Genomic DNA, 72,089 nt, shown 5'->3' with positions numbered 1-72,089 from the left:
GTCTGAGTTTCTTCTTTTTTAAAAACAGTCATCAGTTCACACAAAAATTCAAAATTCAAATTCAAATTCAAATTCAAATTCAAATTTTATTTGTCACATACACAGTCATACACAGTACGATATGTAGTGAAATGCTTGGACAACTGCTCGTGACCTAAAGAAAACAAAAAAGGAAAAGGCTATGAATAAGATAGGAAATAAATATGAAAAATTAAAAAGGGTAAATTTAACTAGGAAGGAATAAAATATAAATTAAGGTTAAAAATGAAATAACTGTACAACACACTGGGAAAGAATAAGATAAAATATATAAATTAAATTGAAAATAAAATAACTGTACAACAAAATACACAATATAGAACTATATAAGAATGTATGAACAAAATACACAAGAAGTATAAATAAATATATACACAATAACAGCAGCAGTGATTTAAGTGATGAGTGAAAACAATGTCCAGAATGCCCAGTGTGTGTGTAAGAACTATATGTGTGGGTCAGTACTGTGTGGTGGTGTGATTGTGATTGAGAGACCGTATCGCCTGCGGGAAGAAGCTCCTCCTCAGTCTCTCTGTGTTGGTCTTCAGGGAGCGGAATCGCTTTCCTGACCTCAACAGAGAGAACAGTCTGTTGTTGGGATGGCTGAGGTCCTTCACGATCTTCCTGGCCTTGGTCCAGCACCGCCTGCTGTAGATTGAGTGCAGGTCAGGGAGCTCGGAGCGGATGGTGCGCTCAGCTGATCGCACAACCCTCTGTAGAGCTCGTCTGTCCTGCATGGTGCTGTTCCCGAACCAGGTTAAGATGTTTCCCGTCAGGATGCTCTCTATGGTGCACGAGTAAAAGTTCCTGAGCACCTTGGAGGGCAGTTGGAAGTCTCTCAAGCGTCTGAGGTGGTAGAGACGCTGACGGGCCTTTTTCACCACGGAGTTGATGTGACAGGACCATGACAGGTCCTGCGTGATGTGAACTCCGAGGTATTTGAAGCTGTCCACTCTCTCCACTGGGCACTCGTTGATGACGGGGGCCTGGTAGTTCCTCTCCTGCTTAGTGCTGAAGTCCACTATCAGCTCCTTTGTCTTACTGACGTTTAGAAGGAGGTTGTTCCTCTGGCACCAGTTCTCCAGATTCCTAATCTCCTTCAGGTAGGCCGTCTCGTTGTTATCAGAGATCAGAGTCCCAGATGCTCCAGCTTGGTGGTGAGTGTGGAGGGAATTATGGTGTTAAATGCAGAGCTGTAGTCTATGGTAAATGGTAAATGGCCTGTATTTATATAACGCTTTACTAGTCCCTAAGGACCCCAAAGCGCTTTACATATCCAGTCATCCACCCATTCACACACACATTCACACACTGGCGATAGCAAGCTACATTGTAGCCACAGCCACCCTGGGGCGCACTGACAGAGGCGAGGCTGCCGGACACTGGCGCCACCGGGCCCTCTGACCACCACCAGTAGGCAACGGGTGAAGTGTCTTGCCCAAGGACACAACGACCGAGACTGTCCAAGCCGGGGCTCGAACCGGCAACCTTCCGATTACAAGGCGAACTATGAAGAGCATTTTAACATAATTCCCCCTTCTAGTGTCCAAGTGAGTGAGTGATGTGTGGAGGAGATGAGAGATGGCATCGTCTGTGGAACGATTTGGACGGTAAGCGAACTGTAGTGGGTCCAGTGTGTCTGGTAGTGAAGAAATTATGAAGTCTCTGACCAGGCGTTCAAAGCACTTCATCACTACTGAGGTGAGGGCTACAGGGCGATAGTCATTGAGAGAAGCAGGGTGGGGTTTCTTCGGGACAGGAACAATGATGGACTCTTTGAAGCATGTGGGGATCACCGACTGAGATAAAGAGATGTTGAATATCTCAGGGAACACAGGAGCTAGCTGGTATGCGCAGTCTCTTAGGACACGACCTGGGATGCCGTCTGGTCCTGCTGCTTTCCTGGTGTTCACTCTCTTGAAGGCTCTCCTTACTTCATGCTCGGAGATGACGAGCACGTTTCCGGTGCTGGCAGTATCTTCCTGTCTGCAGCCGTTAGCGCCGCTAGCATTAGCATCGTTGGAGTCCTTAGCTGCAGCCTCGAAGTGAGCATAGAAAGTGTTCAGCTCGTCTGCCAGAGTCACGGCCGCGTTCGTCATACCGGTTGTTGGTGCTTTATAGTCCGTTATTGTCCTTAGTCCCCGCCACAGGCTCCTAGAGTCACTCTGTTGGAGTTGTGACTCTAGTTTCCTCCCGTAGCGCTGCTTCGCCTCTTTCACCGCCCTCCGCACGTTATATGACGCGGCTTTGTACGGGTCCATGTCCCCCGTCGTGAGTCCCGTGTTGTAGGCAGCGGTGCGGGATCTCAGAGCGTCGCGGATGGTTTTATCCACCCACGGCTTCTGGTTGGGAAACGTTGTGATAGTCTTTGTCTCCACGGTATCATCCGCTAGTTTCCCGATGAATCCCACAACCGCTTCCGTAAACACGTTGACGTCATCATCGGAGCTGTTTCTGAACATGCCCCAGTCTGCGTCATCGAGTGCGTCCTGTAACGCGGCCACTGATTGATCCGTCCAGCGCGCGACCTTCCTCTGAACCGGAACTTCCTGTTTCAGCCTTTGTTTGTATTTTGGCATGAGGAAGATGGCGGCGTGATCAGATTTGCCAAACGGAGGGCGGGATTGTGCCTTGTAGCCGTCCTTGACCGTAGTGTAGCAGTGGTCCAGTGTCCTTTCACCTCTGGTGGGGCAGGTGATGTGTTGATAAAAGTTCGGCGCTGCGCGTTTGAGGTTGGCGCTATTAAAGTCCCCCGTCACAATAAGCGCAGCGTCCCGGTGTTGTGTCTGGTGCTGTGTGAGTGCCTCATGCAGCTCGCATAAGGCGGTGACCGTGTCCGCTTGTGGTAGAATATAAACGGCACTTATAATGACCGATGTAAATTCCCGAGGTAGATAAAAAGGACGACACATGATGGACAGTAGTTCCAGATTTGGTGTGCAGGAGCGTGTGAGAGGAACAACGTTCGCACTGTTGCACCAGTTGTTGTTCAGAAGAAAACAGTCTGTGCCTCATTGTTTTAGAAGCAATCTTACCTGTTTCACACATAGTATCATTTAAATGTATATTTCTCTTTGTTTCTACAGGATCACAAAGCTATATTGGGAAAACTACACCTCCAAAAAACACAAGGTAAATACGGTGTTACACATGTTTTAAATATATGCGTGTTTGTTTAAACCTTGTATTAATGGGACGTATCCCCTGGGCACAGGGTCAATAAGTTGTCCAGAAAAACCTACAGAAGCAGGTGCAATAAGACCAAGCCATACGCTAGGTATGTATACATGACACTCAATTTAAAGGTAAAAAAAAAGGTTTTAAATATTTACAAATGTTCTAATACACCAGACCTGAGACAGAGTACGCAGCGTGTCAAGAACCGGGGCCATCCGGAATAACACAGAACATTGTGTGAGTATAGGCATAAATAAATCAAAAGAGCCAAACACATCCCGTTTTTGAAATGATATACCATGTATATATATATATATATATATATATATATTTGTTTCTAACACTCTTCTATCTCCACAGTGATCACACAACCCCTTACCACTATGGGCCCCATGAAGACCCCTTGATGTTTTTGGAATATTTACGCGATATCGAACTCCCAGAACAACAACAACCAGAAAACCCACAACCTCTGTGCAACAACAGTGACTCGGAAGCAATCTTCATCACAGGGCCAGTGAGTGAGTGTCTGCCTAGTGATTTCAGCGATGTTTTTGAGTACAGTCTATCAGATTTTAATATAAATCACATACCCACCACGCCTGAATGTCTCAGAAACATCAACAGTGATCCAGGCATCGGTTTTGAAGAAGAAGGTTGCATAACAGACTCGCAAATATCACAGGCATATGACGCATACTTAAATGCAGCAGCAGCAGCAAACACCTCTACTTTTGAACAGAGTCATTATGCTTCAAAAAATGATATATTATCTTTGATAGATGCTAAACTCAGGCAACATCAACAAATAGTACAGAGGGATGTTCAAGAAATAGCAGCTAAACTCATGCAAGAAATAGCAGCTAAACTTAACCAACATAAACAAGCAGCACAAGTGAACACGCATGAAATAGTGGCTATAGCCAACCAACATCAAGAAGCCGTACATGGGAACTTGCAAGAAATAGCAGGAGTTTTAACTAGTATCCACCAGACAATAAACAATACCTCTGGTGTATTACATCTCATAAATACCAGCATTCTAAATAGGTGACTTTTTAAAATCCACACCATGGATCCACCCCGTAAATTATTCAAACACAATGATGGTACCTCCAATCGATCTAAATGGTTTGACTTTGACGCTTTTAACCGGTCGGTTGCACAATTAGTAAGCAATTGTCAAGTTTTGCATGCAACGCTTAGTAGTCTCACTGCAGCAAGCAGGGGTGTGTCTAATGAGCCCGTTCGTCCAACTCATTCTGAACCCGTAGCTGATGATGCTGTTGATCAACTAGCCGAAACACATTCGGATTTGCCTGTAGCCACTGGGGTTACTGTTGCAGGGACTATTGTTACTCAAGCTGCCACCGATTGCCTTATTACCGGAGCTTCTGTCACGCCTGATAGGGTCTGTGCACCTCGCGCACATGCTCACCTGACTGCAGACGCTACTGCATCTGTTGCTGCTGACGCATCACCACACATCCCCTCAAACAATGGAAATACCTTAAGTGTTATCCATTCACAAACAAGTGCTGCAGCAGTCGAACCCATTGTTCAGTCAGGGGCTGGTAGTCACAGTCAGCTTAGCATCAGAGAGATACCTAATTTCAATGCGCGAGAATTGCGCGAGCGCCTTGATTTTAGGGACATAAGTCTCGATGATCCAGAACAAGTGCCAGAAAGAGTTAGAAGCTGCTTAGCTAATGTGATAGATAGAGCAGTGACTGGATCTCAGCAGGGTTGTGTTCTAAATGTAGTCCTACGGGGACCCTCACTGGCTTCTGATGTTCAAGCTGTTTTAAATCCTGATAATCAGTATGATCCTGACCTGTTTCTTGAACAAATAGCACAAGTTATGCAAAGTAACGATTAATCTATCGGTGATGATGAATTAGAGTTTATTGTCACGGTTGCACAAAACAGTAGCGGAGGTGTTCGCTTAAAACTGGCAAACATTCCTTATGATGAGATTCTCTCAAAGAAGGGTAAACATTTGTACACACCAAACAACATGCACAACAATTTGTGTTTCTCCCTGTGCATAGCACATTCATTAAACCCAACAGCATCCGAACATGAAAAACATGCTACTGCTAAACAGTTACATGCTCAAGTAGGGCTATGCGACACACAGACAGTATCATTCTCTGATGTCTGCAAATTTGAGAAGCACCTAAACATTAAGATAGTAATCTATTATCACGCAGCAGGGCGTAAACGTCTGCATAGTTTCTTCACACGTGATGAGCCAAATCCAAACACTGTAATGCTGTACCTACACAATGAACACTATCACCTGATTGAAAAGCCAACAGCGTTTCTCGGGGCAAGCTATGTGTGTAATTTTTGTTACAATACATATGAATCACCGCTCTATCACAGCTGTAAACATAGATGCAATGTATGTTTCACACTCTGTCATCACCACAGTGGTCCCACAGTGAAATACAGTGACTGTAACCGCATCTGCAAATCACAACACTGTTACCAACAACACAAAGTACCAGAAATAAAACACAACATGGTCCCGTGTGACAATATGAAGCATTGCATGAGTTGTGGTATCACATATAAAGAATCCAAAAAATCACCACACAAATGTGTCCAGCCTAAATGCGAGCACTGCCGCGAGCCTAAATTAGCAGGGGACTCTGAGCATCAGTGTTTCATACAGCCTGTTGAACAACAGAAACCTTGTGATAAATATATTTTATATGATTTTGAGACACGGTATCACAACGGCAAACATGAGGCCAACTTTGTGTGTGCCTCTGATCTGAAGGGCAACAAGTTCACATTTAATACATTAAAATGTGTGAAGGCGTTTGTGCGGCATTACAGACGTCCGAGGTTTCGTGGGTACACATTCATAGCACATAATGCATCGGGCTTTGATAACTACATACTTTTGGAGTACTTTGTCAAGCAACGTATAACACCCACCGTCACAATGAGAGGGAGTCATGTGATTCTGATGCATGACAGGGACTATGACCAGCGGTGGATTGATTCGTTCAGCTTTTTGCCCATGGGTCTTGCCAAAATACCCTCTGCTTTAGGTTTTCAAGACCTGCAGAAGGGTCATTTCCCACACAGATTCAACACTAGGGATAATGAGTATTATGTTGGTCCATACCCAAACCCCTCCTTCTACGGCTATGAGCGCATGTCTGAAAGTGATAAGGTGCACTTCATGGAATGGTATCAGACCGCTTCACAGAAACCCTTTGATTTTCAGACCGAACTCAGGCGCTACTGTGTTAACGATGTCGAAGTCCTGCGTAAAGCATGCATCATTTATCGTGACACACTGTTGGATTGTACACAAGTCGATCCATTCATGCACACCACCCTGGCTGCATTCAGTATGGGTGTGTATAAAACCCTGTTTCTGCCTAGAGACACGCTCGCTCTCACGTATGATGGTGCATACGTTGAGCAGAATAAGACGTTTTCAAACGTCTCTATTGAATGGCTTCAATATGTGTCCCACACAAACAACACAGTGATAAAACACGCTCTCAGAGGAGGCGAGCATAGGGTTGGGCCATATTTTGTGGACGGCTTTGACCCCACAACTAACAAGGCTTACGAATTTGCAGGATGTTTTCACCACGGATGTGTTAAATGCTACCCCGAGAGTGAAGTTAATCCTGTCAGCAAAGCATCCTATGGACTGTTGCACCGTATGTTTTGTGACAAAGTGTATGCACTGAGATCGCAATACCATTTGACCATTGTTGTGATGTGGGAGTGTGAATGGGCTGCACTGAAGCAGACAGACCCTGCAGTTGCGGCTTTCATGCACACATACAGAAGGCCAGAACGCCTAAATCCCCGAGACGCCCTTTTTGGCGGTCGCACAAATGCTCTAAAACTGTACCACAAGGTTGCGTGTGATGAAAAAATATTTTACTACGACTTCACCAGCCTCTATCCCACAGTGCAATCTAAAAAAGATTATCCTGTAGGACACCCACAAATCATTTACAGTAACTTTGACAGGCTAGAAAATTATTTCGGCTTTGTTAAATGCACAGTACTGCCCCCAAGAGGGCTTTTTCACCCCGTACTTCCCTACAGGTGCCATGGTAAACTGATGTTTCCACTCTGCAGTATGTGCGCTGAAGAACAGAATCAGCTCACTGCCTGCGGGCACAGTGACAGTGAATGGGTGTTGAAAGGTACATGGGTCTCATTTGAGCTTGAAAAAGCCGTTGAGCTAGGATACAAGCTTGTTTCTATTGATGAGGTGTGGCATTTCCCCAACAAGACTGACACATTGTTTAAAGACTATGTGAAAGCCTTTCTAAAACTTAAACAGGAGTCCTCGGGGTATCCAGAACATGTGAAAACCCCTAACGAACAGCAAGAATACATAGACAAGTATCATGAAAAGGAGGGAATAATGCTAGATCCGGCCAAAATAGGTGTAAATAAAGCTGTTCGAAACTGCAACAAGCTGTTGCTAAACTCGTTATGGGGTCGTTTCAGTATGAGGTCAAACATGGCGTCATCTGAGCTCATCACAGACCCGTCCAGGTTTAGTCAGCTAATGTTCAGCGACCAGTATGACGTGCGACAGTTTTGTTTCATCTCTGACGACGTTGCCATGGTGCAGTGGGCCATGACCACTTTTTTATTAATATTAATGAAAGCTTCATTCTATATATTCAAAAGATCATTCTATATATTCAAGTTTCATTCTATATATTCAAGCTTTATTCTATATATTCAAAAGATCATTCTATATATTCAAGTTTCATTCTATATACTCAGACTTTGGTTGGAATATATATATAATATTTTCCTAAAGGGCATTCCATAATATATATATATATATATATATATATATGCCAGTGCTGTCGGGGCTGGGGCAGTGCTGTTGCAAGAAGACTTGCAGGGTTTGAACCACCCCGTTTGTTACTTTTCCCGCAAGTTCAATAAAAATCAGTTAAACTACTCCACCATTGAAAAGGAGACCCTGGCTTTGTTGTTAGCTCTTCAGCACTTTCACGTGTATCTGGGGTCCAGCATGTTGCCTCTTGTTGTGTACACCGACCACAACCGACTTGTGTTCCTTGCTCGTATGTTTAATCATAACCAGCGCCTTATGTGCTGGGCTCTGTATTCTGGGCTCAGGAATACAACTTAAGTATTCGCCATAAAAAGGGGTCTGAAAATGTTTTAGCTGATGGTCTGTCCTGCTTGTAAACATGTTTTACTGTGTTTGTTCTTTGTTGTTGTTCACACTCTGCAATGTCCGCTTCTGCCCGACATAGTTGGTGTTTTAAGGGGAGGGGTGTTACGGCCTCTGGCCTCAGGTGGCCCCGCCTTCCTCTAGGTAAATCAATGTGTTCCAGAACTCGTGTGTGATTGGTTACTGGGAGACCCGTGCCAACCCTCTCTTATGCAGAATGAAGTGTGCCTGACCACACGGACGATTGGCTGCCTGGGGATCCCGTGATGCTCCAAGAGGCAATCAGTGGCTGATCGTGCCCACCTGTGGCTACAAAAGGCTGGAGGTCCTTCACTCAGTGGATGCTGCTTAGGACTGAACATGCAGTTTGCCCTTCGTGCCTCCCTCGTCGATCTTTGTTGAACTTTTTCATATTGCTGAACTTTGTCGAATCTTGGTGCATGCTTTAAACTTAGCCTGATTAGAGTTTTGAGCTGCTAGCTGGCTGTGAGTAGGATTTTGTGAAGCTGGCTTGCCTTAGTTAAAACCCTAGCTTTTATTTTGTGTGCGGCCAGCCTGCCTTAGTTACCCTTTAACTTTTACTCGTGACTGTTCTTTCTTTATGTAATAATTGTCTGCCCAGTGGTCTGTTGAACAGCCCTGTCGGTTTTCTGTTTAAAGTTTGTAATTAAAACCTTTTGCTTTACTCAGTTTTGTGTTGGGGGGCTCGTGTATGTTACTCCCTCCCTGACGCCTAGCAGAGGGGGTCGTAACAGTACTATATTGTCAAAAACTAAAGTGTACATAGCAGTTGTTGTATCTTGTTTACTGTATCACTGACAAATAATTTCAAAGTCAATGAACGCTACATTATAGTGAGATATTGTGTAACAGGTCAACTGTTAAGAAGGGAGGGGTGTGAGGGGTCTGCGATGATTTTCCCTGCCCGTTTCCTGGTTCTTGAGAGGTACAGATCCTGGATGGAGGGCAGGAGGGCGCTGATGATCCTGTCTGCTGCCCGTACAGTCCGCTGCAGTCTGCTCCTGTCCTGTTTAGTGGCTGCTCCATACCAGACTGTGATGGAGGAGCACAGGACAGACTCAATGACCGCAGTGTAGAACTGGATCAGCAGCTCCTGTGGAAGACTGTACTTCCCCAGTTGTCTCAGGTAGTACATCCTCTGCTGGGTCTTTTTGAGGATGGAGTTGATGTTGGTCTCCCACTTCAGGTCCTGGGAGATGGTTGTACCCAGGAACTTGAAGGTCTTCACAGTTGACACAGGGCTGTCTGATATGGTGAGGGGGAGCAGAGTTGAGGGATGTCTCCTGAAGTCCACTGTCATCTCTACAGTCTTAAGAGTGTTCAGCTCCAGATTGTGCTGTCTGCACCAGAGTGCCAGCCGCTCAACTTCCTGCCGGTATGCAGACTCATCACCATCTTGAATGAGGCCAATGACAGTGGTGTTATCTGCAAACTTTAGGAGTTTGACAGCCGAGTTCTTGGAGGTGCAGTCGTTAGTGTAGAGGGAGAACAGTAGTAGTGAGAGGACACATCCTTGAGGGGCACCAATACTGAGGGACCGCGTTTCAGAGGTGATCTCCCCCAGCCTCACTTGTTGCTTTCTGTCTGTCAGGAAGCTGGTGATCAACTGACAGGTAGCTGGTGACAAGCTGAGCTGGGAGAGTTTGGAGGAAAGAAGTTCAGGCACAATGGTGTTAAAAGCCGAACTAAAGTCCACAAACAGGACCCTGGCATAAGTTCCCGGGCGGTCAAGGTGTTGCAGGATGTAATGCAGCCCCATGTTCACTGCATCATCCACCGACCTGTTTGCCCGGTAGGAAAACTGCAGAGGGTCCAGCTGGTGGCCTGTAATGTCTTTCAGATGGGCTAACACCAGTCGTTCGAAGGATTTCATGACCACAGACGTCAAGGCGACAGGTCTGTAGTCATTCAGTCCTGTGATGGTGGGTTTCTTTGGAACAGGGATGATGGTGGAGCGTTTGAAGCAGGAGGGAACTTCACACAGCTCCAGGGATCTGTTGAAGATGCGAGTAAAGATGGGAGCCAGCTGTTCAGCACAGGTTTTGAGGCAGGAGGGTGAGACGCCATCTGGTCCGGGGGTTTTCCTGGGCTTCTGTTTCTGGAATAGTCGGCTCACATCCTGAGTTTGTATTCTTAGTTTCAGGGAGGAGGAAAGGGGGGTGAGAGGTGTGGTGGAGGTCGTTGAGTCTGGATTGGAGAGGGTGGTGGTGGTCGTTGAGTCTGGATTGGGGAGGGTGGGGGTGGTCGTTGAGTCTTGATTGGGGAGGGGCAGGGTGAAGGGGGGAGAGGTGGAAGGTGTGTTGGGGGTCAATGTCTGAAGCAATGTCCCTGGGGAGGGGAGGGTGGGGCGTGGGAGTCTGTCCGTCTCAAACCTGCAATAGAAAGTGTTTAACTCGTTGGCCAGGTCTTTGTTTGCTTCAATAGTGGGTGGGGGGCGTCTGTAGCTGGTGATTTCCTGCAGGCCCCTCCACACTGACGCAGGGTCGTTGGCTGAGAGCCGTTCTTCCAGCTTCTGGGAGTAGATCCTTTTAGCTGCTTTGATCTCCTTGGTCAGTGTGTTCCTGGCTTGCTTGTACAGGACCCTGTCACCACTTCTGTAGGCGTCCTCCTTGGCCTTACGAAGATGTTGGAGTTTAGGAGTGAACCATGGTTTATTGTTGTTGTATGTGCAAAAGGTCTTTGTTGGCACACACACGTCTTCACAGAAACTGATGTATGATGTCACAGTGTCCGTGAGCTCATCTAGGTTCTCAGATGCAGCTTCAAAAATAGTCCAATCAGTGGAGTCAAAACAGTCCTGCAGTTCCTGCTTTGCTGCGTTAGTCCACTTCTTCACAGTTTTGACTACAGGCTTGGCACATTTGAGTTTTTGCCTATAAACTGGAATAAGATGGACCATGCAGTGATCAGAATGTCCCAAAGCTGCCCGGGGCACAGAGCGATAGGCATCTTTTAGAGTGGTGTAGCAGTGATCCAGTATGATGTTGTCCCTGGTGGGGCAGTCTATATGCTGTCTGTATTTAGGGAGTTCGTAGTTTAGGTTTGCTCTGTTAAAATCCCCAAGAATAATTGTAAAGGAATCCGGGAATTTCCTCTCCAGGGTAGTAATCTGGTCAGCCAGCTCGCACAGTGCGTTGTTCGCGTTGGCCTGTGGAGGGATGTAAACTCCGACCAGCATGAAGGAAGAAAACTCCTGCGGTGAATAAAAAGGTTTACAGTTGATGAAAAAACTTTCTGCAGTGTTTCTGTAACACTGTGACATCAGTACACCAACCTTCATTAATGTAGAAGCAGACTCCACCACCCTTTGTTTTCCCTGAGAGCTCTGTTTCGCGGTCCGCCCGGTGAAGTTGGAAGCCCGGCAGATTTAAGACAGCGTCTGGGACTCGCTCACTGAGCCAGGTTTCAGTGAAGCAGAGGGCAGCAGAGCGTGCAAAGTCCTTGTTTGTCAGGATCTGACGGTACCCTGACCGGTCGACCTGCCTGTGTGTGTGTGTGTGTGTGTGTGTGTGTGTGTGTGTGTGTGTGTGTGTGTGTGTATATGTGTCTCTCCTGTCGCTCTGTCTTCCCCTCCGGCTCCGCTGTGATGTGTTGGGGGGTAGCCTAGCAACGGGCTACCTTCGACCCGGAGGTGCTGTCGCCCGGAGCTGCCACACCTACAGTCAAGCCACCAGCTGCTGCCAATCAACTTCCATCTTCAGCAGGGCTACTTAATGGTGTGGCTGAGCGACAGACAGCGCTGGAGTATTGCACTAAGCCTGGTAGTGTCGTTTAGTCGCTAAACGTTATTGTAGTGCTGTCCGATCGTCATACTCATTCTGCTGTCGTGTGTGTGTGTTCACCCAGGGATTGACGGAGGATTCACGGACACAAGGGAAGCACCTGGAGGAGAGACGGGCACTCATTACTACGCACGGGCTTTCACTCAACTGAAGGCTCTGTTTTCGTCTGCGCCTGTGCTGGTGCAGGCTGACCTGGAGCTCCCATTCTTCGTGGAGGTGGATGCTTCTGACTCGGGGGTGGGGGCCGTTCTCTCGCAGCGGGTGGCCGGTAAGATGCGTCCCTGTGCCTTTTTTTCTCGCCGGTTGTCGCCCGCAGAGCGGAATTATGATGTTGGTGACCGGGAGCTTCTCGCTGTTAAAATGGCCCTGGAGGAATGGCGTCACTGGCTGGAGGGGAGCAGTTATCCAGTGGTGGTGTGGACTGACCACAGGAATTTGGCGTACCTCCGGGCTGCGAAGCGCCTTAACGCCCGACAGGCCAGGTGGGCCCTGTTCTTCGCTCGCTTTGACCTTTCCATCACTTACAGGCCCGGGTCTCGCAACGCCAAGGCTGATGCGCTGTCTCGACAGTTTGCGCCTGAGGCCGGGGGCGATGGGGAGGACTTGCCCATCTTGCCTCCCTCTTGTTTCGTCGGCGCTTTGACCTGGGAGATTGAGCGGGTTGTGCGGGACGCCCAGCGGCAGGAACCGGATCCTGGCACGGGCCCGGGGGGCAAGCTGTTTGTTCCTGCGTCGGCCCGCGGTAAGGTGCTTCAGTGGGCTCACACCGCCCGTTTTGCCTGCCATCCGGGTAAGAACCGCACCGTCTCTTTCCTGCGCCGGTTGTTTTGGTGGCCCTCTCTGTTGCGGGATGCTGGGGAATACGTGGCGGCTTGTCCTGTGTGTGCTGCGAACAAGATGCCAACCTCGCCGCCTGCTGGCCTCCTATGCCCTTTGCCTGTTCCCATGCGTCCCTGGTCGCATATTGCTCTGGACTTTGTTACGGGACTGCCTCCGTCCTCGGGCAACACTGCTGTGCTCACTATTGTTGACCGGTTTTCCAAGGCTGCCCACTTTGTAGCCCTGCCGCGGCTTCCTTCTGCTCTGGAGGTGGCTCGCCTTCTCACCCAGCATGTTTTTCGGCTCCATGGCATTCCTCGGGACATCGTGTCTGATCGTGGTCCCCAGTTCACGTCCCAGGTGTGGCGGGAGTTCTGTGCGGAGCTGGGGGCTCAGGTCAGCCTGTCTTCGGGTTTCCATCCCCAGACCAACGGCCAGACGGAACGGGCTAATCAGGCACTGGAGGCTATGCTGCGCTGTGTGATCTCCTCCAACCAATCGACGTGGAGCGGGCAGCTCGCATGGGTGGAATATGCGTACAACTCCAGTATGTCGGCGGCCACCGGTGTGTCCCCGTTCGAGGCGTCCTTGGGTTATCAGCCCCCGCTTCTTTCCATTTCGGAGGGAGAGTTGGCCGTTCCTTCGGTCCAGCTCCACATGCGACGCTGTCGGAGAGCGTGGCGCGCCGCCAGGGCAGCCCTCTTGAGGACGGCGGCCCTGAACAAGAGACTGGCCGATCGCCGCCGCGTCCCGGCACCAGACTACCAGGTGGGCCAGCGGGTGTGGCTCTCGACCAAGCATGTTTCTCTCAGGACTGAATCTAAGAAGCTTGCTCCTCGGTTCATTGGCCCGTTTCCTGTTCAGTCTGTGTTGAATCCGGTGACTGTTCGGTTGAGCCTGCCTCGTAACATGCGAACTCACAATGTTTTTCATGTCTCGCAGGTGAGGCCTGTTCGGACCAGCCCGCTGTGCCCGCCTCCCGGGCCCCCGCCGCCCGCCCGGATTATCGACGGCGCCCCGGCGTACTCCATCACCCGCATTATGGATGCCCGGCGCCGCGGTAGGGGTTTTCAGTTTTTGGTGGATTGGGATGGGTATGGTCCGGAAGAGCGTTCCTGGGTGCCGCGGTCTGCGATTCTCGATGATGCCATGGTGAGAGAGTTCCGCCGCCGGCACCCTGACAAGTTTGGTAGGTCGCCGGGTGGCTCCCATTAGAGGGGGGATACTGTCAGGATCAGACGGTACCCTGACCGGTTGACCTGCCTGTGTGTGTGTGTGTGTGTGTGTGTGTGTATATGTGTCTCTCCTGTCGCTCTGTCTTCCCCTCCGGCTCCGCTGTGATGTGTTGGGGGGTAGCCTAGCAACGGGCTACCTTCGACCCGGAGGTGCTGTCGCCCGGAGCTGCCACACCTACAGTCAAGCCACCAGCTGCTGCCAATCAACTTCCATCTTCAGCAGGGCTACTTAATGGTGTGGCTGAGCGACAGACAGCGCTGGAGTATTGCACTAAGCCTGGTAGTGTCGTTTAGTCGCTAAACGTTATTGTAGTGCTGTCCAATCGTCATACTCATTCTGCTGTCGTGTGTGTGTGTTCACCCAGGGATTGACGGAGGATTCACGGACACAAGGGAAGCACCTGGAGGAGAGACGGGCACTTATTACTACGCACGGGCTTACACGGAAGGAGGGACGCACTATCACCACTGTCGCACATTTGAACTGTTGTCACCTTGCTGCACTGTAAATAAATGCACTGTCATTATTTCTGAGCTCCGCGCCTGAGTCTACTCTCTAACCACCGTGACATTGTTAGTCCGGTTTAAGAGCAGTAATTCGTCGACTTTGTTTGGAAGAGAGCGGAGATTCGCGAGGTGAATGGAGGGGAGTGCCGTGCGGAATCCTCGCCGACGTAGTTTCACCAGCGCACCGGCGCGACTCCCCCATCTACGTCTTCTCCAGGAGCCACAGAGAGCTGCTGCGCCTCCAATTAAAATCTCCAAAAAACTTTCCGGGTTTGTGAAAAATGGATAAGAACTATAGTGAGACGACTGCCTGATGTTAAGCAGTTGATCTCTGGAGAAAGTGATGTGGTCTGAGTGACCAAAAGCGCAGAAAATAAACAAAAACAAGAAAAGTGCGAGAGAGCGCAGTACCGAGGCTGCCATCCGCGGCGCCATCTTGGAATCATCATCTGTAACACTGTATTATTATCATTATCATCATTATTGCACTAAATACATTTTAAATAAAGGATACTTTGATATACATTCTACTGTAAGGTTGGAAATGTATTTTCTTCACCCAAAAATATGTTTTGAAATGTATTTTGGTTTGAAAGAAATATATTTTCAATTTCAAAAATATATTTTTGGAGCATCACAAATACAAAATATATTTACCATATATTTTAAATATATTTTGGCCAGGAAAAGTGTATTTTTTTACCGTATTCCAAAGCCAAACTGCGACTCTGGTGACTTCTTCTCGCTAGAATGTATGTGATGTTTGGTGATGCGTTTGTACCTCTATCCCAAAAAATACTGCTGGAAATGTTTTTTTTTTTGTTTTTTGTTTTTTGCAAAAACAATCACTAAATTGGAAACATTGGATAATGGATGAGTTTGATAAACACAGTTTGATTCTCACACAGAATGACTGCCTTATCTTAACAACAGTTTTTCATTAATGAACAAATTCATTTAGCTAAAATGTTAAAGCTTTCTCTTTTTGCAGGTGAACAACTAACGCTGTTTAATATTTCCATGGGTAATCTGATATTCTTGGAAGTTTTTATTTTTCCATTGTACCGTTAATAATATTTTGCATATTTTGCAAAGTTTAGACTCAGATAGAGAAAAGGGAGATAGTGAGTGTGAGGATTCCCAGGGAGGCCTGTGCCAGGTGCTTCCTGGAGCAAAGACAGTGGGAGCCCTCCTTGTCCAGCAACAGTTTTAATGGTGGTAGATAAGCAGAAGAAGACGGTCGTAGTGATAGATGTAACGATCCCAAATGACAGCAACACGAAGAAGAAGGAACGCGAGAACTGGATATTTTCGTTGTTCCATTTCATCTTGAAGTGTGCAATGAATTTCTGTTAGCACTCAAGAAGTGAGCTCTTCTCTGAGTATTAAATAGCCTCTCAGAACACCAGCCATGTTTTCTGCAGTTTCAGCCATCTCCTGAATCTCTATTTTGGAAACTACTGCAGCACCAAACACACACACACAGAGCAAACCTGCCTGGAGGCCTGTAGCTCTAACAAAATGACAAATTCTGAGCTAACTTATAAAGTTGCTCACCATCATGTAACTACTTATCCTTAACATTGGTAATTAGGCTAAGTAAAACCATCTAGCAATATTATGGATATGTTGAACTTTCTTTCTTGTCCTGAGCCCAGTATAAGATAAATAAGACCTATTTTGGGATATGAATTTTGCAAAGCTACTCGATTAGAGTCCAAGGATAAAATATTTAAAGGAAAACTTGAAACTGTGATTGAAGAAAATTATTCACCTTGCTTTGTTGAACAAGTCAGCACTGAGTTCAGAACTGCAAAGAAAGATAGAAGAAGGATAGTCAGGTGAATTTTCACAGAAAGAAAGAGCAACAAACAGGTGTGAATAACATGCATGCGTTTCGTTAGTTGAGGTTAAGGCGACTGACAAGAAGCAGGAAACGTTCTCCGTAGAGCAGGCCGGATGTTTGCAATTACAAAAAACAAGTAGGCAGAAAGGCTTCTTCACATTTAAACAGTTTATATCAACCTGTTTTTCTTTTACTGGCCAAACTGAGAACACGAGACAGTATACTGGATATTTTTGTTGTTCCATTTCATCTTGAAGTGTGCAATTAATTTCTGTTAGTGTTTTCCTGGCCTTGCACATGATCTAACATAAAAAAAAAAAAAAACTAAACAAAACACTGTGTGGTTTTGAGCACAAATCAAAATCTCTCAATATTATATATATTTTTTTGAATAAAAGAATAATGGAAAGTGTCTTAGTAATTGTGTAAACCTCTTAGAATTCTTCTTCTTTCCACATCTTATGACTTGCCACTCCTCAAAAAAATCACCATCACTGAATATGTGTTTGATTTGTAACTTATCAAATTAAAAGACCTATGTGAAACCTAAAGAAATTATATTACCAGCAATAAAAAATATTCTAAGAGTGTGTTATTTGCATCTTCTTTCTTATGTTCCTTATTGTCACATGACCATTTAGAGTCGTTCTGTAATCCCCTACTGAAGCACTGAATATGCCCAATAACTAACCAACTGCAGCTTTATTTCCTAATGTAGTAATGTAGTTTAAATCTAGTGTAATTTAAAAGGCTTTATTCAAATCTGAGTCTGGATATAAAAATAAAGACAACTTACAGAGCAGCCACAGCAGATACGTTCCCTCCATCATGCTCTGTTAAGAAATATACTCTAAAACACTTCTTCAGTAAAGACTCAGAGAAGAGAAACACACAGAACTTCTTGCTGGCAAAAGCAGAACTGAGACTCGCGCTGAGAAACTGTCCCGGTCTTTATTTATACTTCAGTGTGTGTGTGTGTGTGTGTGGTGTCCTGCTGATCAAAGGGTCATATAACATGAAAGCACAAAAGGTACATCCTTGGTCAGGAAGAGGGTAGTCTCCCCCTCACCCTAGATGGTTCACCCTAGATAACACAGTGAAGAAGTCCAGCAGTTCATCTAAACAAAAGGCACTTAGACTAAAACTGACATAGCTACGTTAATCCTACCGTAAAACAATAAGACAAGGTACGACCTCTCTCATGCTCCTAGGATGTGGGGGTGAACACCCTAGGATGAGACATTCTTTCAGTATGCCACCAACTATATACTTCTACATACAAATGATTACATGCAGCATTCTACCATATGCAAACTTATATCATTAAAAGATTATACTGACTACTAAGTACAATTTTCCTATTAACATGCTCATTGATGATGCTATAAGATCTTAGCTGCGTTCGCATGCATGACAAGAAACATACCGTCAGGAAGAAGGACTGACTAGTTTCATTTTTAGTGGTTTCCTCCTCAGAGAAGTTGCAAAGCTTCTCAAAAGTAAGGATGGGTAGAAGTTCACTAAAGATTCTAGTAATCTGAGAAAGCTCTGTGCACAAGGGACCAAAGATCACAGTTAGAGGCTTATGATCTTTAGGCCCTCAGGCAATGCTGTATTGAAAACTGGGATGATTCTGTTAAAGAAATCACTGAATGGGCTCAGGAACAGTTTCAGAAAAAACGTCCACAGATGTAGGTTAAAGCTCTCTCATACAAAGGAGAAGCCATATATACCTTTGGAGTCACAGGCTGAATATCTGAAAAAGCACCATTAATGTTTAAAAGTACATACAGATTTTAGAGCAGAATATTCTGTAGACATGTCCCTGACAAATGTCCCTTTCTGGGAAGGCCTTACATTTTTCAATTGCACGATCCTAAACCATATAATGCATCTATTACAACAGCATAAGTTAAAAGTTCAAGTGTCAAACTGACCTACCTCAAACTGACCTATGACTTTTACCAGCCAAAAACATAATTAAATGAAAAATCGGACAAAGACATGGAGATATATTGAGAGGCTAGAATCCTCTACCAGACATGAGCTAGTTGGGTATAACAAGCTTTCCAAGTTCCAACTGGGACCACAAGAGGATGAGAAACTACATAAAACAAAAGAAGATTAAACACACTCAAAGTATACCAGCACACTGCCATCAGAGTGCATTTGGTATCTAACATATCTCTTTTTAGGGTAGGGTAGACTATCTTTAAACAGTATGTCTGTGAAGGTTCTCAGTCATCCAGGTCATCGTAGTCTAAGGAGCTTGGAAAGAAAAGGATCTGGACTTCTTTAAGTTGCTTGAAAATATTTCACCTCTCATCCAAGTCCCAGATTTAAGCTCTGTGGGAGGAAGCCTCCGAGAGGGACAATGGACCCCCTAATGATCCTCTACCTAATCACATGAGCTAAGGTGTGAGAATGGGTGTAGATCACTATCAGCCAATATTTGGTGAGCTCATTGTGAAACCTTGCCCCACCAAACCAAACAGCCACTTCGTAAACGCATGGCACAACATAGAAGGGCCACATCAATGGGACAAGACTTGGCGGTTCATCCAAATCTAAAGGACAAAGGTCACTCTTTCGAGGATGCCAATGTTCACATTTTGGACAGAGAAGATAGATGGTTTGAAAGAGGAGTGAAAGAAGCAATTATAATGTCCACTGTGAACGACAATCTTTAAAGAGAGGTGGTGGTTTATGACACTAACTGTCTGCCATCTATAATCCAGTTTTGAGATCCGTTCCCAGACACCTTAACGCCCACTCACATCCTGGGTCATCTGACCTCAGGAAATCACATAATAGGGCGGGGCTAGGTTTCACAATGAGCTCATCCGAAACCTTGGCTGATTGTGACCTACACCCAACCGTGCCAGAGGCACAAAGGGCAAACTACATGTTCAGCCCTAAGCATCAGAAGGATCTCCAGCCTTTTGTAGCCAAAGGCAAGTACAATCAACCACTCATTGCTTCCTAGAGCACTACAGGATCCAGGTAGCCAATTGTCTAGGAGGGTTGACACACTGCAATCTGCATATAGGAGGGCTGGCACGGGTCTCCAGCTAGCCAATCATCGGTGAGTCCTGGCACTCTTGGATTTGCTTGAAGAGAAAGGCGGTCTCACTCCCTAAGAGGTCCAGGGCTGTAACAACAAAAAACAATATAGATTCAATTAATATAAACTAAGAAAAATAAACTAAAAAGCAGCATCTCACTAAAATCAACATAAGGCTGTAGCAGCTCAGAGAGATAAGAAAATTTGGCACCCTCTGTAGATGAGTAATGTATGAAGCACTGACCTCTTATTAGATTATAATATTATTTTATGCCATGTTAGACCCCTAAGTAAAGATTGTGAATTATTATGTAGTTTTAGTTTGCATTATTCTCCTGAATTAGAAGAAGCTGATAACTATTGCATTAGTTAAACTGATTTGCATTACATTAAACTGCTGACTTATTGTGAATGAATGATATTGTTGTATGATGCATTATACTGCTGAGTTATAAGAAATACTGTTCGCAGAAAGTCATCGCCTTATTTGTCTGATTAGAAGAGAACAGAATATACTGGAGTTGTCTGCCCCATCACAGCAGGAGCAGATAGACGGGGAGCCAAGGTCGTAGCTTAGGCGCTGTGTGAGAGAAAGAATGTGAATGTTTAGGCTTTTATGATAAGGTGGGGACACCAGAGGCTATAAAAGTTTGAGCAATGCTCCACCATTTTGAGATCTGAGGCTGTCTGCATACAGTGTCCATCTCCCACGTGTGTGATCATTAAAATCATCGTTTGACGTAACCCGGCCGGACCAGGGTTGTTATTGTGGTTTTTTCTCTTGTCTCCATCCCCAATATTTTGAACCATAACATTTTGGGGGCTCGTCCTGTGGTATTGGGGTGGAATTTAAAAGTTTGGACGGTCTGAGGTTGTTGAACGGACAGGCACGAGCCAGTGGTCTGAAGTGAGTGGGCATAAGCCGGCTTATCTAAAGGTAAGGCACTACCTGTTGAATTATTTCCAAAGTGTGCCAAATTGGATATGACTAAATTAAAGTCTACTCACTGAAATTACTGGTAGAGGGTCTGTTTTGATTTTGATGAGGATCCCCGTGTGTGTGTTATGCAGTTAAAGTCGGCTAAGAGTCTTTAATGAAGTTGAAAAAGTATGAAAGAAATGCTGGGTTCGAGTCCCAAGGAATTGAGTTAGAGTCTCAAGTAGTTTGATAGGGAATTGGTCATTTTGTTGGTTAGAGTCCAAATTGGTTATAGAGTGGACCTGAGTGGTCAGTTTGTGGGTTAGAGTCCCCATTGACCTCTAGGTTGCACTTGCCTTAGTCAGACTCTTGTTTTAGGGTGTTGACTGTTGTTTCAAATTGTTATAAATTATTATAGAACGGCGGTTAGAGTCCACTAAGAAGCACATAGCCCGGAGGTTACGCTCCCTCCTGGCCGTGGACGCGCGGCTTTGACCTGTCGGAGAACAGGGGTAGTTCAGTTTGGCTTAACTGTGGGGTACAGGGCATCCCGGAATTAAGCTAGGAGTTAGAGTCTCCTCACCGTTTGGAACGGTGTGATGTGCTTTTTTGGACACAGTTAAATTGAGTTAGGGATTTTAGAAATAAGGCCATAGGCTGTTCTGGAGGAAACAGATACTGGTTAATTGATTACAAAAAAGTTGGACTTTCTTCGGTTGGACCCGTTAACTTAAATTTGTCAAAATTGTGTAGGTGCTAAATCTGTTAGGCCTTACAGTGATTGTAAATATAAGACGTCTTTGTAATATAAAATAAAAGAGTTTTGTCTGAGCTTTGTGTGATCCTGTGTGTGATGACAGCGCACTGCAGCGCTGCGAGCTATTTTTAGACTGTGTGTGAACATGCAAATGAGCTGTGACGCGCACAGAGGACTTTTGCTTCCTGTTTAGCGTGTTATTGAGTTTTATAATTTTGATTTGCAAACAATGATACATGCCTGTAATTAAAACACTGATTTTGCTGATTATAATATTACAAATAAGGTTTTGAATCACTATGCTGAATGTTTGATGTTTGGCTGGGTTTTGATATAAAAGAGACAAATCATGTATGATTAAGACCGGCACCTCAGCCGGCAGAGTAAGATTGTGATGAAAATGATATTAAATAAATCTCTCAGTGTGTTGATACAGGTGGCTACGGGCCTGGACCAACTGCCCCCACAAGCACAGCGGCCGAAGCAAAGTATAGTAATGGAAACCAAACTCAGCAAGAATCAGCAGCTGTGGAAAAGTCAGCAGCTAGCAGAGAATTAAATGAGAAATTAAGAGAAGTTTTTTAACACATAAAATTGGGGCCAACAGACTTGTGGAGGTTGGGAAGGCGTCCGGAGCATCATAACAAAAGGTGAAACAAAAACACACACAAGCAGAGTAATGTGAGAGAGGCACGTGCTAGAGGAATGCCTCGTTTGAGAAAAAAACGTTAAATTAGCCCATCTACAAACGCACATACACGCAATGAAGAAACAGCTTACACCCATGAACACGTGAAGATTTTCCAGCAAGTTTAAAGCAGTGAAACTTAACATACACCCGCCGTTAAATAATAAAGTCTATCCACTACTAACAAATAAACTCTCTGGGTTGCAGGACAACAACTTAACTTCAAAAAAAAAAAAAAAGGCACTGGTCTGACCAACCAGTGATAACACGACAAATTTAGTGGTTAGAAAAGTCAAATTGTGACATGTTTTCTGCTGATTGATTAATACAAGTGATTATTAAATGAAAGAAAATTCCAATTTTTGTGCTTTTAAACACGATCTTAAGAATTTTAACATGTACCTGTGATGTCCTGTCAGCTTGGCGGGTCATGAGTGGATTATATGGTGAGAAAAAACAAAAAAAGGGGGAGAGAAGGCTGACACAGGGCCTGGTCCCGTTGTTTCTCCCCTCTCTGAATAACGCAGCCAAAATAACATCATTTTCCTGTTCATCTGTTTTTGTTTTGTTTTTGTTTTGTTTTTTCTCTTTATGTTTGATTACAGGCTGCTTTGTCGGCCCGGGAAGCCGAGGCTGACCCTGGACTCCTGCTCTCCCCCCTACCATCTTTGCTCTCTCCTCTACCATCTTTGATGTGACCCTGACCAAATGCTAAAGCAGCTGGACCCACAACAACAACTTGAAAATGTCAACAGTGCTGCAGGAAAATGATCTCATGTAGCAGAGACGGAGAGAGTTAAATCCAAGGCCCGTTTCACTACACGGGGAGATTTCCGTCAGCGTCTCTTCTTTCTGAGAAGACTGAGAAAGGCCCGGCTCCCACCACCGATTCTGACCACCTTCTATAGAGGAACTATCGAGAGCATCCTGAGCAGCTGTATCACTGTCTGGTTCGGGAACAGCACCATGCCGGACAGATGAGCTCTACAGAGGGTTGTGCAATCAGCTGAGCGCACCATTCAATTCAATTCAATTCAATTTTATTTATATAGCGCCAAATCACAACAAAAGTCGCCTCAAGGCGCTTCATAGATACAGAGAAAAACCCAACAATCATATGACCCCCTATGAGCAAGCACTTTGGCAACAGTGGGAAGGAAAAACTCCCTTTTAACAGGAAGAAACCTCCGGCAGAACCAGGCTCAGGGAGGGGCGGCCATCTGCTGCGACCGGTTGGGGTGAGAGAAGGAAGACAGGATAAAGACATGCTGTGGAAGAGAGACAGAGGTTAATAACAGATATGATTCAATGCAGAGAGGTCTATTAATACATAGTGAGTGAGAAAGGTGACTGGAAAGGAAAAACTCAATGCATCATGGAATCCCCCGGCAGCCTACATCTATTGCAGCATAACTAAGGGAGGATCCAGGGTCACCTGGTCCAGCCCTAACTATATGCTTTAGCAAAAAGGAAAGTTTTAAGCCTAATCTTAAAAGTAGAGATAGTGTCTGTCTCCCGGATCCAAACTGGAAGCTGGTTCCACAGAAGAGGGGCCTGAAAACTGAAGGCTCTCCCTCCCATTCTACTTTTAAATACTCTAGGAACAACAAGTAGGCCTGCAGAGCGAGAGCGGAGCGCTCTAATAGGGTGATATGGTACTACAAGGTCATTAAGATAAGATGGGGCCTGATTATTTAAGACCTTGTATGTGAGGAGCAGGATTTTGAATTCAATTCTGGATTTAACAGGAAGCCAATGAAGGGAAGCCAAAACAGGAGAAATATGCTCTCTCTTTCTAGTCCCTGTCAGGACACTTGCTGCAGCATTTTGGATTAGCTGAAGGCTTTTCAGTGAGTTTTTTGGACATCCTGATAATAATGAATTACAGTCGTCCAGCCTGGAAGTAATAAATGCATGAACTAGTTTTTCAGCGTCACTCTGAGACAGGATATTTCTAATTTTAGAGATGTTGCGCAAATGGAAGAAAGCAGTCTTACATATTTGTTTAATATGTGCGTTGAAGGACATGTCCTGGTCAAAAATGACTCCAAGGTTCCTCACCGCGTTACTGGAGGCCAAGGTAATGCCATCCAGAGTAAGAATCTGGTTAGATACCATATTTCTAAGATTTTCAGGGCCGAGTACAATAACCTCAGTTTTATCTGAATTAAGAAGCAGAAAGTTAGCGGCCATCCAGGTCTTTATGTCTTTAAGACATTCCTGCAGTTTAACTAATTGGTGTGTGTTATCTGGCTTCATGGACAGATAGAGCTGGGTGTCATCTGCATAGCAGTGAAAATGTATGCTATGTCTTCTAATGATACTGCCTAAGGGAAGCATGTATAATGTAAACAGAATTGGTCCTAGCACTGAACCCTGTGGAACTCCATAATTAACCTCAGTGTGTGAAGAGGACTCTCCATTTACATGCACGAATTGGAGTCTATTAGATAGATATGATACAAACCACTGCAGCGCAGTACTTGTAATACCTACAGCATGTTCTAATCGCTCTAATAGGATATTATGGTCAACAGTATCGAACGCTGCACTGAGGTCTAGCAGGACAAGCACAGAGATGAGTCCACTGTCAGAGGCCATAAGAAGATCATTTGTAACCTTCACTAAAGCTGTTTCTGTGCTGTGCTGAGCTCTGAAACCTGACTGAAACTCTTCAAATAAACCATTCCTCTGCAGATGATCTGTTAGCTGTTTGACAACTACTCTTTCAAGGATTTTTGATATGAAAGGAAGGTTGGAGATTGGCCTATAATTAGCTAAGACTGCTGGGTCTAGAGATGGCTTTTTAAGTAAAGGTTTAACTACAGCCAGCTTGAAGGCCTGTGGTACATAGCCGATTATTAGAGATATAGGTTGATCATATTTAAGATCGAAGAATTAATTAATGGCAGGACTTCTTTGAGCAGTTTTGTAGGAATGGGGTCTAAGAGACACGTTGATGGTTTGGAGGAAGTAATTATTGAAGTTAACTCAGAAAGATCAATTGGAGAAAAAGAGTCTAACTTAACATCAATGGTACTAAGAGTAACTGTAGATAATATTACATCTGTGGGATGATTATTGGTAATTTTTTCTCTAATGATAAAAATTTTATTTGTGAAGAAGTTCATGAAGTCATTACTAGTTAACGTTAAAGGGATGGTTGGCTCAAAAGAGCTCTGACTTTTTGTCAGCCTGGCTACAGTGCTGAAGAGAAACCTGGGGTTGTTCTTATTTTCTTCAATCAGTGATGAATAGTAAGATGTTCTGGCTTTGCGGAGGGCTTTCTTATAAAGCAGCAAACTATTTCTCCAGGCTAAATGATGATCCTCTAGATTTGTGACACGCCATTTCCTCTCCAGATTACGAGTCATCTGCTTTAGGGTACGTGTTTGAGAATTATACCACGGAGTCAGGTACTTCTGATTTGAGGCCTTAGTTTTCACAGGAGCTACAGTATCCAGAGTCGTACGTAGTGAGGAGGTGAAATTATTAACAAGATAATCGACCTCTGTTGGGGTAGCGTTCAGATAGCTGCTCTGCTCTGTGTTGGTACAGGGCATTGGAGATGATAACAGTGGGTGGATTATATTCTTAAACTTAGTTACAGTGCTTTCAGAAAGACATCTACTTTGATAAAGTCTACTCTTCACCGCTGTGTAATCAATTATTGTGAAAGTAAATGTTATCAGGAAATGATCAGACAGGAGAGGGTTTTCAGGAAACACTGTTAAATGTTCAGGTTCGATGCCATATGTTAAAACAAGATCTAGAGTGTGATTAAAGTCCGCTCCGAGCACCCTGACCTGCACTCAATCTACAGCAGGCGGTGCTGGACCAAGACCAGGGAGATCGTGAAGGACCTCAGCCATCCCAACAACAGACTGTTCTCTCTGTTGCTGTGTACGTGACAAATAAACATCTGGATTTGGAAAACGAGGCATTCGCAAAGCCACCAGCATTGTGCCTGATCGGACACACCCCTCTCACACACTCTTCACACTCTTGCCATATGGAAAAAGACAGCTTCAGCTGACAGAGCTGTGACGAGACGCCCATTAAGCCCAGATGAAAAGTGAGGCCGAGCAAAACAATGCTGACCTTAACCACTCTGCATTAAAACTGTGCAGGACAGTGACGGACCAACAATGATCATCGGGCAGCAAAAAGGGCGTGCCAGAGACAGGCGGAGTAACTGAGGTCAGGAGGCACCTCAGAATGGACAAAACACCAGGAGAAAATAAGCTGAAGGCACAGGTGTTGGGGCTTGGCCAGGAGCTGACCTCTGAAAAGAGCCAAACAGCAGAGCCGCAAAAGGCCGTGGAGCAAAGCAAGGAAAACATCGATGGACTTCAATCTGAAGTGGACGGAAAAGATTCTGAGGTTTCTGCCCTCAGTAAGAGCTCAAGGCATCAGAGCAGAAACTGAGCATGGCTCAGGAGGAGCTGGCTGATAATCGAACCCATCAGACTTGGAGTCCCAGACACAGGACTTGAAATCAGGCTCAGGACCTCAGCAAGGAGATGAGAACAAAGCAGAACGAGCAGCAGTGATAGCAGCTGAACTTTGACCTGAACAAAATCTTGACTTGGCTGGGAGAAACAGAGGAACAGCTGGAGCAGCAGCGTAGACTGGAGCTTGACACGGACATCCAGACGATTGAGCTGCGTATCAAAACCCTGAAGGAGCTACAGAAGCGAAAGGGTCAAGTCAAGGAGGCGTGGAATAAAGAGAAGATGCAGGATACTGGAGAAAAGGACTGCCTCAATTGGGGCCAGAACCAGTATGGACAGAACTTTGAGCAGCAGCACCAACGGATGCAAATAGACTGAAATGGAGGAGGGCAGGACCCAGGGCACGCTTCAGGCCACGGTTCACCCAGAACACCATAACAGGAAAGTGATGAATACAAACACCCACACAAACACACACACATCTACATGACTGACTCAGAATGAAGAGAAACACACATATGCACTCGTTGATTGAGTGAGAAATGACACACACACACCTGCAAAAATCAAAATGCTGATTCAATTAACTAAGAAGAGATCCACACAAACACACGCTAATGCAATGAAGAATGCTTTACTAACAAATGCTGCACACAAACATCTAAATGCGGAGTCGGTTACAACAACGAGAACCCATTGATTGTTTATTGGTTAAATGCATTTCATGCCACCCAGAGGGCATTTGTGTAGATTTAGGGGACAGGGTCTAAAGCAGTTTGGTTATGAAAACAATGTCTGTGTGTGATGTCTGTGTATGGCTCAAGGCCTCCACTGAATTGTTTACTGTGCTTCACACAGCCTAATAAGGAGCAGTGGTACAGAGTGAAAATGATGACTGAATGGTGTGAGTTTTAGTTCGGAAAGAATATGAAAAGGTTGTGTCGATTTAACTTAGTTGTTTAAGCTTCTGTCAAAGCAAAACATTTGTGTGTAATCAGTGTCCACTATTGAATCAAGTCAATCCAACATGTTGTTGTCAGTGCAAAAAGGAGTTACGGTACCTGTATGCCTACACAATATTGTGTGTGAAGTTTTGGTCGATTTTTGGGTTTTGTTTGACACTAGGTTGATTCTATCAGTGAGGTTTGGATTGTTTTCCTTCTCTAAGAGAGAGAAAGATGGTTTGATCTTTGGACATGTTTGCAATGGGCCCCAGTATCTGTTATTATATGAGTGTTTTATTGGTTACGTTTGTTTGTGCTTTTGTTACAGTGCACTGAAATAAGAACATCTGAGAGGCGTGATCCACCGGTGGTTATATTTTGGTATTTTGTGAGTTCCTGATTTTACAAATCAGCTCTTTAATCCAGGCCTGAGAGATTGAACTTTAAAGCGCTATAAAATATTCTTACTGAAAACTGTCGCAAAGTATTTTTCTCCATGATTATAATGGGCTTGGGAGAAATTCACTTATATGGGACACAGAGCACATGAGAAGTCCTGAGCCAAAAAGGATTGCAGCGAGTCAATCCAGTCCTAAAACAAGGAACTGTTTCCTTTAAAAGAATGACGTCATCTTGCTGGTGAGGGAGCCTCGAGTAGGTTGCGCGTGAGGCTCGATTATCAGCAATATCTGGTATGAATGTGTGTGGATGTATGCATGTGACTGGACTGTGACGGACTGACGACTAAAAGTTTTGACTGACTTGATAATGAGACAAAAATGGTACCAACTTTAGGATTAGTAGATGTTCACAAACAGTTCCCCCAGTCTGTAAAAGAAGGGTGGATGTTTTGTCTTGCTTTGTTTTGTTTTTGTAATAACAGAAGGTTGACAGAGACTAAGGGGGCGGCTGTAGCTTCACAGGAGTGTGAGCTGCAAACTTAACCCTTTGGTTGCTAATTTTGAGTTACTGATGTTTGCATTAAGAAAATTGTGTTTTAGTAGCTGTGTTTCGATTAATGTATCATATTATATGGTTGGGAATGTTAAATGCTAAAGTGAAGAAAAGGTTTGATTCCACTCAGGACTGAGCATGTTATTATTAACCATAGTGGGTCACTGTAAAGAGGCAATTAACTTTTATAGAGGTAAAAAAAAAACAAAAAAAAAACCCTCCACCGAGGTCTATGAATAACAGGGGAATGATAGACAGCCACACTCAAAATGGAGATATGTAATGATAAACACTGGTCCCTGTATTTTGGGCGCTTTCTTGAAGTAGTCAACAATTTAAAAGTAAGATAAAATAACAGGGGCATGTGCTGAGGGGTGGTGCTGCACAAGAACAAGAGTAAAATAAAGAAAATATTGTTTTCAGTTTTGAGAAGGGCAAATTAAAATGTACCATTACACTCAGAGGATCAATATGAAGTTTAATATATGTTAATTTTGAATGAAGTACATGATTGGTGACTGTTCTGTCCTGAGCTTTTGTTTTTACAGCACCCGCTTGATCACACCAACAGTTTCTCGCCACCGAAGAGGGGTACTTGCAAAAAATAGAGAATGGGGAGGAATATCATCAAAAATGGAAAAAGGTAATCCCCAAAGGGGGTGATAACGCCATAACTTTCACTTATGGTCAAATTCTCAAAATTTGACCCCGAACTTGAAAAGATTCTTCAAACATTTAGAGACAGAGTGGAGGTTTAGATAAACATAATGTCACAAACCACATAAGGATGGAGCACTTGAATCGATTAGATGGTGAATTGATACGCAGCAAAGTGTTGATCATGTTGATTATGTTTATTCCAGGGTGCAGAGCAAGATTATTATTATTATTAAAGAAAACAAATGAAATAACGAAAACTAGAAGTGAAAAAACATTTGCGTTAACGGAAATAAAATCAAAACAAAAAGGAAAACTAACTAAAACTGTAATGAATGTTCACAAAACTAACTAAAATTAACTGGATTTATAGCAAAAGGTATTTAGTTTCATTGATGTGTGCGTGCCCTACAATAGAAGTCAAGGCAGTAAATTTGTCGAGTCGTCTGTGTTGCTGTACCGTCCTCGCGCAGAATCATGTCAGGAAAAGTCGGGAGAAAGCCCCAGAGTCCAATTTAGGATTACTTTGAATATGACTGTTTTTTAGATATAGCAAGTGTCTTGTAGTGGAGAGAGACACAATGTCCTCCTGAGACTCAGGGAGGAAGAAAGAAGAAAAAGGAGAAGTATTTTCATTTTTTCTTTTTCTTTTTCTTTTTTTTTTTTAAGATAAATCAAGTGTTGGGACGGTAAAATGAACACGTTACAAAAACAAAATTGTTTTTAACTAATTTTATTTAAATTTTACAACATGTGCACTACAGTGCACAAGGGGAGTTCATTGATCACGAATGTGAAACTAACAACATTCAAGAGCTATTTAAGAAGATTACATGTTCCTCTGAAATTTTTGTAAGCAGGATATTAAAACTTATTTATATAACAATATCATAAAAATGTAGATTAGGGATCAACTTAGAAGTCACTGACACTTCACTAGCTGTAAGCCATTGGTTCAGGAACAAGTGATTGCACTGGGCTTTCTATTTCACAAAAGTTAATTCATTTATGATATCTGAGGAAGTACTGTGATTTTTATTCGGACACACAAAGGAACATTTGGCACTTCCCACATCTCACATATGTTTCACTGTTGCACCCAACTATTCTACAACTGAAATGCCTTGGACTGTTAACCATTTCAGGCAAGTGGAGTGAACCATATTTTGCTACACTCTCATCTGATTGGGGCTTCCTTTTCTTGATTTTCGGAGAGAACTCTTCATTACTGGTACTATTCAGGTCTCGCTCACATGTTTGTCCCAGGGTTCTCAGCCAAGAGGAGCTTGAACTCCAGATACTGTGAGTTCTTTTCGCACATTGAGATCACTGATAACTTTTAGCAACGACGTGATCTTGTAGAAACAATTAGGTGTCATGGATTCAGCTATAATTGCGACTCTTATTTTTTACTTTACTGGAAAACATTTCTGCATTTTACCCATATTTTATTTTTAACTCAAAATCAAAAAATTCCAGATTCCCCTACATGTTGGTTTTGCACCAGATAGGACGACAGATTTCAGGTGGCCCTGTGTTTTTCTCTATTACATCTGCCACTGCATCTCGATAATCTTTGTGTGGCTCCTACTGGGTTCTCACCCTCTCATATCTGGCTCACATGACTCTCATCTTCTGAAAAAAAATCTATGTTTGAATCTCGCTCAATAATTCTGTTAAGAATTCTCTCCGCCTTTGTCAAAAGTTGTCTACTAGGAAACAGTGAAATAAATATAAGTACAAAGTCCCAACGTGTACTAGAGTACACATTAATAAATTAGTCATGTTCTACGCTCTGGCTTTTAACACATTATGACCCAAGCATTTTTGGATTTATCTGAATTAGTTAGTATTGTTTCAATTCTTCTATTTTTTTGTTTCTATTGTTATTATTGTATTACACTGTAGTTTTTAATTTTATTGTTATTGTTAAGCACTTTGTGCAGCATCGGCTGTTGGAAATGTGCTATATAAATAAATCTGACCTTGACCTTGACCTTGACCTCTGTGAAACTAAATAAGCCAAATTCTTAAAGACCCCTCAAATTATTTACTAGATGTTTATTTTTTGAATAAAATAAAAATCTGAGTTTAACGAAACATTTTAAATGTAAATATCAAGCTTACCTTTCTTTCTTCCATAAAATGTGCTTGTGGGCACGCCAGCCATTTTGAAAAGGTGGGAAAAACAATTGGCAAGGCCACACCCCCACACATGTGATATAAGCTTAAAGGTACTGTTGTCCTCGCTAAGAAACATCAGGACTTAGAGGAGTGGCAAGTAGAGTATGAGAGCTACAAGCAAAAACTAAATGTGTACTACGGTGCGCAAAAATGAATTACTGGGCCATCAGGGGGTTATGAGGGACATTTATGACACGAAAAATCCCACAAACCTTAAAGTGCACTTGAAAAGCTCACACAAGAAGGTTAACCTGGCTTACCTAGAAGACCTCATCAGGGGGAGTGTGCTCCCCCTCCTTGAAGAGCTCCCCCACTCAACCCGCATCCCCAGAAAACAGCTAACCCCAGATAAGGCAGCGTGATGTATCCCGAGATAACAGGACTGGGACATCTAAACAAATGTGTGAAACAATCGCCTTCAAAAAGGTTATCAATTCACTTCAACCAAAATTAGGAACACTCTGTGCGGCAAGAGTTAATAGTTATTAGTCTCAACACCCAAGGATAACCAGAAGAGCATGATTGATATGATGGAACTGAGATTTTGTTACACTTAATTTTTGCAAAACACAACTAAAACTAAACTGAAACTAAGGATTTTCAGAAAATAAAAACTAGACTAAACTAGCAAAGCATTGGTAAAAACTAATTACGACTGGAAAAAATTGAAAATCTGGAGTCGAAACTAAATAAAAAATAACAACTAATGAAAATTGCAAATTGGTTAAAACCCTGGTGCAGAGATTGGCAAATCTGACCAGGAAACGTTATAAAATGGATTGTCAGAACAGTCAGCGTTAAAGCCACTTTTGACAGTCCATACTAGGATGGCATTGGACATTTTCGGGGCGGAAAAGGGTTGGTGTGACCAAGGTGTGGTTTGGCTTGTTGTATGTATATTTTGAGATCATATGGCTCTGGATGGACCAGTGACCAGGCCATGGAAGGAGGACAGATTCATTAAATGAGGAGAGGGAATTTCCTTGGATTGGAGATCCTCTGGGTGAGTGGTTGATCAAAAGTATGTATAAAATAAAAGTTATCTGTTGTTATTGATTGGTAATAGATTGATAATTGGCCACATATACAGCTGTATTGACTTGTTGTGGACGTAGTCGACTTCAGGTTTAAGCACTCTAATTAACAGGTTGAAAATAGTGACATTAAAGGAAGAGTATGCAGCGCCACCCTGTCAGACGCCAGTGATGGTGGAGCTCACTGATGAATCAGGTGAGCTGGATTCATGGCTGAGTCAAAACTAAGATCCCCCCTGCTGTGGTCAGTAAGGGAGAGAACAGGGGGAAATAAAATTTAAAAGAGGCATTTATAAACGTTTATGGGTCAAGTGAAACGGGATAAAAGGGGGTGTTTTACTGTTATTTTAATATCAGCATTATTATTGTATGAGAATCATGCAACAAGCATTGCATCGATGATCATTTATTGAAGCTTTTGACCTTATACTAACATTTGTGTTCCTGTGATTGTTATAACCTCTGATGAATCTTCTATTTACAGGTGTTAGGATAATGATATAATTTTTCATTGCAGGTGTAACCATGATCATTTTTATACATATTGCAACTTGTTGCTCATTGTAGAGTTGTGCTCAAGTTAATAAGGGTTAAAAGCTACAGTCAGCGCAAATGTCTGACTGATCTATTGAGGGAAAAGGCTTCGAGCATAGAAGGCCGCACGCGCTTACAAAACACTGATATCATGTTATTCTTTGTGATCTTTTCTTCAATTATGCCTTTTGTTAAGTTTAAGTAGTGGCAGTTAATTAAACGACATTCATTAAAATATCAAATGCCTGAGTCAGAACATTACACGCAGATCACCTTAACGATCTGGGAAACCTTGTAGCTGCCTAACCTTTTTTTTTTTTTGAATGTTCTAGCTCCGTTGATTTGACACATTGGAATGTGTCAAAAAAGGGGGGGAAGTTGAATTTTAACATAACTTTTTATAACTTCATTTGTGTCTTTAATACCTTAGGTATGGTAAAGCTTAAGCTAATAGCGGTCCGAGAAGTTTCTGGTCTTTTGTAGAGAATCAGTGAGAAGCATAGATCATCACGTCCATGTTTAAGCATTAATCATTGAAATGAATTGAATAGCGTTTAGAAGATTTGTTAATTTGTTTGTCTTTTGTTAAAAAGAGGGGTTTCAATAATTTTCAGACACACCTTGCAATTGTGCTTATAATGAGTTGGCACTTGGTCTTTTGAAGGTCATAAGCTTCGTTCGGCGTGATGGTCCGGACTGATATATTGCAGGTATTGACTTTGAGTGCAGAGGGCTAAATGCAAACACGCTTACACACACATAGGATAGGATTAGAATAAGTCCCTGGGACATTCTGAATGTCTTAGACCAATTCTGAATCCCTAGAAGGTCAGTAGATAACAACATTAGATTGTTAGGGTTAGGCAGAGAGGTGTTTTGGTTTTCTGTCTCTTACAGAGAAAGGAACAGACACCAGACAAGGTCACAGAGATGCGAGGATCCTCCGCAGCAGAGACAGACACAGTGACTGCCGAGACATCAACTGGGTCCAAGGGTCATGGCGTTTGGGCTCCAGCTAGTCACCACAAAAGGATGGATCCCATAAACACAGCAATAACCATGAAGGGGTTGGCGGAAATCCGGGAACATCAGACCAACGAAGTTCGAGAGGCTCTTGGGCAAAAAGGGGGGCACCTTCCTGTTCCTTTTTCTGGAGGATACACAGATCGTTGTTTGAAATCGGGGCAGAATAATCCCCTGATCTGTGCCACGACTGAAGGGTTGTCTAACCCCTAAGGTTGAAGAATGAAGAGCAGAGGATCACCCAACTGGACGACACTGGTAGCTGCAGCAATAAAATAGAGGCTAAAAGCTCCTTGGACAGAGGTTCTAGTCTGAGTACGTCTGAAGGGTATAAGGTAGCACCAAATAAAGCTGTGGGAGAACTGGGGAGTGTCATCTGTACCTGCTATTGTTGGAATAATAGTTTTTCTTACATCTGAACTGCGCAAACACAGAGGTCATCTCACATATGGTTCGCCCATCAGGGGGACAAAGGACCTCAGGAGTGAGAAGAGATGAACCCGGCCACACTGGATTATGGGGTGTTGGTGAGCTCATTATTCTAATGAGCTCATCAGGGGGAATTATTAGATTATAATATTATTTTATGCCATGTTAGACCCCTAAGTAAAGATTGTGAATTATTATGTAGTTTTAGTTGGCATTATTCTCCTGAATTAGAAGAAGCTGATAACTATTGCATTAGTTAAACTGATTTGCATTACATTAAACTGCTGACTTATTGTGAATAAATGATATTGTTTTATGATGCATTATACTGCTGAGTTATAAGAAATACTGTTCGCAGAAAGTTATTGTCTTATTTGTCTGATTAGAAGAGAACAGAATATACTGGAGTTGTCTGCCCCATCACAGCAGGAGCAGATAGACGGGGAGCCAAGGTCGTAGCTTAGGCGCTGTGTGAGAGAAAGAATGTGAATGTTTAGGCTTTTATGATAAGGTGGGGACACCAGAGGCTATAAAAGTTTGATCAATGCTCCACCATTTTGAGATCTGAGGCTGTCTGCATACAGTGTCCATCTCCCACGTGTGTGATCATTAAAATCATCATTTGACGTAACCCGGCCGGACCAGTGTTGTTATTGTGGTTTTTTCTCTTGTCTCCATCCCCAATATTTTGAACCATAACACTCTATATAAAGGGCATTACAGTAATCCAAGGCGTGGGTAACTGCCTCATAGTGCTGCCGTAAAAGAATTGGCTTTGTTTTAGCCAACTGTCTCGGCAAAAAGAAGTTTGATTTTATTACTGCCTGAATCTGACTGTTAAGCTTCAGTTCAGACCCCAGGTTTGACCCCCAGGTTCATGATAGTTAGTTTATTATACTGGGCCAAAAAAATGTAAATACACATTGCAGGTCTCAGTGGGTCTACCAAAAATTTATGGAGTTAATTTCTGGTATAGTCACAGAGACTGACACAAAGAGGTCACTCTGCCAAGTAGGACCTGCAGTGCTGTGTTCCTAATACAAACCTACTGCTGCAAACAAGACAGTAAAATAGCATGATCCACTTTATCAAAGTCCAGCTGTCAAATCTAAAATCATGAGAACAACACAGTTGCCAGCATCAGTAGCTAAAAATATGTCGATAAGAATTTTTAAAAGGGCTAATTCGATGCCATGTAAGGATTTAAAGCCAGACTGGAAAACCTCTGAAACATTTTGATTTTGCAATTCACATATGCTGTTCTTTATTCACTATATATAAACTTACTGTCCCTAACCAGGAAGTCTTGCGTTTGGATCCTGTTTTTCCTGTTATTTCCTGTTCTTTCCCTGAACCTGGCACTTGACCTCTAACCTTGACCTTAAAGTCAATCAGATTCAAACTCTGAGACTTTAGTATATATGTTATGAATTTCAAAATCCTACTTTGCAAGGATTCCCAATTGCATTCACAAGCGTTGGTGTCCATGCTGCCTGTCTGCTCTCCTGGCAGGGTGGTGACAATACCTCATCAGCCTTTATAGCTGAGGGTAAAAACTATCAAAGTGGGCCTGGAGGCCTGTATGTGACTGTGGACTCAAATGTGAACAAGATATGGAGACGGCTGAGTTAATTTTACACAAGGTTTATTTGTAAATATAAACAAAAATTAAATACAACGAGGGATCCGTGGTGTGGTGATCTAAAGTGGCAAACTTAACAGAGGAGATAGTAGTCATATGAAAGTTATCCAGGAGGAAATGAAGGTTAAGGGAGGAACTTGGCTTACTTGGCTGGTGGAGTCTTTCGGCTTAAAGGGAGAGATCTTGTTCTTAGCATTCAGCTGACTCCTAAGGACTTGTTAATGGTAAATGGACTGATTCTTATATAGCCCTTTTCTACTCACCCAGAGTACTGAAAGTGCTTTATACAACATACCACATTCTCAAGAGCACTGTTTTCTATGCTTTTAAGTGCCTACGAACTACAATTCACACAGTCAAAGGAGCTTGCAAAGAAAAGCGTCTGGACTTCTTTAAGTTACTTGAAGACATTTCACCTCTCATCCGAGAAGCTTCTTCAGTTCTAAGGTCAAATGGTGGAGAGTCCCAGATATAAACCTAGTGGGAGTGACCCCCCACAGAGGGACAAAAGGACCCCCTGATGATCCTCTAATCGCCTGAGACAAGGTGTGAAATTGGGTGTGGGTCCCAATCAGCCAGAGTTTCGGGACCCAGATAAACCAAGTTTAGGTGGAGTTTATTTTAATTATGCTGACTTTTTCTTACTGCGTACTAGCTAGCATGACGGAGTTTCTATACAGCTGGGTGGGTGCTATGTTACTGATGTTGAACTTTATTTTTTTTATTCATAAGGTTGGTTATTAGAGTTGCCAAACGTCCCCTAAAAAACGGAATGGTCTCGCATTCAGAGAAAATATTACGCGTTTCTTACTGAGGTGAAAAGGAACAGTTTGTCCCGGACTTCAGCTACAATGAAAAAGACACAAAGCTGGAGTTATTCTGTATCTTTGCTGCACAGGTGCCTCTTCTCTCATTCTCTCCCCTCCCTCTCCCGTTTCTACTTCAATCATGAAAAAGATCAATGATCAGCTGATCGGCTTTTCTCTCTTGTTTGTTTATCGCCCACTTTGCGCCAGAAAGAAGAAACCAGCGGAGGTCTGTTAAACAACAGCAGCACGTTTAAGCTTGATCAGCTGCTGTTAGAATTTATTTAATATTAATTTCTAGTATCAGCTGATGTTTGCTGGAGCCACAGCTGTAAAAGCTGCTGGTCATGATACGGTTTGGTTATCTGGTGAGAGGGAAACATGAAGATGAAACCAGGAGATGTCCTTACTGAATCATCAGAGCTGAACAGGTGATGGAGAAACAGGTTTACCTTTTAGGTGACATGAATGAGTTAAAGGGAAGTTATGAACTGTTTCTGAGAGACAAATAACACCACGATCGTTTTTTTCTTTACGTAGCTGACAGCTGGTAACTGTGCAGGTGCGGATCTAGCAAAGTGTTGCCAGGGGGGCCATGTAGGGCATTAACAGGAAGAGGGGGGCTCAAAGAAATACTTTTCTTTCTTATTCTCATTTAAAATATCAAGCTTTTAAAAAATAATTATCTGAATCTTACAATAAACGATTGATAGATTGATACATATATACCATCAAAACAGTGTACATCACTGTCACAACAGTGTTTGTTTGCATTCAAAGGCTTAATGATTTTTCCTATAATGGTGGGCCAGTCAAAATGACCGGGCGGATTTTTTTGTCCCAGTCCAGCCCTGTATGCAGCTCATCTGCAGTCTGGTATTACCTACATCTTCCTATTCAGAAGGCAGAATTTCTCAGTTCTGAGTACAATCGAAAGCACCACGGCTGCAGTTTTTGTGTTGGATGTAAAAAGCGCACATGAAACTGAGACATAGGTTAGAATCATGGTGGCGGTCAACTACGGTCCAGGCATGGGATTTCTCTCGTGGAAATATGCAGATTATTTTTTCCTTCCCATTGGTAGGTGGCACACTGCACTTGTGGCAAGTAAGCAAGCTAGAAGACTGGCACTCTTGCTGGGTATCCAGTTAGCAACACAGTAACAAGAGAATTCTGAGTAAAACCAAAGTTACTTTCCCTAGTAACTAGTTAATTTGAAAGTAACGAGTAACTTGAAGTAACTGAGTTACTTTTAAAGTAACTAGTAATGTAACTAAGTTACTAATTTAAAGTAACTTACCGACACTGGTTATAGTTAACCCTTTAAAGCCGGTCGGAGTGGACACGCTCCATTTTGCGTAACTATTTTTAAATCCCGGTAGCACTGCAACCATGTAAGCTAGCGCAATAATTTTTTTTGCATATGAAACCAGAGGAGTTGTACTTACATCTTATGCCATCAGCTTGTCCTAGGTCACAGTTTCCTTCCACATATAGCTTTGCAAAAACTGCGTAAAAAGCACTTGCAGCAACAAAAACATAATATTCCAGAAACACGCTTTGCCGATCCGATCAGCTGTTTGTAACACTTCCTACATCCATCAGCGTGAACTATCACATGTCCGCCATGACCTGCCCGAAACCAGAAGTGACGCTATTTTGCGGAAATGTAGTTTTTTACCATCAGGGCCTTATGAGCCTATACTTGTGTTTTTAAAAGTTATGTTTGACTTTATGACTTTCTGTGTCGTTTCTGGGATGCTTAGGACTCATATTGCACTGCTGGAAATAGTTTGCCCTGAAATCGGAAGGTTGCTGGTTCGAGCCCCGACAGTCTCGGTTGTTGTATCCTTGGGCAAGACACTTCACCCTTTGCCTACTGGTGTTGGTCAGAGGGCCCGGTGGCGCCAGTGTCCGGCAGCCTCGCCTCTGTCAGTGCGCCTCAGGGCAGCTGTGGCTACAATGTAGCTTGCCATCACCAGTGTGTGAATGTGTGTGTGAATGGGTGGATGACTGAACGTGTAAATTCAGTCACATATTATTAAAATTTGGGCTATAATGGTTGTATTGATGTATATAAACTGGGGCGATCGTGGCTCAAGAGTTGGGAGTTCACCTTGTAATCAGAAGGTTGCCGGTTCGAGCCCCGGCTTGACAGAGGCAGCACTGACAGAGGCACCCTGGGGCGCCTCTGTCAGTGCGCCCCAGGGTGGCTGTGGCTACAATGTAGCTTGCCATCACCAGTGTGTGAATGGGTGGATAACTGGATATGTAAAGCGCTTTGGGGTCCTTAGGGACTAGTAAAGCGCTATATAAATACAGGCCATTTACCATTTACCATCAACTTTTAAATGCTCTCAAAAATGGCACTACAACATGTAAAAGTATAATATAAGCTCTGGCGGACTTGGTTCTATGCTAGGTCTTAAAGGGTTAATGGCTAAACTTAATCAAACAGCATTTTAATTAAAAAATCATTTTAGAAATTATACAAAAAATTACTAAAAAATGTTATGAGTCAACCTTGAGGTTCTAGCATGACAGTTTAGATGATCTGCTTCATTACAGAATATACAGAATTTTCTTTTTAAATGTTGCAAATATTACATTCTGGCATATATATGAAGGGCATATTAGTCCAGACTGGTGAGAACTCACAAATGAAGAAAAAAACTGTAAAACCATGTCCAGAAACACAGCCATGAGGGAAACCAGCTGGTTCTTCATGCACCATTACTTGTCTCTTGGCTGGGTTAAGAAAGCATTGATGAACCTACAGAAGTTCTGGAGAAAGTCCACCTGAATAAGCTGCAGAAAGCAGATGGGTAATAGATGGGTGGACTTTCAATAGTTAAGCATTATAGCATGTAGTTAAAAAAAAGTTTGTGGTTAAGGTAGAGCAGAGGTCTGTGTGAAATGCAGAAACAAAAGGCCTTGTGTACAGCTGAAACACTGATAGCTACCGCAAGACAAAACTTGTTTCTACCAATATGCAACACGAACTATCTAATCTGAATTTTAGTGCAGATATGTGTCATTTTAGCATTAAAGATAAACATATACCGTATTTTCACGACCATAAGACGCACTGTGCTAAAAGGCGCAGTCTCAGTTATGTGTGCCATTACTGTATTTAACACACACATAAGGCGCACTGGATCATAGGGCGCATACAAGTACCGTATGCGTATTTAAAAATAAAGCGGGAGCAAACCTGAGTTCGGTACCTTACTCACATTTTTATTACCAGTAATCGTCATCATCAACAACACACAAGCATACAAGTGTGCGTATTTAAAAATAAAGCAGGAGCAAAACAAAGTTTGGTACTCACATTTTTATCATCAATCAAACCCATCGAAGTCCTCATCCTCTGTGTCTGAATTGAACAGCTGCGCTAAATTTCCATCAAACATGCCAGGTTCACTTTCTTCACTGTCAGAGTCACTTTCCGTGCCGTGCGGCTCCTCGGAAATGATGCCGGCTTTTGCGAAAGCTCGAACAACAGTGCCAGCAGACATGTTAGCCCAAGCATCTACAATCCATTGGCAAATTGTGGCGTAACTCGCCCGGCGCTGCCTTCCACTCTTGGTGAAACTGTGGTCTCTATCGGTCATCCATCGCTGGATGTGTTTGTCGCCGATGTGTTTGCTGCAGTAGGAGCGGAAGATGGCCAGCTTTTCCTTATAATCCGCTGGAAGTTGCTGCGCTACCGTAGTCCTGGTCTGGATGGAAAAATGGCACCGTTTCATAAAAAGTGAAAGTGAAACTGCTTTTAGCCGAATGGTGACCGTCGAAACGCTTCTCCCGCTCGTTCTTTGCTCGACGATCCACCGCTCGAGTCTTTCCTCCAACTCGGGCCACCTCGCCTTATGTCCGCGGAAACTCAGCTGCGTTTTCTTGACCTGCCGGAGCTTGTTTTCTAGCTTCCTCCATTTGCGAACCATTGATTCGTTAATCTTAAATTCTCTCGCCGCTGCTCGATTTCCATGTTCCTCCGCGTAGCTGATGGCCTTCAGTTTAAACTGTGCTTCGTAAGCGTGTCTCTTTGCCATTTTCAGGGTTGTTAAAACAACGATGTCCTGCATAACGCACATACCTGTTCTTTTATACAGGTATGTGCGATAAAGTCAACGCACACACTTCATCCTTTAGCGTTCTCATGGTGTTCTCTACTACGTCCTCATTACAACACACAGGGCGCACTGCGCTATAGGGCGCACCGTACTTTTTGAAGAAAATCTAAGACTTTTAAGTGCGCCTTATGGTTGTGAAAATACGGTACTGGTTATACAAATATTCTCCTTTGATTTTGATTTCAACTTCTAAATATTTTCATCTCTGTGACATATTCCAGTCTCTTGTTTTAATAATATCTCATCTCTATAGAAGCAAACAGAAAAGAAAAAAAAGAAAGGTGTTGAATTTTCTCTGAAAAGGAAACCACAGTGCTGACAGCGATGCTCATTCAGGACGGAGGAGGGTTGTGTTATCTGATGTGAACTGATCAAAAACATAAACAGCATGATGAACAGAGCTTCTCTACTCCGACTGCTCTGTAAGTTCACTTTTTGATTTTATTTTTGGGTTAAGATTAGAAAATACATTTTCCGTTTATACTGGACCCAAATCCTAATAAATATGCCACTGAACCATGCTTTGATCGGATTTATGAATATATTTAGTGACTCAGCAGTGGTTCACAGAAAAAATCTAACTCACCATGTTGCAGCAGTAAAAGAAATAAATTAATAAATTAAATTTTATTCATATATTGCCAAATTACAACAGTTACCTAAAAGTGCTTTATATAGCAACATAAAGACCCTCCAGAGAAAAGAGAAAACCTGAACAATCAGATAACCCCTATAACCAAGTTGACAGTGGGAAGGAAAAACTTTCTTTTAACAGAAAGAACCCTCTGGCAGAACCAGACTCGGGGAGCAGTGGCAATCTGCTGGAACCAGGCTGAGGCCAGGCAGGAATCTCTAGACTTTGATGTTAGCAGGCAACATTTTGACATGTAGTGAGATCAGGGAGCAGTTGGAAGAGAGCCTGCAGAGGTGGCCGTATGCTCTGGAGAGAGGAGGAATTAAAGAAAGTAGATGTAGGAAAGAATACTTGTGTGGGTGAGAGGGAGGATGTTGAAAAAGTGAAGATGTAGAAGAGTTTTAATACTTAGGGCCAACCACTCAAATCAATGGACAGTGCACAAGAGTGGTGAAAAAGAGAGTACAGGCTGGGTGGTATAGGTGGAAATGAGTATCAGGGGTGACAGAAGGATAGCAGCAAGAGTGAAAGGGAACGTTTACAAGATGATCGTGAGACCTGCTATAATGTATGGTTTGGAGATGTTGACACCAGAGATGGGCAATCTGATTACTTTTTTCAAGTAACGAGTAAAGTAAGGGATTACTATTGCAAAAACGGTAATTAGATTACCGTTACTTTCCCGTAGGAACGCTGCGTTACTGCGTTACTAAAACCGTGATTTTTTTGCGAGAATGTCTCACGACAGTGACGTAAGCGAGTGCGCCGTTAGTGACAACAGCTGTGTGCAGATCAACAATGGATCATATATCGATTGTGGGAGAGAGTATGAGCGTGCAGCGTTTAAAGCGTGGAAGTACTGACCTTACTTTGAGTTTGATTCCATAAAAAGTGACAAAAACATGAGCGTCTGTTGTGCGTGGGAAGAAAACTTCTTTTTACAGCGAAAAAAACCCCTAAACTTCCAAGCAAGCACTGAGTGCGCAATGACGTAATGGGGAACTCACAGAGAAACTCGCGGATTCTTCAACTGACCGTGGCACAGAGGCGGAGCCAGACATTTGAAACACCCGGGGCTTAGCCCTAAAGGGTAGTATGCATGTGGGATTTTTTATTTTTTATTTTTTTTTTTGGGGGGGGGAGTTAGAAATGACTGAAAGATTATTTGGCTCTGTTTTGATTTTTGTTCAAAAAAGAATGACTTCATATAGGGAAAAATATATATCAAATGTGCAGGACACCTTAAACTAGTTTTTTAATTAAGCAGCAAGGCAGAACAAAATCGGGGCTGCATCAAGACACGAGGACTAAACCCCAATTCAACCAGACCCAGAACTGATCCGGAATTAAAACAGGACTACAACAGTTCAAAATCAGGACTACTGAGGACTTAACCAAGACAGAACCAGAATCAGAACTAGATGATAGTAGCACTAAAAATCATCATAGACCTGCACTACACTTATTTTTTAATTCTACCAAAGTACACTATTTAGATTCAGAAAGGTTTATATAATTATTTAGCCTTGTTGTGCAAACAAGCCTGCATAACTTAATAAATACAGAATTTGAAAAATAGCAAACCTAAAAAGAAACACTAGGTACGAGATACATGAGTACCTATGATACAGTGATACTTTTGGTAAACAACCATTTGACTAACATGTGTGTCTCACCTGCTCTTGTTCCATCTCTGTTCTGTCCTCATTCTCTCTCTCCCTCTTTGTGCTGACAATCATCAAATATACAGTTGAAACCAGATATTTACAAACTCTTCAGATCAAAACACTTTTTTAATTGTAACATCAAATCAGACTAAATGTTTATTTTTTTGAGATTGATAAATATAAAAAACATATTTGTTAACTTTAAGAGTAAAAAGAGAAACTATCTGTATTTCTTAATTGTAAATGGCACCAAATTGTATTCAAATTGAGCCACATTTATGGAGCTCCACAGTTCTTTTCCTGGTGTTTTGGTTGATTTTCCCATGTCACAGAAACAGGCTCTGTGTTTTGTCTTATATGCATCCACAGCTGTGCCACCAGTTTACTCACATGGACTCTACTAACCAATCAGAAGCTTCTTCAGCTCAGAATGGAATCGTCTGGAGTTTTCTTATTAATTAACAAACTTAGTGTACATGTACTCCTAAATTTGATCAAAGTGATAAAAAAAATAGACAGCTCTGTCTCTCTTTATTCTGACATTTAACTAATTCAAAAGATATTTCAATATTTATCTAAAACAAAAGTTTAATCTAAATTGATGTTGTACAGTAAAAATGTTTTATGTTTTCTCCATAAAGTGTATGTAAATATCTGGTTACAAATGTGAATATCCTGCTGTGTACTGAAATCCCTCTTGTTTTGCATAGAAATATACTGAACAACATACAAAGCATAATATATAAAATAACATTTACCTGAGTTTTTTCTTTGAAAGAAGCCTCTAATGTCCATTCTTATATTTCAGTACATAACTGAAACCGATTTAGTCGGGGAGGGTAAGAACTGAAAATATGAAATAAACACACGCAAGCTAAGACTCTCTAAAAAAATAGCATTTGTTCGGCTTTTCATTTCGCCATTTGTTGATTCACTTGAAGAGCAAGTAACGTAATATTGGTCAAGTGATCAGTTTGATATCAATCTTTCGTGATTCACCGTCATATTTACATTATTTGTACGGTACGAATGATTTGCTTTGGTACCTGGTCAAACTTAAGCTCTCCTTAGTATGGCTGGCTCCGTCTCTCCAACAACCAACAGCGCACTCACTGCTGGCAGCAGCTGCCCCGCCCCCTCGCTCAGTCGCTTAGTGCCTGAGCTCGGATCATACCAATATCAGGGGGGATTCACGCACAGTCGTAAATTCCCACAGTGTGCACTATGTGCTTCGAATATTTTGTGTACTTTTTGTTTTATACAGTTGTCAGCCAGGCATCTAACTATGAAAAAATTACACTCCAAAAGACCCCGGGCTTCTGACAAAACAACCCGGGCTTAAGCCCAGTAAGCCACCCCCACGCTCCGCCCCTGCCGTGGCACACCTGCACCAGGGTAAACCTCCGCCTACCGCAGTCCTGCTTTACAGGTGAAAATAGAGCAACAGGACCGCTGAGTCTTTGACTTTATTTATTTTCTGCTGTGTTTTACTTGCATCTATTTGAAAGAGTGAGTGTAAACACAAAAAATATTTTATTTTATGTGCTGGAATGTGTAGAAAATAGGTTTAAATGTTAAACTAATTTATTCAAGTCAGAGAATGTTGCATATAATTAAATTTTTGCTTGATGCATAAAGTTAAAAGATTAAAACAAATAAAACAAGTTAAAAAAATAGACCTTTCCATTTGATTACATTTTATATGATGGATTATGTAGAAAAATTAGAATTGGGCTGAAAGATCTATCGCTTTATCACCTCTTCAGGTTGTAAATCATGTTTTTAAAAAGTAACTAAGTAACTAAGTAATCAATTACTTTTGAAAATAAGTAATCAGTAAAGTAACGGGATTACTTTTTTGGGTAAGTAATCAGTAATTAGTTACTGATTACTTTTTTCAAGTAACTTGACCAACACTGGTTGACACTGACAAAAAGAAAGGAGACTGAGCTGAAGATGTTAAGGGTTTCATAGGGAATGACCGAGATGAACAAGAAACGAAATGAATGCATCGGAGGGAACGCTTAGGTTGATCAATTTACAGACAAAGTGAAAGAGGCAAGGCTGAGATGGTCTGGACATGAGTCTGGTCTAGCCTTCAGATTTGCATCACCGCTGTGTCGGTGGAATTTAATAAACTCGTCCGTCTGCTCCTTGCTATCTAAAATATAACAGAACACTGGCGTAAATTGTCGATCTCGGTTTTCTGTTTAACATTTATTCAGCTGTGTGAAAACCCCGGAGGAACCCACCCGATGGATTAATAAAGTTTTTTTTAATCTAATAATCTAATAACTTTGATCTCAGCCAAACCGATTTACTCCAGAACAAATGAAACGCCGGCAACAAAGGCAAACAATTACATTTTTAAGTTATCCAAGTGACTTATATATCATGTTTAACCCGAGTAGCGAAAGACCGGGGGTCGGAAATCGATGAAGCCGGGAGTCCGCTGCTCTCGCCGGCTGGAGTGACCATTGAATCCCCCCCAGACGTCTCCGAAAATGTCGGCACACTTTTGCAAATATGCAATGTCTTGATAAACCGAGCAGATATTTGTAATTTACACAGCTACTTTCTCGCCTTAAAATATGTTAAAAGTTTATTTTGTGACCCAGAAAGATTAATAAGAGTAATTACTTATCGCCATTGTTGGAAACTGGAGTTTGGCTGGGCCGCGCTATGAATTCTGGGATATGGTGGGCCACGAAGGACACACCCGACCCATCCTTCAAATTTGGGGAGATGAAGGACGCATTTGTCGGCCGCATTTGAAGGAGTCGACGAATTGGGACAGCCTTCGTCGCCCGGCTGTGACGTAATCGGCCTTCAAATGCGGCCTCCGGAGGATGCAGCCGACGTTTTGGGACACAGCCATAGTGTATAAAAGGCCCAAAATTCCTAGGATAATTCTGGGTTCTTATACAGGTGTGTTCATGTAAGTTTATATGCGGATCACTTGTAAACATCGGTGCCAAGGTTGCACATCTAATCTTGGACACTTTTAAACCCGACTCTTCCTGGCCGCCAGAGATTCTACGCGGCGCGGAGAACAACAAAGGACGGGCCGCTCATCCGAGGCGCAGAACAAAGAAGCGCCGGGGAAAACGCGCTGGTATTAGGAACAGACTGAGACAGCAGGCGCATCGCGCACCACTGCCCAGTATCCTACTGGCCAATGTACAATCCATGGAGAACAAGCTCGATGACCTAAGAGCAAGGGTCACCTTCCAACGTGACATGAGGGACTGCAACATTCTGTGCTTCACGGAGATGCCATGGCTGACCCCCACCGTGCCGGACCAGGCCGTAACTCCGTCGGATTCATTCTTTGTGCTCCGCGCGGACAGAACGGCAGAGTCGAACAAAACCAAAGGTGGAGGAGTGTGTTTCATGGTAAACGGAAAGTGGTGTGATGCCAGGAGCATTTCTACTCTCTCCAGTGGCTGCTCGCCACATCTGGAGTTCGTGAGCATCAAGTGCCGCCCTTTCTATCTGCCCTGTGAGTTCACCTCAGTCATCGCCACGGTGGTCTACATCCCACCCCAAGCAGACACAAGTATGGCTTTGTCCGAATTACATGATGTGCTGAGCTCGCTTCAAAACAAGGACCCGGGCGCAGCCCTCATTGTAGCAGGGGACTTTAACAAAGCGAACCTCAGACAAGTCATGCCAAACTTTCACCAGCATGTCTCGTGTCCAACGAGAGGGGATCGGATTTTGGATCACTGCTACACGCCATACAAGCAGGGCTACAAAGCTGTCTCACACCCGGCTTTTGGGAAGTCTGACCACAACGCCATCTTCCTCATTCCCCAGTATAAACAAAGCATACGGAGGGAAGACGTGACCACGAGGGAGGTAAAACGGTGGTCTGCCCAATCAGAAGCTACGCTACAGGACGCACTCAACGACGTCGACTGGGACATGTTCAGAGCATGCGCAGTCGACATCAACGAGTTTACGGAAGTAGCAGTATGCTTCGTCAATATGCTAGCGGAGGAGATTATCCCCACTGCGAGAGTCACCACATTCCCAAACCAGAAACTGTGGATGGACAGATCGATCCGCACTGCAGTAAACGCCAGGACCGCCTCCTACAACGCGGGTCTCGCCACTGGCGATATGAGCGCCTACAAAGCGGCCTCATACGGCGTGCGGCGCGCGGTGAGAGATGCCAAACGCCGGTACCGGGAACGTGTGGAGTCCCGCTTCCACCAGGGCGACACACGGAGTATGTGGGACGGACTACGCACCATTACGGACTACAAAGCCAGGGACACTGCGCCGATCAACGCCGACTCTGCATTCACCAACGAGCTGAATCGGTTCTACGCCCGTTTCGAGGTTAGCCAGGCGGCTAATGCTATCTACCGCCTGACTACCGAGGACAGTGACATCATCAGCGAGAGACCGGTGACCAGCATCACGGAGCATGACGTCCGAGCGGCACTGAGGAGAGTGAACACAAGGAAAGCGGCGGGGCCAGACGGCATCACCGGCCGTCTGCTGCGCTGCTGTGCTGACCAGCTAGCAGGTGTGTTCACTTACATATTCAACGAGTCCCTGGCGAAGTCTGTGGTCCCCACATGCTTCAAAAGATCCACCATCATCCCTGTGCCCAAGAACAGCAAACCCTCATCCCTGAACGATTACCGGCCAGTTGCACTGACCTCAGTAGTAATGAAGGTGTTTGAGAGGCTGCTGAAGAACATCATCTCCTCCTCCATCCCAGACACCATAGATCCGCTGCAGTTCGCCTACAGATCCAACAGATCCACAGAGGATGCCATCGCCCACGTCCTACACACCACTCTCAGCCACGTGGACAAGAAACAGGGTAACTATGTGCGAATGCTGTTTGTTGATTACAGTTCAGCGTTTAACACAATAGTGCCCTGCAGACTGTTCACAAAGCTCAGGGATCTGGGACTTAACAACCGTCTGTGTGCATGGGTGTTGGACTTCCTCACTGGCAGAACTCAGGTGGTGAGGGTGGGCAGGTGCTTCTCCAACAGCATCACCATCAACACAGGAGCACCTCAGGGATGTGTCCTCTCGCCACTGCTCTACTCCCTCTACACTTCAGACTGTGTGGCCACCCATGGCTCCAACACCATTGTGAAGTTTGCTGACGACACAGTGATGTTGGGTGCCATCTCCAACAACGATGAGGCGGCCTACATGGATGAAGTGAAGAATCTGGCATCGTGGTGCCAGGACAACCACCTCCAGCTGAACGTCTGCAAGACCAAGGAGCTGGTGGTGGACTTCAGAAGGGGTCAGCACAGAGACTACAAGCCCATTATCATCAATGGAGCTCCAGTGGAGAGGGTGCAGTCCTTCAAGTATCTTGGTGTCCACATCTCCTCAGACCTGACATGGGCTGCCCACATTCAGGTCCAGACCAAAAAGGCTAGGCAGCGCCTGTATCACCTACGACAACTGAGGAAGTTCAGGGTCTCTCCAAAGATCCTCAGGATTTTCTATACAGGCGCTGTGGAGAGCATCCTCACACAGAACATGACATCGTGGTTCGGGAACAGCTGTGTGAAGGACCAAAAAGCTCTCCAGAGAGTGATCCGTACAGCAGAACGCTGCTGCAGGATTGCTCTCCCCCCCGCTTCAGGACACCTACACCAGGAGATGCCGGACTAGAGCAGCGCAGATACTGAAGGACCCGTCCCATCCTGGCAACAAACTGTTCCAACTTCTGCAATCTGGTAGAAGGTTCCGCATCTTCCGGGCAAGGACAGAGAGACTCAAGAGGAGCTTCTATCCCCAAGCCATCCGTGCCCTAAACACACACACCCGCCCTCTCACATCATCTATAATTGACTGAGACAGGACTCTCTTCCAGACACTCTAAACCAAGGCACAATGTACATTTCAAATTCCTTTAATTTTAAATATGTTTATATTGTCTATCCTGTAAAATAGTCAGATGTCTATTCATATTAATGTACAGAATTCACCTGCTTGCTGCTACTACTGCACATTCACCCAGTGTATATACTATATATATATATATATATAATGTTCTTCCTCTACACCCCCCCCCCCCCCCCCAATTTTTGCACATGTCGAGGAGCGTGTCAGGCTACATTTCACTGTGTGTTATACTTGTATAACTATGCATGTGACAAATAAAGAACCTTGAACCTTGAACCTTATATTGTAGAATGTTTAGCTGATTTTAGAGTTTAGAAATGTGTTAAAATAACGTAGAACTATTGTAGAGACACTGCCCTTAAAGTAATAAAGGCCTCACTGTGTCGTGAACTTAGGAGTAGATTGTAGGAGACCTCTCCCCCACTGAGTGGAAATTCCCCAGAGGATGTTTTAGGGTGGGGGTCTCAAGATTTGTAACTGTGGTCTGGAAGGGAGAGGGGTTTTATGACCTCTAGGGAGTTACCTACAACTACAGTGTTTTAACTGTCACGCACACACATCCACACGCACACTCACTCATGTGCACTCACACATACACACAGGTATGCTTACACAGTCACACACGAGCACTCACATAGACACGAGGGAACGCGCACATGTAGACATTCATGTGCTCGTGCACATAGACACAGACACAGAGTTTGCAGCACACCGTAGGGGGTTTTATGATAGGGTCGCCCCTATAAAACTGTGTTTCACAGACAAAGGAGTGAAGATTTTGGAGAGGGACACCGGCCTCGTCTTCCCTTCTAGAAGTGCATGCATAAATGAGGATAAATGAAGAAGAGTAAAGATAAATGAAGATGAGTAAATGAAGATGAGTAAAAGATGAATAAAGATGAATAAAGATTTTGTGAAAATGACTACTGAGTCCGGTGCCATCTCTGGATGCTCGAGGAATAAAAAGAACCGGGGTCAAACTGATTTCTCAACAATATACTATTCATTTTGCATTTAACCTTCTGTTGGTTCGAGCCAGCCCACCGTCTGGTGACGTCATCCAGTTAGTAAGGGTGGCAGTTTTAGTATTGGATGAGCGCTGTTACTCTGGTGGAGTGCACCGATTCCTGATGTGTGCCTGAATGATAAGTGAATATCAACCTGTGTTGCATTTTCCTTTGTTTGTGTTGACACTGTGATATATTTACAATTTTGGAAGTTAATGCAGTTCATAGTTTGAACGATATAGGCCACCATGCACGCGATGTGTGAGTTCACCCTCATTTCACATGCTAACTGTTGTCAGTTCATCCTGGTTTAGTTTACCACATGTACGGTCCTTGATATGTTTCTTACTTCATTCCTGTGTTATCAGGGCTTCCCTGTATGGTATACGTGGGCTATGTGGTTCTGTAATTTATAGTGTGGAGTTTATAACGAATAACTTGTTAAGAGATCACCAAATGCCGATCGTAGTTCTATTGGAAGTGGCAGGTTTCTCTTGCCATTCATAATAAGAGCATTATGGCGGAATATAATGGGGGAGCCTTTATTTTGTGCAACCACCGGAAGTAATTCCTTTGTACTGAGGGTAATTAACCTCATACAGAATGCTGTTTAGTTGCATAGTGTGAGCAGTAGAAGTGTACTACATTGGTCTGATCCTTGTATATAGTTATGTTAGCTATTTTGTATTATGCATATATCTGAGTATGTCATTTATCTCTACACTGTAATTATCATTTATTGGTATTGTGTACTTCTTTTGTAGAAAACCACACAAACACACCTGTGATTACAGCCACAGGAATTGAGCTGTGAGAGAATAAAGATCCTCAAACCAAACATCAAGCTCCTTCTTCTGTACTCTGGGATAATTTGGCCTTAAGTGGTGTTCTGGCCGACACACCAGGGTGAATCAGTGCCAACCGTGTCTATTCCTGATATCCCCACTATACTAGGGATAGGGAGAGATTGAGGAAGCTGACCTGCTATGATGATCCCCAAAAAATGAGTAGCTCAAAGATCAAGGAGATTAACAGAGTTAATGTGTTTTTACAAAACCAGGGAACACTACTGATGATAATATATTGCACCCTTGAATCAATAAATTGAATAAATAAACTGTTCTTTTTTTGTCAAGTGGCTCTCTCAGTTTAGAAAGTCTGTGAAAGAAAACTGTGTGTACGTTTAAAAAAAAGACTTTGTCTGTACTTTTTCCATTGCATACAATGCTTTGTACATACATGATTGCGGTTTGCATGGTTTTACTTCCTCTGAATGTTGCACACACTGCTGCAAAACCTCAAGCTAACCCAGCTGTCTTCCTTTGTAGCCGTCATCTCCCTACTGTGCTGCACAACAAAGCAAGGTCAGTAACCTTCTTCTGTCACACTCTAAAGTTTTCATTTTCATAATTCTTTATTTTATACAGGGCCTTGGTCCATTCTCTAAATTCATCCTCTGTCCTAAACTAGTTGTTTTTTAGCTCCTCCCCTTTAAACCAACTCACTTTAAAATAAGCTGTCCTTATCAAACACAAGCTTGAAAGACAGGCAGGTGCTGCTTCTGTGCCTTACCTAACAAATGTGTGGGGGCAATGTGGGCAGACCCACAGAGCCCCCAGTGGGTCCACACACGCTACGCTCCTCTTCTATTCACAAGCCACACTCCTTCTGGCACTCATGCTCCTTCTCACTTCACGCCACTTAGCTAAACTCAGGAATCCAGAAAACAGGGAGGGTCCAGGGAATCTATGTATAGAGAATATCAGTTAGAAAAAACGCTAGAGAATTCACAGGAGAGTAAGACGAGGAATTTGCTGGGGTTACACAAACTCAATTTGCATAACAATTGACTCTCTGTACACACAACGCTGTTGAAAAAGAGCAGAGAGAATTATCAGGGACTCACACCATCCAGTTCACCCTCTGCTCAGACACAAAAACTGTATATACAATCTGACACACATCAGAGCAGAACAGAACAGCTTCTTCCCCTTCACTGTCAGACTCATGGCAAAACAAAAAATATTGAACACCGAATGCATAACGGGATAAAATCACTGACTAATGTGCAATATATTCACTGAAACACACTTGTAAAAATGTGATATGTTATGCGTGCAATACTAGGAAGTGGCGGGAGCCCAATAATGAGCTCAGCCCAAGCAGTCAGGAGACAGTGGAGAGAAAGCGAGAGAGGGGAAACAACAAACATGTGGCCAAGAGTGAGCCAGCCAGAGTGACACAGAGACCATGACAGAAATGAATCACTCACTCTTTCATCAGTCATCTTTGCCAATCAACATATCCCTGAACTTCTCAAGTTTAATAATACTGAGCACACCTTAGATGATCTCTCCCTCTGTGTGGTTCACATGAAGCCACTCATCAATTTGGTTGCGTACAGTAGTACATGGTAACTTATGTCATTTTTAATGTTCTCAAACTGACCCCCATGTACTTTAACCTCTCTGCTTAGCATAAATGTCTCTTAGGGAAACTGTATGATCAGGCTTACAGTGTCCCATGTCTGCTGTAAAGTTGCTAACTGGTTTCACTCCCAGCTCTAGGCTAAGGTGTCTGTGTAGTTGCAAGGGTAGTCCTCCATAGTTAGCTGTCTGCTGCTCCAACATACCTGTACAGTGATGTCTGCCTCAGGTTTGTTAATTAAAGGATCAGGATCAGCTGCCTGTGCAGCTTGCTGATCTCCAAAACTACGTTACAGGCCTTTAGCTGTGTTATACAGGAAAAGTAGGTACAGGAGACATGAGGGGTATTCCTTTTACAGGCTCTTCCTTAGCTGTTCATTAAGCAGAATTTTAGACCAATCTTTTTTTCATTTACATGTTCCTCCATCTTTTCTCCATACGTTCTCTTGTAACACAAACCATGACATTAAATCAAGTTTATATTTTTGAGGTATAAATACACAAAATAATTACCCCTTATCTGTATTTTTATGCACTATAACTAAATTCTGCTGTCCAGTTTCATAGCATTAACACTGTGATTAATCTACTTATTGTTATCTTAGTAAACTCTCTTTATATCTTAACATGTGCAAAAATACTTCACATCAGAAAACCATAAACAAGTCTTATTCTCCCATCTCCCCAAATCAGTATTTACTATACAGTCCATAAACATTATGAGTGAGAAATGGACCAGGGTGAAGTTATATTATCAATCATAGAACCTTGTCCAGGAGCTACATTTTTGAATAAATAACACATATACAGTGTGGCCCATCATTTTGTTAGATAATAGCAACTCTCATTTCAACCAGCAGAGAATCTGTGAAAATATACTTCTTTCAAAATTCAACGTTCATTGAACTAACATGAACAAGGTTTTATGCCTTTAAATATGCAATTTGACAACTCAGAGTACCAACAGAAAAAGTAGAGACAGGAGATATTTGTTGCCTTCAGTCTAGAGTAACTTCCTCATCAAACAGATGGGGGCCTTGGAGCAAGCTACTGCATTCAGTTGCGTCCCTTTTGTGTCAAAGCCATGCAATTATATCTGTATAACCCTAACTAAGAATCAGTGCAATAATTCAGTAAATTAGTCATTTCATAACAATAAATTCTCAAAAGAAATTACAATTGTGACCATACATTTGTAGGTGTCACACTGTGAGGCGCTAATTTAGTGCAATTAGCTGTCCAGCCTTCATGCTTTAGACTCTTTCTTCAATGTCTGCCACTGTGATGGATACTGGACCCTGTTCGGAGAGGTTACTGTGGTCTTCTCTGAGCCACCCCTTTCTTTATCACAGCTTTCTGTAGTTCTGATAGTTGGCTAACTTCCCTCCATGCTGCCTTGACCTTAGGCTGTGGTCTCAATCTCTATGGAGGGTACAGCTCCTTGTGGCTGTTGTTCATCTTGTAGCCAAGCATCTCAAAGATCACTGTTGCTGTGGTATAGATGAGTTAGTTGTTTTCATTGATGCCACAGCCACAGTAGAAATTTATACTGCTGCATTGGTAAAAGTAAGCAGGCGTAAACTTACCAAGTAGTTAATATAGATTGCAAATAGATTGCAAACATGGAGTCTGTTAAACAGCACAAATTGATGCATTAAATGGGAGTGTAAAATATTAGAAATCCAATCCTTCTTATTGATTTGCATAATCCACTCTCCCTAACTGAGTTCAAAACACTCAGGTCAGCAGGGTCACAAAGTTTCATAACTTCAGTTGATCTGAAAGGTGTCTGATTGCTGCAAAAAGGAAATAATGCACTGTATATTTCTTATTGTTCTTCTCAGCTCGTCTGACTGTGAGTCCCAGCAGCTCTCAGCTGTTTAAAGATGACTTTGTGTCTCTGAGCTGTGAGGAGGACGACAGCTCTGCTGGATGGACTCTGAGGAGAAACACAAGCAGACAACAGAGGACTCAGTGTGGAGATGGGTGGGGGAAACTAGCTGGTTCTTCCTGTAACATCAGTTACATTGACCCACTTGAAAGTGGAGTTTACTGGTGTGAGTCCAGAGAGGGTCCCATCAGTAACATGGTTAACCTGACAGTCACTGGTAAGCTGAGTGTGTGGAGTTAGTGTTGATGAAGCTGTGTGTAAATGGATGAAATGCTGTCGTTTGTCTCTGTGTTGAGGTGGATCAGTGATCCTGCAGAGTCCTGTCCTCCCTGTGATGGAGGGAGATGACGTCACTCTGCTCTGTAAAACAAAGACCACTCCCTCCAACCTCCCAGCTGCTTTCTATAAAGATGGCTCCCTCATCAGGAAGCAGCCTACAGGTCACATGACCATCCAGCATGTTTCCAGGTCTGATGAAGGCCTCTACAAGTGTGACATGGAGAGTCTCCATCCAGCTGGATCACTGTCACAGGTGAGGAGCTTCACTCTGATTTCACCTCTTATTTCATCCACATATTAATCTCATCAGGTGCAATTCTCTCCACAGAAAAGCCTACAACCACACCTTCACCAACCACCTCAGCTCCTCCCTCTTCCTCAGTACTGTCCCCTGACTCCTCCTCCCTCCAGTTGGTATTCCGAGTGGTCCTCCACCTGGTGGTGTTCTGTCCATACTTCATCTCCACTGTCCTCATGGTGTCTTTGTATCGATGCAGAGCCAAAGGTAACACTCTGATCAGTCAATATGCTGGTCATTGATCAGACTGATCATTTCTTCCTGTGTAAGCAGCTGATTTAACTTTCTAACATTTACAGGAAACTACATGCATGTCTGTGGAAAAGACCCCACTCGACGAGGCTGTGCAGGGATTGAATAATGACTATGAAGATGTCACTATAGAGCATCACTTCTGAAGCAGAGCTCATGTTCAGCTTGATATTGATGAAAACGTGTTCCTGCTAAGGATTTATATCATGTGCTGCCTATGTATCACTGTAGCTCTGTACAATAGGTAATGTACAAGGCAGTTAGCTTTTTTCTAAACCAAACCTGCAGATTGGAAAAGATAACAATTTGAGCAATTCTGAGCAACTATCGTACCCTTTGACTGCAGATTTATTTATTTCTCATTTTAGGAAGACATTCTTTGTTTGCTGTCTCAGTGTCTCACTCGTGTCTGAATAATGAGCTTCAAAATAAAAGATTTTAAAGGGAGACTCTTAGCAGGGCCACATAAAGACTCCTTTTTAAAACTTGAATGCTGTGCCATGTGCATGAAAGATAACACGTACAATATAAAACTATTTCATTTAAGAACCACTTAAAGAAAATGTTCTTTACTGGTGGATACTGTTGGTAGAGATCATTTGTAGAAAAGTGTTAAAGCTACAAAGTATTGAAAGATGTAATAACACACTGTTTGACTCTAAACCTGAGGTTTAGTGATAATTGAAAACAATGTACAATAACACCAGAATTTACCATTCATTTAAATTTGAGTCTTCTTTATATTTTACTGCTACTCTTACATGTTTAAATGGATGCTTCAAATCCTGTAAAAATAATGTTGTTCCTTCATCAAAGAAGAATAACATCTGTAATCAAGACAACTGGTTTAATAATGAGAGAACTTAAGAACTTGGAAGAATTAAACATTACTTAGTGTTTATTTATTGAGATAGCGAAACTAATGTATTTGGAGATTAGATTCCAATGAGATACAGAAAGGGATCCCAGCAGTGATAGGATTTAGGTCAGGAGCCCGTGGAGTCTAGACTCTGGTGGTAGTGAAAATGAAGACTGAGGCTTGGGTGGAGCTCTGACTGAGATGTCAGTAAGGTGGAGGTGAGGAGGAGGTGGGTTGCACAAATGAGAGTCTGAAAGTGAGAATGATGGAGAGCAGAAATGTAAACTACAAAAAAGTGGAGGCTGATTATTCCAAAGAAAGCAGGCAAGAAGGTGATTCCACAAGAGTAATGATGACTGATGGCTACCACATGGTAGTGATGTAGAAAATGGAAAAGCAACCCAAACAAACAGATAGATGAGTGATTACAGATCGTTGTTATTGAACTCATACACAAGCTTTATAACTATCACAATGAAAATGCTAAATTATAGACATCTTTACAAGATGAGCAGTTTTTTTCCTCCTCTCAGTGTTTCCTCACATCTCACAATGCTAACGTGTCCTAATAAAACTCATTAAAAATAAAACAAGCATTTTTTTTTCTTTAACCAAAAAAGGAAACTCTTTACTGGTTAAATACTGCTGTCAGCATTAGCGTTAACGCTGTGTTAACGCTGACAGCACTAGTTAAAAATGTTACAACTTTAAGGAATTACATTATCTTATTTGTGCTTTAAGGGGGCAGAATATAAATTCTCAACAATTCTCATAAGCAGCACAAGATCGTGATCGAACACAAGGACTGAAATCATTCCTGCTCAGGCAGGTCAGCAATCACTACTACACATCTAATAACCTCTGCGCAGCAGAAACATGGCTTTGTACAGCCACACAATATAATGTTCAAAAACACATTTGATATTTAAGGAAACAAACAAACCCCCCAAAAGATAAATAAGCTCAAATAATGAGCCAATTTTAGTGGTAATTTCTAATTTGTATTTAACTAAAGTGTCAAAATAGAGATTCACTTAGTTCACAACAGTGCTCTGCTTTGGAGTCGTACAGTCTGTTAGGATGCAATCCCATGACTGAGCAAGGGCTGCTGGGTAATGACGTCACAATAACATAATCTGGACTTTTTATGCAATAAAACTGAGCGAGACTTTTGTCTTGAACTCCAACTTTATACCAAACCAAATGTCTAGTAGAGAGAAACTATAAACAGTGTATCGTCAGTGTAGAGGATGGAAATCCGCCAGGATGGCTGTGAAACATCTGCTGACATCTTGTTGAATTTAATGGTGTAAATTCACAAAGAGCCACAAAGAGGTCTTGTGATCACATCATGTACATTAAAAAAAACAAATCAAAAAACAAAGAAACTAAAAAAGACCAACTACTGAAGCTCACATTAGAAATTATTATGAGTTGTGATTTTCTTTTCCCCTTTTTTAGGGGTCCCCCATCTGCTGAATCCCAATTTTAACATTGACTGTTGTAATTTTACTGTTTAGGTCTGGAGGTGAAGTCACCCTCTGCCATGTAGGCAACAGTAAATTATTTTTGTTTACTGCATGTCTCCTACAAACTAGCCCCATTTATTTAAATTATAGTTTAAATTCTAACAATATTTGTATTCTTAAATAGTAACATTATTATATTATTATATTAATATTGCACAGGTTTAGTTACCTTTGTACAATATGGTTAGTAGAATCTTCCTTCAAGGAGCCCTTTTTACTTTCTTACTTTGAGTACATTACAGAGCATGTTCTTTTTCACTTTCACTCGAGTAATAAACTTACTTAGCTAAACTGAGAGATTTGTAGCTTGAACCCATTCGCTGGAACGTTGAAGACAATATAATTACACAGCAAGCGAAGTAGGCAAAGTTCTTCGTGTTACTCATGCATGAGGGAGACCTGCCTGGAGCCAAGTGTCGTTCCACCACTTGACCTCCGTCAGACTCTCAGCCAGGTTCCCCATAGCACTCCTTTTATTGTGGTTACATGAATATGCATAGGGTCATTAACATATAACATCTTACATAGGTATACATGTGAACAAAGAATACTGTGTGTGTGTGTGTGTGTGTGTGTGTGTGTGTGTGTGTGTGTGTGTGTGTGTGTGTGTGTGTGTGTGTGTGTGTGGGGTCAGAGTGTGACCCCATAAATGACTTCCCTAAACCTGCTGGTCTGGAAGTCCAACAGTTCATCTAAACAAAAGGCACTTAGACTAAAACAGATATAGCCACGTTTATCCTGCCATAAAACAAGGTACGACCTCTTCCCATGCTCCCAGGATGTAGGTGTGCATTCCAGTGTGGAATACACACCAAGCCTTTGCAGCCTGCTAAAGATCACACATCCTATCACTACACAATTGATTATACACTTCTAAGCATATATGGTTAAATATTTCTAAGCATAAATGACAATCAACAATACAAAACCTAACATAAACTGAAGAAGATCTCTTCTCAGCACAGTAGTAATACAAAGTACTATTTTCTATTAATACTGCTACATTTGTATAGTGCTTCTTTGCTACACTACCTACATCCAAATATTGTACAGGTGTGTAGTTTAAGCTGCTTAAATAGCAATGCATTGTTTGTGAGACATGTGTGCCACCCCAAAATGATCACAGCTCCATCCTGGCCATCCTGTAAAAATTATTTTGTTTTTATTGCAGTTTAGCGTCACTTTTAGTTTAAGTTTTCTTGAGTATTCTTTCTTTGTGTATATACTGGATTCAAAAGTTCAGAAAAAAAATATTTCTTTACAACCACACACAGTTTGAGGGCAGATCTTATCACCCGTGTTTGGTTGATAAATCTGGCCAAATTGAAACTGAAACTATTTTTATGATTTGTACGGTCAAATTATGATTTTAGTGGATTTTATTTTTATTTTCTAAAGTCTAGTGTTTGCTTTTAAAGATAAAAGAGAAGATGAGTGTACATGAAGATAATAGGCTAAATTTGTGATTGTGTGCCTCTAAAGGTCAGAGTCGACAACTGTGATGAAGGGTACAAACCAAAAAAAACATTGGAAAAAAATAAAGTTAAAGATTTTTATTCATTCATTCATTTACATGTCATGTGTCCCCAAGAAGCATTTAAGACAGAAAAATAATTAACAGAACAATATCATAAATCAGTCACTGATTTAAAATAAGATTAATATTAGATGACAAAACACTGAAGCCTTAGTGGATAATAATCAGAAGTTGAGTTGAGTTTTAGCCAGTTTTTAAGTGTGTATTTGCGCTAAGATTGAGGTGTGGTCAGGGGTAGGCGGAAGAGACATCAAAGTGGACAGCCTGTTTACAGAAGTCACAGGTGAGCAGGGAAGAGGAAGGACAGCTAGAAGTAAGTTAGTTTTTCCACTGTCTCAGCTGTTGGTCACATCATGTTTTCTACTCTGTTTTTACAAACAAGCCAGAAATTAAACCCACTGCTGTTTTTCTCAAGGAGTCCTTTTTGAGGATAAGATTGAAATTAAGAGTCAAATTTAAATAACAATTAGACTCAAACACATATATAGAATTATAAAATGGTTTATTTTAAACTAATTAAATCAAAAATCTAGGCAGCTTCAGGTTTGTGCCTCCTGATAAAATGCTCTAATGTTTCTAGAGAAGAAAAATAAAACAGTAAATCAAACAGGAATTCAAATATTATGACACATTCTGGAAAAATCCTGTCCCACATTATCAGCAACTTCAGTCTAGAAGAAATTACTGTTTTTAATTTTCTTTTAAAACATTCACAGAGGAGTGAACTGAAAATGTAGCTTAGTAAAGGTATATGTACTGTGGGTGTATGTCGAGGTTTTGTTGAATCAGACCTCATGTTTGAATGCAAAGACCTGTTAAACCTGCTGCCTGGGCTCTTTTCATTTAAGCACCTCCCACAAACACAGCCACTCTTCTCAGTACTGCTGAAGCTGCCAGGCCCTAAAAAAGTCCCGCCCTCTGTGTAGAAGGAAGTCATCACAACATTTGGTTATTCAGACTTTATTCTGACTGCAACAACGCTGCAGGCTTCAAACCGTCTGTTTCACAGGGACAGGCTCAGACAGGTTTCACTTTCACTCAGTTACATTGTTTTTCAGGTTTCTGTGTTACACCTGTTGTTACCTGCAGGTTCATTCACATCCCCAAACATCAGTGTTTAATTTTCTTTAGACTGATTTGTTATAGAAATGTTCACAATAACCTGCAGCACTCCCTTCATGAACATCATTTGAAGTGGGTTTAATAAACACATTGCAACATGGAGAGAAACATCCCAGCCAAACACCAGGGTGATCTCTGAAATTTGGGTGGGGTTGCTCATTTTATATTGTTTTTACCAAACTCACACACAAATAAAATTCCTCAGCATGTCACATGAGTCTATACCTTCAGCTCAAAACGTCCTTGAAACCTTCCCTGAAAAAGAGAGAATTATGACCTTGTCTTCTGCTTAGCCATGGCCTAATCATTTACATCCCTGATAAGCAGAAGGCGTCTCAGTTTAATGTCTCCCATGTACTTATAATGCCCCACTATGTGTATGTGTAGGTGTGATAGAGCATAAGGCCTGTTTGTGGTGGGCATGTATACAACTGGTGACAGTGTAAATCTACAGGGTGGGCCATTTATATGGATACACCGTAGTAACACCGGAATGGTTGGTGATAATAAAGTCCTGTTTGTGGCACATTAGTATGTGTGAGGGGGCAAACTCCTCAAGATGGGTGGTGACCATGGTGGCCATTTAGAAGTCGGCCATCTTGGATACAACTTTTGTTTTTTCAATAGGAAGAGGACCATGTGACACATCAACTTATTGGTAATGTCACAGAAAAACAATGGTGTGCTTGGTTTCAACGCCTTTCTACTGCAACTGCTTTGTAAGTCCACTTTTTTTATTTTATTTTTCGGTTAAGGTTAGAAAATATATATTTTTTTGTTTATACTGGACCCAAATCCTAATAAATACACAATGAAATGAAGCTGTAGCTGGATTTGTGGGCATATTTAGTGCCTCGGTAATGGTTCAAAGAAACAATCTACACCGTAAAAAAAAAAAATCCTAAAAAAACAGTAATATCCCGGCAGCTGGGGCGCCAAAATAATACCAGAAAATAACTTTCCCATGAAAATACGGTTATTTTCAGTAATGACAATACAGTTTGTTGCCCTAATTTTACATGGGATTTTGCCTTTTTCAAGTGCTTTTAAACATTAAATTAGGAACATTTTAACGTGATTAAACAATGAAATTACTTATAAACAAGGTCAATGAATGCGGCAATATGAATAATAATACTTAAATGTACAGAAATATACAGTTAACAATTGGTTTAAATAATAATGGATCGCATTCATATAGCGCTTTATGAGACCCTCAAAGCGCTTTATAATTCCCCTCTGACCATCACCAGTAGGTGGTAGGTGAAGTGTCTTGCCCAAGGACACAACAACTGAGAGTGTCCGAGCCGGGGCTCGAACCGGCAACCTTCTGATTACAAGGTGAACTGCCAACTCTTGAGCCACGAACGCCCTAAATAACAATAATAATAATTATTATTATTTGATGTAAAAAAAGTTTATAAGAATAATTTTATACATTTTTCTATATTATTACATTTGAATTTAACAGTTCAATCTTTCAAATAATGGACAAATATTTGTGAAATTATGATACATTTGTAAATGTATTTTAACAATCTAAATATGCATATGTGCAGACAAATACATTTAAAAAAACAAGAAAATTATGTTTTATTACATTTACAGTGATTTTACGTGAATTCACATTTGAAATGTAAAATCACAGTCTATTTATGTAAATTTAATGATATTTTAGAAGAACAGTAAAAAAAACTGTAAAATACACAGTAAAATACTTTTATATTACAATTTTTTTACAGTGTGGATAACTTTTGTATCCCCACTAACTACTGTCTCCTCTGTTCACACCTTGTATGAAATTAACTCGGCCATATCCATATCTGGTTCTGCACTTGAGTCCACAGCCACGTAAAGGTCTCTGGGCCCCTTTGACAGGGTGGCCATCTGCAGCAACCGGTTGGGGTGAGAGAATCAAGATAGGATAAAAGATATGCTGGGGAAGAGAGCCAGAGATTAATAACAAATTTAGAAGAACATCATTTAGCCTGGAGAAATAGTTTGCTGCTTTATAAGAAAGTCCCACGTAAAGTTAGAACATCTTACTAGTTATCACTGATTGAAGAAATGAGAACCATAAGAACAACCCTTGATTTCAGTCCAACATTGTTTTGACAAAGTTACACACCGATTCAATATTGATTTTAGTGACCTTCCGATGATCTAACCATTACCTACATTTAGTAAAAGTGCCATTACTGCTGAAGTAGGATGAGGAGCAATTAAACCCAATGAGCAGGAAAGTGTAGGAGGGATAGGAGGCAATGCTGCTAGCGAGTTGGCTATGTGCTAGCAAATCCCTAAAGACACAGTGAGTGAATACTGTGACTATAAGTTAGAGAGTCTATACATAGAGATCTTTGCATGAAGCATATGAAGATTACAGTATAAAATAAGAAGTTATCTATAAGCTGTTCAGTTACACAAAAACACCATTGTGTATTGGAACAGAAATAGTAAATGATACTCTACCGCAGAGAGCAAACACCAAGTGACAGTAACACCCCAGTTGTTTCTTTGTTTTTTGGTGGTGAGTAACTGACACATGGTATTGGATAAAATGCACACTTTAAGAGCAAAAATAATATCATATAGCAAAAATTCAGCAGGGCCACTAGTTCAGAAACTCATCACTCACGAAGAAAGCAAGACAACGGCGAAAATGGTTTTTTACTTGCTAGCAAGGGAAGGCTGGTCGGACAAAGGCTCTTGGAGCTGAACACTCCTCACCTATGTCCTAGCCAACTTCAAAGAAACACCTCACCAAATAAGGACACACAGAATCTTACTTGCAACGTCTGGAGTTAAAACTACAGCTAATTGCCTTCCACACCATTCAACAGGATGGGGAGGGGAATTGAAATAGAAGAATGTCTTTGATCTTTGATAAAATGGTTTGGGCATCTGATTGGGATATCTCCTGAGCAAGGTGTTCTGAGCCTGTCATAGAGTAAGGAGACAATGAGGTGGACTCAGGACACGCCTAAGAGATTATGTGTCTTGGATGGCCTGGGAAATCGCTGATGTTCCCCCAGATGAGCAGGAGGATGAGCACCTTTATCTTAAATCATTTTTACTTCTATGTGATGTTCTTAATTGGTGGCTTACACTGCCACCTAACATGTTCAACCTATTCCTGCATGGATTTATGGCAGGTACTTCAGCTTCCCCCAGCAGGCTGACGATATGCAAGTTAAGTTAAATGGTGATTCTAAGCTGTGTTAGCTCTGGTCAGTGCTATTTCAGGCTTTATTGTGTAATACCCTGAAGTAGGCTGGGATAACCAGTGTTGGGGAGTAACGGAATACATGTACTGCCGTTACGTATTTAAAATACAAAATATGAGTAACTGTATTCCGTTACAGTTACCGTTTAAAAAGGTGGTATTCAGAATACAGTTACTTTGTTGAAATAAATGGATTACACTGCGGTACTTTCCTGTTTCATTTTGTCGCGGGTCAGGACTGTTTGGGTTTTGTTTGACAGCTACGTTCTGTTGTTCCAGGCAGCAACATTACGGTTGCCATGGTTACAGGGCGACGTTCTCTCTCTCTCTGCGACTGTGTGTTTCTTGGGTGAGAGAGCGCCTTTTCGTTGTTGTTGTTGTTGTTGTGCTAAGCTAACAGGCAGAATGCTACAAGCATAGCTCTAAAGAATGTAGCATCATGGGCAGTGTAGTCCGTGTTGCAGGGAGAATGGACTGCCATACACGTTATGGGTCTGTGAGCGCGAGGAGGGAGAAAAAGGGGAGTGGAAAGGTACGAGTTGTCGTCGAGGAAAAACGGGCGCTGGAAGCATGTAAATATAATAATAACCACTTCAGCCAAGAAGAGTGCCTGACGAGCCCAGTTGTAAGTAAGCTATTAAGACTCGACTGTACACCGTGTTCGTGTTTTCCTCCGAAAACAATAAGTTCTGTTGGAGCAGTCTTTCAACGCCTCTCTCTGTCTCTCGCAAGAAAAGTTGACCCACACAACAAAGTAAAGCTATTTTTCGGCTACGAGCCGACAGGGACCCCGCCGTATTAGTCAGAGGTCCCTTTACTACAGTTCGGAGTCGCGGACCTTCAGTAATAGTAATAAATCACACAGCAATAGTACATTCACGTTGTTGTAAAAAGCATGATAATATATTAAGTAATCCAAAGTATTCAGAATACGTTACTGTCATTGAGTAACGTAACGGAATATGTTACAGAATACATTTTGGGGCATGTATTATGTATTCTGTAATGGAATACATTTTAAAAGTAACCTTCCCAACACTGGGGATAACTGCCACTGCCCAAGAACTTTGTATAGTGTGACAACCCATTCCATGTTGCCCTTCTGTCGGCCTGTTTGTTTTTCTGTTTTGTGCCTCGTTTGCAGGCATTAGGTACTTTTAAACAGTGTTGGGACCAGAGGCGGAGCCAGACATTTGAAACACCCGGGGCTTAGCCCAAAGAGTAGTATGCATGTGGGATTTTTTTTTTTTTTTTTTTTTGGGGGGGGGGGGGGGGGGTAGAAATGACTGAAAGATTAATAGGCTCTGTTCAAAAAAGAATGACTTCATATAGGGAAAAATATATATCACATGTGCAGGACACCTTAAACTAGTTTTTTAATTAAGCAGCAAGGCAGAACAAGGTCAGGGCTGTATCAAGACACGAGGACTAAACCCCAATTCAACCAGACCCAGAACTGATCCAGAATTAAAACAGGACTACAACAGTTCAAAATCAGGACTACTGAGGACTTAACCAAGACAGAACCAGAATCAGAACTAGATGATAGCAGCACTAAAAATCATCATAGACCTGCACTACACTTGTTTTTTAATTCTACCAAAGTCCACTATTTAGATTGAGAAAAGTTTATATAATTATTTAGCCTTGTTGTGCAAACAAGCCTGCAGAACTTAATAAATACAGAATTTGAAAAATAACAAACCTAAAAAGAAACACTAGGTACGAGATACATGAGTACCTATGATACGGTGATACTTTTGGTAAACAACCATTTGACTAACATGTGTGTCTCACCTGCTCTTGTTCCATCTCTGTTCTGTCCTCGTTCTCCTCTCTCTCCCTCTTTGTGCTGACAATCGTCAAATATACAGTTGAAACCAGATATTTACTCTTCAGATAAAAACACTTTTTTAATTGTAACATCAAATCAGACTAAATGTTTATATTTTAGATTGATAAATATAAAAACATATTTGTTAACTTTAAGAGTAAAGAGAGAAACTATCTGTATTTCTTAATTGCAAATGGCACCAAACTGTATTCAAACTGAACATCTCTTGATGTTCCCATGTCACAGAAACAGGCTCTGTGTTTTGCCTTATATGCATCCACAGGTGTGCCACCAACTTACTCACATGGACTCTACTAACCTATCAGAAGCTTCTTCAGCTCAGAATGGAATCGTCTGGAGTTTTCTTATTAATTAACAATAAACGTAGTGTATATGTACTCCTAAATTTAATGAAAGTGATAAAAAATAGAAGCTCTGTCTCTCTTTATTCTGACATTTAACTAATTCAAAATATATTTCAATATTTATCTAAAACAAAAGTTTACTCTAAATTGATGTTGTACAGTAAAAATGTTTTATGTTTTCTCCCTAAAGTGTATGTAAATATCTGGTTACAAATGTGAATATCCTGCTGTGTACTGAAATCCCTCTTGTTTTGCATAGAAATATACTGAACAACATACAAAGCATAATATATAAAATAACATTTACCTGAGTTTTTTCTTTGAAAGAACCCTCGAATGTCCATTCTTATATTTCAGTACATAACTGAAACCGATTTAGTCGGGGAGGGTAAGAACTGAAAATATGAAATAAACACACGTAAGCTAAGACTCTCTAAAAAATAGCATTTGTTCGGCTTTTCATTTCGCCATTTGTTGATTCACTTGAAGAGCAAATAACGTAATATTGATCAAGTGATCAGTTTGATATCAATCTTTCGTGATGCACCGTCATATTTACATTATTTGTAGGGTACGAATGATTTGCTTTGGTACCTGGTCAAACTTAAGCTCTCCTTAGTATGGCTGGCTCCGTTTCTCCAACAGCGCACTCACTGCTGGCAGCAGCTGCCCCGCCCCCTCGCTCAGTCGCTTAGTGCCTGAGCTCGGATCATACCAATATCAGGGGGGATTCACGCACAGTCGTAAATTCCCACAGTGTGCACTATGTGCTTAGAATATTGTGTGTACTTTTTGTTTTATACAGTTGTCAGCCAGGCATCTAACTATGAAAAATTACACTCCAAAAGACCCCGGGCTTCTGACAAAGCAACCCGGGCTTAAGCCCAGTAAGCCACCCCCACGCTCCGCCCCTGGTTGGGACTAACGCGTTATTAAGTAACGCGTTACAGTAACTACGTTATTATTGTGGTAACGAGCACGGTAACTAGTTATTATGCCAAAATCAGGAACGCGTTAGTCGTTACTGGGATTTAGATAGGGTCGTTACTCGTTACTTTGTGTGGTGGCTATCGCGGAGCTTCCACAGATTCAGTAACATTAGCAAGTGGTGGAGGCCAGCAGGTGGATGAGAGAAAGCAACACGTTCTCGGGCTGGAGAAAGGGGACGCAGAAGGAAAAGAGACCCGAGGCGGCCGCCGGTCCAAGTGTGAACTGAACTTCAGGTAAGAAGTTATGACCTGCAGTCTATCTGGGTCAGATATAAACCAAGTTTAGGTGGAGTTTATTTTCGTTATGCTGACTTTTTCCGTACTGCGTGCTAGCTAGCATGACGGAGTTTCTATACAGCTGGGTGGGTGCTATGAAGTTAATGATGTTGAACTTTATTTTGTTCATAAGTTATTAGAGTTGCCAACCGTCCCGTCTGGTATTCAGAGAAAATATTACGCGTTTCTTATTGAGGTGAAAAGGAACAGTTTGTCCCGTAATTCAGCTACAATGAAAAAGACACAAAGCTGGAGTTATTCTGTGTTTACGCTGCACAGCTGCCTCTTCTTCTCTCATTCTCCCCCCTCCCTCTCCCGTTTCTACTTCAATCATGAAAACTGATCAATGATCAGCTGATCGGCTCTCTTGTTAGTTTATCGCCCACTTTGCGCTGAAAGAGGAAACCAGCGGATGTCGCGCTAAACAACAGCAGCACGTTTAAGCTTGATCAGCTGTTGTTAGAATTTATTTAATATTAATTTCTAGTATCAGCTGATGTTTGCTGGAGCCACAGCTGTAAAAGCTGCTGGTCATGATATCGGTTTGTATATCTGGTGAGAGGGAAACATGAAGATGAAACCAGGAGATGTCCTTACTGAATCATCAGAGCTGAACAGGTGATGGAGAAACAGGTTTACCTTTTAGGTGACATGAATGAGTTGAAGGGAAGTTATGAACTGTTTCTGAGAGACAAATAACACCAGGATCCTTTTTTAGGTAGCTGACAGCTGGTAACTGTGCAGGGGCGGATCTAGCAAAGTTTTGCCAGGGGGGCCAGGTAGGGCATTAACAGGGAGAGGTGGGCACAAAGAAATACTTTTCTATCTTATTCTCATTTAAAATGTCTAGCTTTTAAAAAATAATTATCTGAATCTTACAACAAACGATTGATAGATTGATGCATATATACCATCAAAACAGTGTACATCACTGTCACAACAGCGTTTGTTTTCATTCAAAGGCTTTATGATTTTTCCTATAATGGTGGGCCGGTCTCTAGTCAAAATGTCCGGGCCAATTTTCTGTCCCAGTCCAGCCCTGTATGCAGCTCATCTGCAGTCTGGTGTTACCTACATCTTCCTATTCAGAAGGCAGAATTTCCGAGTTCTGAGTACAATCAAAGCACCACGACTGCAGTTTTTGTGTTGGATGTAAAAGGCGCACATGACGCTGTGACGTAGGCTAGAATCATGGCAGCAGTCAATGACGGTCCAGGCGTGGGATTTCTCTCGTGGAAATATGCACATTATCTTTTCCTTTCTATTGGTAGGTGGCACAGTGCACTTGTGGCAAGTAAGCAAGCTAGAAGACTGGCAAAGTTATGGAAGAAACACATTAACAAGAGAATTCTGAGTAAAACCAAAGTTACTTTCCCTAGTAACTAGTTACTTTGAAAGTAACGAGTAACTTGAAGTAACTGAGTTACTTTTGAGAGAAGTAACTAGTAATGCAACTAAGTTACTATTTTAAAGTAACTTACCCAACACTGCTTTTAAAACACGTCTTAAAACCCATTTTTACTCTTTGGCTTATGACACAGTCTGACCCTGATTTTATTGTTTTAAATGTGTTTATTTTTTTTATTTTTTTAACATGCTCAATGTATCATGTTTGGCATGTCAAGTGTACAGCACTTTGTGTTCAGCTGGTGGCTGATCTGAAAGCGCTATATAAATAAATTGCTTGCTTGCATTAGAGGAGTAGAGTAGTTCATTTCCAATTAATGACAATGGCAAGAACTGGGCCTAGCGTGCCAGTGCTCTATAAAGGCCATCTGAGCTCAGTCACTAACATGTTCTAATCCCAAAACTTAACATACCAACGCCATGTGACAAATCATTGGTATGTTATGCATTGGGAGTGAAAAGGGTCTCCAGTCACTATGTGGTGCTCTCCTCTGAGATACCCTGTGGTTTTTCGTTCTGTTTCGTTTGGGTTAGCACTAAACAATGTTGTGTATGCCATTATTCCACCGATGAACTTATCGACACCACTGTTTGTACTGACCACAAAATCCATGGCTTGTATAAGGCTTCTGTTTTATTTTTTCATTTAAAATAAATAGCTTTTTGAATGATACCATGCGGCCTGGTTTGCGACAATAGACGGAAAAAGGATGTTTAATGTGGGTCAGCTGAGCAAAAAGGTTGAAACCAGTTTGAACCAGACAAGCTGTACCCTTTTTTTTTCACCACATTTTAGTGGTTAAAGCAGAGAGAGGCTCTCAGATTCAGGTTAAAAAACCACCTCAATCTCATTTCCTCTTAGCTGAACTGACGTCACAAACAGTAGAAAAAAACAAGCAGTTTAAATTTTAGGATAAATATTAAAACAAAGACTATCATGACAAGAGTAGTTTGGGTCTTTCTGGTTCGTAAAACAACGAAGCATTTCTCATATCCTCACTTTATAGAATCATGAAAAGGAACATTTCTCATAAAGCTAAAGGGGGGCAAAGCCAAACCACAGTGTCTCACAGAATCAGGAAGGAGGAGTGTCCAACGAGATGTGACTATGATGTTTAACTATGATCAAAATGTCAATAACACCATTAAGAGAAAGAATGGAAGAAATATCACTGCTGTGGCTGCTCTGTAAGTACAACATAATGAATTATTACTACACTAGCTGACATCTGCACTGCAGTTCTGTTGAGTTTGATTCCAATAACATTTAATTTCATTTAAGTTGTTCTGGTACTCCTATAGCATTTTTCAGCTCCCATGATATTCTTTAACAAAGTCTAAATAGATTAAAAAAGAGAATTTAAGAAACAACAGTCTTAACCTCTTAAGCCCCAACGCCCCCTGATACGGGGGCAAAAGGCAGGAGATCAGTTAGGCTTGGGGCTTAAAATGTTAAATATTATTAAGGTCCCCACAAACTCTAAACAACATTTTAGCTTCATTTTGTGTTTTTAATGTAAAATTATATTTTTTTAAATTGACATTTTTAAAAAGGATGTTATTAAAACACTTCTGTCAGCTTAGATTGCTTTTAAACTAAAGTGTTTCCAGTTTTGAAAGATGACGTTTAAAGCATGCTTTCTGTGAAATAGAAATAGGTTCATGGTGAGATGCCAAAGACCAAACTCTCCACTGCATTTGATCTGCGATACTGTGGAGTTAAAAGCTTTAAAAGTGGAGTTTAGTGACTTTAAAAATTCTTTTTATGCTTTGTGCATGCCTTCCTGAGACTAAAACCTGAAACTAACCTGAGTATCATTTTTCTTTAGTTGTGACCTTTTTACTGATCTGCACAACAAACCAAGGTCAGTAAACGTCTGTCAAAGTTGAAAACTCAGCAGCTCTAATAAAAGAAAAGTCTGTAAAGTGCTTTAGAAGAGCTCATAGAGGCTTTTCATTGGTGGGATAGATCAGATTTTATCTTGCCTGCAGTTAACTCCATATGAAAATGCATTATTTTTTGGATCTTTGTCACATTTTTAATTTCTCAAAGTAATGGGATCCAGAAAAGAGAAGTAGTTACATGTTACTGTTGTGCATGTTGTGGTGAAACTCAGAGACATCACATCCTGTCCCACTTTCATGTCATACTGAGACAGTACAACTTTAACTGCTTAACATCCAGAGCCTTTTTTTTTTCAAAAAACACAACAAAACAAACAAACATGATATTCTTGGAAACATTGTGTTTGTTTTGATGCACCCAGATTTGGATATTACAGTTTTTCTCAGTCACTTTGGTGCTTTTCTCACATCACTATTAACATTTGCACAGCAGTGGAACCAACTGTTTCTCGAAACATTTGGTGCAAACTGCAAATCCTAGTGGATAACCTGCAAAAGCAGTTCACTTGCTCAAAATCGATAATCCATTCCTCAAAAGCAAGTATTCATGTCAATGAAACTGCCAGTGTCATCAAAATGAGAAGTCTTGACACCATCTTGATGAACAAGATAGTCAGGTGGCTTTGTCATGTTTCCATTATGACAGTGTACAGTATTCTCTCAGTGTTTTCCAAAAAAGGTCAGAACTTGGTGACACCTGAAAGTGCTCAAGACAGCACTATACACTTTTTGTACAGCCGTGTACAGTAAAATTACAGTAATGTACACTAAACATGAGATATTATGAGATGTTGGATTACTGTCCAACACTATACATACCTGTTCTCCCTACAAAATTTTTGACTGATTAAATTCACAGTGTTCTTCCAACATTTGGTTGGATCCTCTGACCAGCCTCATCCATTTTGAGACAGTGATTGACAACATGGTCCACAAGTTTGCCCTGATTTCATTAGGGATCTGCCTATGTATTTGGCGTCTTCTCCCTCTTCCCCTGTTTTGTCCCCCCCGCATCCTCACCCCTCTTCCACGATGCTGACCTTCCATTTCTGTGTCACAGAATTGTAGACATGGTACACACTATGTCCTGCTTGGTTCATATATGCTTGCCAATTGAGGGTTCTTGGGATCGATCCATGAGTGACTGTGAACAAGTGGCTTGTCATTGGTTACAACTATTACTTCACACACCTCATTGTCAGCGAAAGCTCAAGTTCACCTGAGAGAAAATGTTCAATTTAGGGGACATTTCCAGGAAAAAATAATAATGCTGGACAGCATTTGAAAACTAATTTACCAATTTTGTATGTAATGATTCAAGCAATGAAATGAAGACTATTAGTTTTATTGGGAACAACTATTCAGCATCCAAAAGTATAGTTCATTTTGACTGACATGACATAAGCAAATAATAATGTTGTCGACAGCAGAGAACTGTATGAAAGCAACTGATACAACTGTCCAAGAGCCTTTGCAATTTGTTCAGAGGAAGGAGAAATTGCAACTATGATGTGTACAAATGTGGGGATAGGTTAATTGGATAATCCAAATTGTCACTAGGTGTGAATGTGCGAATGAATGTAAGTGCGAATGGTTGTCTGCCCCTGTGTGTTAGCCCTGCGACAGACTGGCGACCTGTCCAGGCTGTACCCCGCCTCTCGCCCTATGACAGCTGGGATAGGCTCCAGCGCCCCCCGCGACCCTGAAAAGGATAAGCGGAAGCGAATGGATGGATGGATGGATGGATGGGTGGATGGATGGATGGATGTGTACAAATGACTAAATGTTGTAGAGGTTGCACTAATGGTTTTGAGAATTTTCATTCTGATCTGACCTG

The 72,089-nt window shown here is 42.2% G+C and overlaps 1 pseudogene across 1 annotated transcript; it reads left to right on the top strand.

Moving 5' to 3' along the window:
• Nucleotides 1–46,347: 46,347 nt before the first annotated feature.
• On the top strand, nt 46,348–57,614 carry LOC308409061 (low affinity immunoglobulin gamma Fc region receptor II-like; annotated as a pseudogene). The gene is made up of 6 exons: nt 46,348–46,475; nt 46,602–46,717; nt 54,328–54,591; nt 54,671–54,906; nt 54,982–55,158; nt 57,583–57,614. The product of its transcript is annotated as a low affinity immunoglobulin gamma Fc region receptor II-like (transcript).
• The last annotated feature ends 14,475 nt before the right edge of the window (nt 57,615–72,089 follow it).

This window comes from Rhamphochromis sp. 'chilingali' (assembly GCF_963969265.1).
Source record: "Rhamphochromis sp. 'chilingali' genome assembly, chromosome: 1".
Taxonomy (NCBI): Eukaryota; Metazoa; Chordata; class Actinopteri; order Cichliformes; family Cichlidae; genus Rhamphochromis; species Rhamphochromis sp. 'chilingali'.
Note: the sequence above shows the minus strand (reverse complement) of the source record. Positions and strands in the feature narration are given on the sequence as shown.